The 72089-nt window shown below is 36.1% G+C and overlaps 3 protein-coding genes across 8 annotated transcripts; 2 read left to right on the forward strand and 1 right to left on the reverse strand.

The window, feature by feature from the left end:
* Positions 1-14211: 14211 nt before the first annotated feature.
* On the forward strand, positions 14212-19948 carry LOC107763164 (protein BUD31 homolog 2). Of its 6 annotated transcripts, none has more exons than XM_075229861.1 (5): positions 14250-14435; positions 18252-18313; positions 18854-18955; positions 19075-19262; positions 19561-19948. In XM_075229861.1, the coding sequence occupies exons 3-5, from the start codon at positions 18862-18864 to the stop codon at positions 19714-19716; spliced, it is 438 nt and encodes a 145-aa protein (XP_075085962.1). In that variant the 5' UTR covers positions 14250-14435; positions 18252-18313; positions 18854-18861; the 3' UTR covers positions 19717-19948. The 6 variants fall into 6 exon arrangements, with proteins under 6 accessions (XP_075085988.1, XP_075085962.1, XP_075085966.1 ...); XM_075229865.1 differs by having other exon boundaries at positions 14250-14418; XM_075229879.1 differs by having other exon boundaries at positions 14258-14355.
* Positions 19949-26035: 6087 nt separating this feature from the next.
* On the reverse strand, positions 26036-29488 carry LOC107786496 (ankyrin repeat domain-containing protein EMB506, chloroplastic). Its single transcript, XM_016607985.2, has 7 exons — positions 28926-29488; positions 28071-28150; positions 27745-27843; positions 27568-27666; positions 27374-27472; positions 27199-27297; positions 26036-26535 (listed from the first exon to the last, which is right to left on the reverse strand). Exons 1-7 carry the CDS (start codon positions 29335-29337, stop codon positions 26431-26433), a joined length of 993 nt encoding a protein of 330 aa, XP_016463471.1. The 5' UTR covers positions 29338-29488; the 3' UTR covers positions 26036-26430.
* A 38249-nt stretch (positions 29489-67737) lies between these two features.
* On the forward strand, positions 67738-68655 carry LOC107786495 (uncharacterized). Its single transcript, XM_016607984.2, has one exon. The coding sequence runs from the start codon at positions 67738-67740 to the stop codon at positions 68653-68655; it is 918 nt and encodes a 305-aa protein (XP_016463470.1).
* Positions 68656-72089: the final 3434 nt, after the last annotated feature.

Consider the following 72089-nt stretch of genomic DNA (forward strand, 5'->3'; position numbering starts at 1 on the left):
CTGTATGTAGGTCGGCGAATGAAGTGGTCTAATGGCTCCACAAGAACATCTGGAGCACCTAAAAAGTTACATATGGCCGTGGGTGAAAAATCTATCAATCGTCCATGAATCGGCACCAGTTGTTCATTATTCTGCGGATCAAACCCTGCATAGAATTCTCGGACTAAGTTGAGATTAATGTTCCCTGTGTTCTTGAATACATAGCTCAACCCCATATCCTGAATGCCCTTTCAAATTGCCTGATACTTTGCTTTCAAGCTGCGTTCATTGATAGCTGCTTTCGGGTATACATGTTTAGGCCTACAGTGCCTGTACCAGTCCTTAGTATGTGGTGGTATGCTGTTGATGCCAAACTCTCATTGGCCTTGTGGTTGTTGACGCATGGATGCTATAGCTGCTACAGCTCGTACTCCACTTAGATTGGAGGTAGATTCCCCCCTCCCCCTTTTCTCTTATTTGGGGGAGGTATTGAGGTCGCCTTTACTTTAGCCGGCGCAGTGGAAGTAGCCTTGGCTTTGCGTGTGTCTTTTTTGGGAGGCATCGTTGTTCCTTGCGTCGCCTGGCCCAGTACCTGGCATTATCCAGGCGTCGCCAGCCTAAGGCCCAATAGAACCTGGCGTTAGCCAGGCGTCGCCAGCCTAAGGCCAAGCAGAACCTGGCGTTAGCCAGACATCTCCAGCCTAAGGCCAAGCAGAACCTGGTCTTAGCCAGGCGTCGCCATCCTAAGGCAGAGCCTGGCATTATCCAGGCGTCGCCAGTGCAAATGCCAGCTTTGGTCGGCTTTATCCTGGCGTCGCTTGCCCCAGCGCCTAGTGTACGTCAGGTGATGCTGAAACCCTGTTCGACTTGCCCAAACTCGCCTGCAAACTTGTTAGTACCTAAAAACAAAACAAAACAAAAATGAATTGGGTTGCCTCCCAATGAACGCTTAATTTAACGTCGTGGCACGACACAGATAATTGCACTTAAGGCTCGCTTAAACTTGGTGGCTCGAGCAAATGAGTCGCCAACACTACTTTCGCATCTTCTATGCCCAAATAATTTTTTAACCTTTGCCCATTGACTCTAAACGTGCGAGAGTCATTTGATGCAGTAATCTCTATGGCTCCGGTGGGGTGAATCTTCACCACACTAAATGGTCCCCACCATCGTGACTTTAACTTATCGGGGAATAACCTCATCCTTGAGTTGTATAGCAATACCTTATCTCCAGGTTTAAAACTCCGCTCAAGAATATTTTTATCGTGCATTATTTTCATTCTCTCCTTGTATAATCTTGTGCTCTCAAAAGCGTGGTAACGAAATTCATCAAGCTCGTGCAGCTCTGTAACTCTACTTGTGCCCGCAGCTTCTATATCAAGATTCAACTGTCACAGTGCCCATAAAGCTCTATTCTCCAACTCCACTGGTAGGTGACATGCCTTCCCAAATAACAATTTATATGGCGTCATACCAATCGGAGTTTTGAAAGCGGTACAATAGGCCCAGAGTGCATCATTTAACTTTCTTGCCCAATCCGTTCTTGTAGCATTCACAGTCTTTGTCAAACACTCTTTATCTCTCTGTTCGACACTTCTACTTGCCCACTCATTTGTGGATGATATGGGGTGGTAACTTTGTGACGTACACCATACTTTTCTAACAGCTTTGCGAAGGCTCGATTGCAGAAGTGAGTTCCTCCGTCACTGATTATCGCCCTTGGAGTGCCAAATCGGGTGAATATGTTCTTTCTCAAAAAGCCAATTACCCCCTTAGCATCATTTGTCGGAAGCGCTGCAGCCTCCACCCATTTCGATATGTAGTCCACAGCTACGAGTATGTATTTGTTGCTATATGAGCTGACGAAAGGCCCTATGAAATCGATTTCCCACACGTCAACCACTTCTACCTCTTGAATTGGGTTCATAGGCATCTCATGTCGGCGGGAAATATTCCCAGTTCGTTAGTATTTGTCACAACCTTTCACCCATAAGTGTGCATCTTTGAACACTGTTGGCCAATAAAAGCCCGATTCCAGCACTTTCGCGGCGGTCCTTACTCCCCCGAAGTCGCCACCATATGGTGATGCATGACAAGCCTGCAAAATAGAAGATTGGTCTATCTCGGGGATACATCTCTGGATCATGTTATCAACACAAATCCTGAACAGGTAAGGCTCATCCTAATAATACATGTGACAGTCACGAAAGACCTTTTTCTTTTGAACAGAGGAAAGATCATAGGGGACAATACCGCTTGCCAGGTAGTTTGCAATGTCTGCATACCATGGCGCTTCCTCCAATGTCACTGCTAACAATTGTTCATCTGGGAATGTCTCAGTTATATCTTCTACCTCGACTTTTTTTTCAGCTCCCTCCAACCTTGAAAGATTGTCTGCTACTTGGTTCTCTGCCCCTTTTCTATCGTGGATCTCCAAATCAAATTCTTGTAGCAAAAGAACCCAATGGATCAAGCATGGCTTTGACTCCTTCTTTGCTATCAGGTACCTAAGTGTTGCATGGTCAGTATAAACAATCACTTTTAAACCAATCAAATAAGACCTGAATTTGTCGAATGCATATACCGCAGCCAACATCTCTTTCTCAGTCATGGTATAATTGAGTTGTGCACCGCTTAGCGTTCTGCTTACATAGTAAATTGGGTGCACCAGTTTGTCCTTACGCTGCCTCAGGACTGCTCTTATAGCATAGTCACTCGCATCACACATGAGCTCAAATGGTTGCTTCCAGTTGGGTGCAACGATGATTGGTGCAGTCACCAGTCTCCTCTTCAGCTCCTCAAATGCTAACCTGCAGTCATCAGAAAACACAAAAGAATGATCCTTTTCAAGGATTTTACATAAGGGGTTAGCAATTTTAGAGAAATCCTTTATAAATCGCCTGTAGAACCCGGCGTGCCCGAGGAAACTTCTTACTGCCTTAACTGAAGTGGGCGGTGGCAACTTCTCAATCACCTCAACCTTAGCATGGTCAACCTCAATACCCTTACTGGACACTCGATGCCCCAGCACTATACCTTCTTGTACCATAAAATGGCACTTCTCCCAGTTCAGCATTAAATTTGTCTCCACATACCTTTTCAACACTCTTCTTAAATTGTGCAGACAGTCTTCGAACGAATCCCCCACCACAGAGAAATCATCCATAAAGACTTCCATAATATCTTCAACCATGTCAGTGAAAATGGCTAACATACACCTCTGAAAGGTGGCCGGTGCATTACATAAGCCAAACGGCATTCTCCGAAAGGCAAAGATGCCATACAGACAAGTGAATGATGTCTTCTCTCTGTCCTCAGGGGCTATGGAAATCTGGTTGTACCTTGAATACTCATCCAAAAAGCAGAAGTGAGACCTCCCTGCCAGTCTATCCAACATTTGGTCAATGAATGGTAAAGGAAAATGGTCTTTCCGGGTGGCTGTGTTCAGTTTTCTATAATCCATACAAATTTGCCAACCTGTAACTGTACGAGTCGAGATCAACTCATTATTCTCATTGGGCACTACAATCATTCTACCCTTCTTTGGCACACACTGAACTGGGCTAACCCTGTTACTGTCAGAGATTGGGAAGATGATTTCCGCATCTAACCACTTGATCACTTCTTTCTTCACCACTTCTTTCATGTTAGGGTTTAGCCTTCTTTGATGTTCTCTGGAAGGTTTATGCCCATCTTCTAGTAGAATCTTATACATACAAAATGTCAGGCTGATCCCCCTAATATCTGCAATGGTCCAGCCAATTGCAGTCTTGCATTCCATTAACACCTGCAAAAGTTGTTTTGCCTGCACATCTAACAAACTAGATGAGATAATAACAAGTAAAGTGGATTTAGGTCCCAAGAAAGCGTACCTGAGGTGAGAAGGTAACGGTTTTAGTTCCAACTGTGGTGGCTCTTCAATTGACGGCTTAGCTGGAGGTGTTTTTCTTTCTTCTAAGTGTAAGGGTTCGAATTCGAGCTCTCTTTTCCAGTACCCTCGCCCTTCAAGGGCCAAAACCCACTCTGCCAAGTTTTTACCATTCATTTCTTCTAAATTCATGAGGCATGCTGCTAGAGGGTCTTTTGCATTCAGAGTCTCATCTTCCTCCTCCAAGATCACATCCACAGCTTCTATCAGAGAGCAGTTAGCAAACTCATTGGGTCGCCGCATAGATTTTTGCACATTAAACGTTATCTCTTCATCGTTCAGTCTCATCTTTAGCTCTCCAGTTTCACAATCAATTAGGGCTCTCCCAGTGGCCAAGAATGGCCTTCCCAAAATTATGGGAATCTCCTCGTCAACCCGGCAGTCTAAAATGACAAAATCTGCTGGGAAAACAAACTTTCCCACCTGTACTAATACATCATCAAGAATACCAGAGGGCCTCTTCACTGTCCGGTCGGCCAGCTGTAATAACATAGACATTGGTCTAGCTCTTCCAATGCCTAACCTTTTGTAGATAGTCAAGGGCATCAAGTTTATGCTTGCCCCCAAATCACAAAGTGCCTTAGCAAACGCATAGTTGCCTATTGTGCATGGGATTGTGAAACTCCCTGGATCAGATAACTTCTCAGCTATGAGTCTTGTCACAACAACACTACATGTCTGAGTCGGTGTAACCGTGGCTAAGTCTTGAGAGTCAAATTTACGAGACATCAAGTCCTTCATCATTTTTGCATAACCGGGCATTTCCTTTAAGGCGTCAATCAATGGAATGTTTACCTGAATTTGCTTCAACATCTTTAAGAATATCTTATATTGCTCATCTTTTTTATATTTGGCCAATCTTTGGGGGAATGGTGCTCGAGGCCACTTCTTTCCTGTGATTTGATTTTGAACCTGCTCTGGCATTGTTTCTGCTGCCTTCTCTTGCTCTGACTCAGTTTCCTTCGCGACTTCTTTTTCTTTGCTTGTTTCAGCTGGCGCATGTTGTACCGTTACCTCTGTTAACCATATTGAGTCATCTATCTCGATGGGTACAGGCACAAGTGTTTCAGTAAGCCGGCTTTCGCGAGCCATCTCTTGCTTCAGATCTAGATCTTTACCATTTCGTAGACTCACTGCCATAAGCTATTTCGGACCCTGTTCTTTTGGATTGACTTGTGTATCTGCAGGTAACGTCCCTTGGGGACGATTGTTTAGGGCCATAGAAATCTGTCCTAATTGAATATCAATACCCTTTATTGCTGATTCATGCGAGTCTACCCTCTGTTGCATTTTTCCCGTGGACCCAATCAATTGTTGAAACATTCTGTTGTTGCTGTCCAGCATTTTCTCAAGTTTAGTAAACCCATCATCTGGTCTCATAATCTGTTATTGTTGAGGTTGTTGATAAGTCAGCTGCTGATTTTGCTGGATGCAGCCATGTTGCCTTTGGTGCGCAACTTGACCCAGTGGTCGTATAGCTCCAAGATTGTTGTTGTTATTGTACTACTGTTGCGCTGGTCTATATTGTTGATTATGTTAACCCCAATTCTGACCACCTTGCCTCTGTCCCCTATAGTTGGCTACATAATTCATATCTTTATGATATTGCTGGTTATCACCTTCCGTACTCCACGAGCAAACATATGGTTGGTTAATGCATGGTGTACATAAGCCCCCATTAGTTGTGTCAACTATGTGAACCTGCTGCTTCTGGCCTGATTCATCAATATTTTTGGTGAGGATACTCATTTGTGTCATTAGAGTGGCCACATTCTCAACTATGGAGTTGTTTGGGTCCAAAGCCACTGAGTGAACTACCAGAGTGATCGTGGAGGCTCTTGTTATCCATCCTGAGTTTTGTGCCATCTTATCAAGTAGGATCTTGCATTCTGCGAATGTTTTACTCAGAAATGCTCCACCTGTTGAAGCATCAACATTGGCCTTTAAGTTTCAGCCAGTCCCATGTAGAATCTTTGCCCCAATATCTGATCTGGAATACCATGATGTGGACACTTAACCAGCATGCCCTTGAACCTCTCCCACATTTCTTGTAGTGATTCTGTTGGTCTCTGCCTGTAGCTCAATATATCATCAATCTGTTGGGCAGTTTTATTTGGTAGGTAGAATTTGTTCAAAAATTACTTGACTAATTCCTCCCAAGTAGTGATGGAATTTACAAGGAGTGAATTAAGCGAAGTCTGAGCTTCTCCTGTCAGCGAGAATGGGAACAACAAAAGCTTTATTGCGTCCGGTGTTACGTTAGGTTGCCTTTGCGTTAAACATATTAATAGAAAATTCTTCAGGTGCTGCTGAGGATCTTCAATATGTGACCCTGAGAACAGTCCCTTGTTCTGCAACAAATGTAGCATGTTATTTGTGATTTGGAATGATTCTGCTTGTATCTGAGAGACTGCAATTGCGGTTGCCAGATTATCGGTGGTGGGCTGTGCCCAATCATATAATGTTTGGTTCATTCTCATTGTTTTTGTTGTTGATTGGATTTTCTATTCCGCCAGCCATGTTTGGTTCGATTTGTTCTATCGAGTTTCGTTGTTGTTTGCTTTTCTTGTTTGCACGATTTAGTGCCTTGAAAACTTTCTCAGGATCTGATAACGCTTCGAGCAATTCACCAGTTCTTGAGGAGTTCTTAGGCATGCACCTGTAACACCCAAGACTACAAACGTTAAAATTTTAATGTATTTGGTTTAGAATGGAGAAAATTGAGTACACTAAGAATTCTAGCACTTCTTTTAGTTGTAATTAATAACACCGTTAACTTCCCCGACAACGGCACAAAACTTTGATCACGCCCAACTATGCCTTATAAAAAGGACTAAGCAGTCGTTGCAAATATATTCCGATGTATAAGTCCGGAGTCGAATCCCACAGAGAATTAACCTATCAAACACAACTACTAGACTCACAAAAATTCAAACAATCAATCTTCAGAAATATTTAAGTAACAATTTAGGTTTTTATTAACTAAATATTATGTAATGAAAATGTAATAAGTAACAACTAACTACGAACGGGTTGTAAATAAGAATTAGAATGATCTAAGGTTGTGATTTTCCTGATTGTCGGAATCTTTTCCGCTACGTTTTCTACAAATTTGCCTAAGTCTTCTCTATTGACAAGAGTTGGTTACTTTAGTGGTGAGCACCCTTCACTTTCAACTAAGAGGTTGTGAGTTTGAGTCACCCCAAGAGCAAGGTGGGGAGTTCTTGGAGGGAGGGTCTATCGGAAACAGCCTCTCTACCCCAGGGTAGGGGTAAGGTATGCGTACAAACTACCCTCCCCAGACCCCACAAGTGGGATTATACTGGATTGTTGTTGTTGTTGTTGTTGTTGTTGTTGTTGTTATTGCCTAAGTCTTCTCTATCGACCATGAGCACTCTAACTGTCGTAACTCTCTCCCAAGTAATTATCATAATTTACTAGGTATATTCTCCCGAATTACGCTAGCTGGCATTAAGTACAGCTCACTCAGATCGTATCAAAGTTTCGTTATCTCTAAACCCACCTTTAAACCTCTGTATTGATTCCTCACATACATCGGGAGTAATGTTGTTCAACAACTACCTAAATATGCACTCTCTCCCGAATAATACATACTAAATAGGCACAGCTAATTGAGGGCCCTTCAATCAACCACAAGAATAATATAGTTGAACAAATAGAGAAAATACTATGGCAAATCTATATTAACGTAACAAGAAAATCATCATTCAATAGGTTCCATCAAAACCCTAGATTAGGAATTTAGTTACTCATACTCATAGTAACAATATCCCAAATATTTTGCATAATTAAAATACAGAGTAAAGATGAAAAGCTGTAGAAATTGATGATTCTAACTCCCAACAGGCGATTCCACCAGCTCTTCTTGCCTCTGGCGGCAAAAGTCCTTTCAAATGGTATTTTTAGGTCTATTTATATGTGTAGAAGAAACCCTAAACATGTAGGCCAAGTCCTAGTCAAACCCGAAAATGAATTAAGTCTTCAAAACTCGGATTGGACCTGGCCTCAGGCCTGGCGTCGCCAGCCTAACGCCTGAATTTTGGCTGGCCTCGCCAGGCTAAAGCATGGTTCAGCCTGGCTTTTGACTGGCCTCGCCAGGTCTCTCCTTTTCACTGTTCTCGAGCACACTTTCAACGTTTCAGTATCCCTTTTGCTCTACTTTCATCTCCAATTCACCTACACGTAAAATAGATTCCATTATGCACAAATAAAGTGTAATTTATCATTAAAGCATGTAAAATGCAAGGCACATAATGTACAAAGTTATGAAATTATAGCCACACATCAAACATGTAAAAATATTTTGCACACAATTTATAATAGATACATTAATAAATACACATGATGATCAATTTTCTTCTACATTGCAAAAACAAGACGTAGTTTTATAATTTTGTTTCTATACACTAGGTGCATTGCTCCTTTTCTTTTGTAACTTATATACTCTTTACTATTAATTGGATCTTTTCAAATGGTGCTTGTGGGTTTTGTTTATATATTTTACTAGTAAATTTGTTTGCACTTCGCATATTCATAAAATATGTTAGTAAACTATATATTATTACATTTGAATTGCTATCATCTAAATTACTAAAGTTATCAAATCCAATAAAGTATAAACATAAACTAATAAAATATTATCATAAACTAATAAAATTATACTGCATTATTTCTTAGAAAGTTTTTACTTGTTTTAAAAAAGAATGCAATCATCATGTGATATTGAAGTTTAACTGAGATGAAATTATATTAAATAAATAAATTAATTTTGAAATTTTGAGGTAAATTAACGGCGGAAGCAAAAGAAACAACTATGGTTCATTCCTACATGAAATTAAATGTACCAGGCACTTTCGAAGGAAAAAAAAGCATTTTTTTTTTGTTTTGGGGGTCAAAAGTAAATTTTATTATAAGTAATAACATATTGAATATTACCACGAGTTTTATGTCCTTGTTATAAAATAAAAGCAACTTAGTAAAACATGAACAAGACATGTTGTTATGAAATAAAAGCAATTTAGTGAAACATGAACAAGAAATGGAGATAGAGAGAAGAAAGAGATTTTCTTCTTCAATTGTGTGTATTTTCCTACCTATTACAATGCCTTTATATAGGCATGAAAAGTGAAGAAAAATATGTCATTAAATATATCATTAATCATTTGAGAAGATTATGGAGGAAGAATAGACATCCACCATAATTTGATTTTTCTTATAACACTCCTCCTTGAATGTCCATAGATAATGTGCCTCATTAAAACCTTATTAGGAAAAAATCCTATGGGAAAAAAATTCTAGTGAAGGAAAAAGAGTACACATGTTTAGAAATACGTCTTTTGGTTGTCTCGTTAAAAACCTTGCAAGGAAAACTCAGTGGGACAAAACCTTGTAAGGGAAAAAGAGTATAACGCGTATTAACTCCCCCTGATGAGAGCATCAATTCACATCCTTGAGCCTTCGCATCCCAATCTTGTACACTAGTTTCTTGAAGGTTGACGTCGGTAGAGATTTGGTGAACAAATCAGCCATATTATCACTTGAACGGATCTGTTGCATATTGATATCACCATTCTTTTGAAGATCATGTGTGAAAAATTACTTTGGTGAAATGTGCTTTGTCCTATTCCCTTTTATGAATCCTCCCTTCAATTGGGCTATGTATGCTGCATTGTCTTCATACAAATTTGTGGGTAGTTTGTCACACTTCAAACCACATTTGTCTCGAATAAGGTGTATTATAGACCTCAACCATACACATTCTCGACTTGATTCATGAATAGCAATTATCTCAGCATAATTAGATGAAGTAGCCACGATTGATTGCTTAGTCGATCGCCAAGATATGGCAGTGCCTCCATATGTAAACACATAGCCTGTTTGAGATCGAACCTTTTGTGGTTCATATAAATACCCAACATCGGCATAACCAACAAGATTAAGACTGCAATCATTGCCATAAAATAATACCATATCGGTAGTCCCTTTTAGATACCGCAATATGTGTTTGATTCCATTCCAATGTCTCCTTGTAGGAGCAGAGCTATATTAGACCTTGTTATGTTAGAAAGATACATTAGTGCACCAATTGTACTAAAATATGATACGTCGGGACCAAGAAACTTTTCATTATTTTCATGAGGTCGGAATGGATGTGCTTTATCCATATATAACCGCTTTAAAATTATTTTAGTGTATGCTGATTGATGGACAAAAATTCCATCTTTCATATACTCAATTTGTAGACCAAGACAAAATTTTGTCTTTCTAAGATCTTTCATTTCAAATACTTTCTTTAAATAGTCTACTACTTTAGGAAGCTCCCTAGGAGTTCCAATGATATTTAAATCATCAATATACACGGTGATTATAATAAATTTAGATCCAGATCTTTTTATAAAGACACAAGGACAAATTGAATCATTCTTATACCCTTCTTTCAACAGGTACTCACTTATGCGATTATACCACATACGCCCTGATTGTTTCAATCCGTATAAGGATTTTTGAAGTTTTATTTAATAAATTTCTTGAAAATCTTAATATGCTTCAGAACAATTTAAATCCTTCAATGATTTCCATTATACGCATATCACGTTTTTCTTGTATTGCCAGATTAAAACCTGAAATGGCGACATCCACCACAAGAGAACATGTCTCTATATAATCAATGCCAGGATATTTACAAATCTTCTTGTGACACAAGTCGTCTTTATGTCTATCGACTTGACCTTTTTTTCGCACAAGAACACATTTATACCTCTACTAGCTTTATACTTTCAGGTGATGGGACTATCCGTCCAATTTCATATTTTTCATGTGAAATTAATTTTCATTGCGTATTTTTCATTTGGCCAATCATTTATCTGTCCAAATTTCATGACAGATTTGAGCTCAAGATCCTCGTCAATATTAATAATATTGAGCGCTACATTATATTAACAATATCGTCGACGATTATTTTATATCGGTTCAACTATTACCCAATAAAGACATAACTTATTGAGATCTCTTTATCTTATTATTTTCAGGTACCTTAGTCTCTCCCATGAGGTCTTATGAAGTGTTATGTCGTGGTGCTCTTCTAGAGCACTTGCCTCCTTATTATGACCATCTTGAATATTTGCTCCTCTCCTTCTTCAAGGAGTTTTATCTTTGGAACCGATTAGTCTATTATGCTTTATGCATGCCATGGACTCTATTCATTATGAACTTTATTTTATTTGGAGTATTAGTAGCTGAATATGACATTTAGCTTTGGTTCAGCAAATACGCCTGATAATATTTTGCAAATGAATTATCAATTGAACTTCAAGTTCACATTTTCTCGTACGAGGATCTCGATGTACTCATAATAATTCATTACATGCATTACTTTTTCAGCTGCCCATTTTCTCTCCCTATTGTTGGGATCACCAACACATATCCCTAGCCTTATTTGGGGATCCATCTTTGTGCATTGTGGTGGAATAATTAAATCATATAGCACATTCATATTTCTAGATGAAAATTATTTGGTTCCTGACCCTGAACCGATTGTGATAGGGAGAACTTATCATAACTTGGCTAGATGCGTACAAGTGCTGTTGTATATTAAATAATACATCACATACCAAATTTTATTTTGACAATTTTGTTCTCATAACCAATGGTTTAGATATAATTGGAGGCATACAATTTCTTCTAAAACAACTTGGATTTAAACCAGTATTATCAAGATAAATCATCATAATTTATATTCTGGAACTGTGCTCTAATAATTTGAGCAATCAATCTTGCAAAAGCCAAACTACAAGTTGATACCAAATGCACATGTGACCATAGAATAGATGCATCTATTAAAATCATATAATAGTAAACGGTCCACATAGAAGGTGACTGGGCCCATATATTTATCACCTTTTATTCGTTCCAAAAATCAAGGGATTCAATCCCAACCTTAACTGGTATACCATGAGAATAAGCAGCACAAGAGAATTCTTGAAAAATCTTATATTTCTTCAATATATGCCAATGTAATTCTCAATTAATTTTTTTCGTATCATAATTGAACTGAGATGGTCAACCGGTCATACCAACTAATATTTATTTCAGTAAACCTCTAGTTTACTTGTGGCTTGTGATTGCATCATTATGCTTATACTTGTGTAGTACAAATAAAAAAAAAGTCAGGTAACCTTTCATATTTACTCGGTATGATTATAGTAATATAAAGATATTCAATCTTCTTTTCATTTATAGTCTCAATATGCCAACCACTTTGGCTAATATATTTGTAAATCAAAATATTTCTTTTGAGACTTACTACAATATTAATGTCATGAACAATTTCATTCATCCGGGTAGTAACAAATTAATTCTTTCAGAGCTCTTAACTGCTTTTGTACTACAAGATCTTTTGTCACACCATCCATATAATAAATGTCTCCTTCACAAAGAGAATCATATCATAATAATTGTCATGTTCAAAATTATCACAAGCAAAATAATTTCTTGCTTTAATTTTGCTTTTAATAACTTTCATAAGGCATGACAAAATATTTTTGGCGTATCACATGCATGCGACCAATGATATATTCATGTAACTACACAGTAATATTCATTATCTTTCTTTGTCTTAAACCTCCCGTGAGTTGTAGTATTTATCCAACTATGCACAAGTACATTATTATGCATAATCTTTATCATATATATATTTTCACATTCACTTTCAGGAATGAGTATGCAATCTCAATGTTTATCACAAGTCACATTCTCTTCAAAGAATTTCTCCCTTTTTATAATTACCATAGTGATAACTATTATTATTTTGGCCTTTCGCACGCCCACATTCATTGGTCAACCACTTGTCTTTATTTAGACTTATCATGCACTGCTATCACATTCACTTCAAGAATAGAGCAAATCAAGTGGGACAAGCTTCATGCTTTTTCATGAAAATTACATTATTTTTTCTTTAGTTATTATTATTATTATCAATATGGTGCATTAAGACTCAAACCCAATGCCTTACCCATATAAAGGCATGCTAGGCCATAATGCGTTGGAACTTGAATCCAACGTCTTTTCATCAACATAGTGCGTTGGGACTTGAACACATCGTCTTACCCTCAATCTTTGGCATAATAGGCCAAAATTCACTAGGACTTGCACTCGGACCTTTAAAATATTATTATTTCATAATTATAGGCATAAGTAAATTAACTTTCAAGAAGACTTATATAACTATTTCAATCTTGAAATAGTTCCTCAGCAACAAAAATATTAGTTAGGATATATGCCATTTTTTTTTAAAATGATACAATCACTTTTACATTTTAATAAATTAATTAGGGAAAATGTGCAGATAACCTATAACCACTTATATTTCAAAGACTAAGAACTTCACCAAAAAAAATTCAATACGGAGGAATGAGCCTTATGTTTCCAGCAAAAATATTTAAGGCTTAATGCATAACCGTGACTATTATAAATTATAACTATAATGAGTTTATATTGATTGTATATTCGAATGCCAAATTTTGCTTTCAATGAAATACATCATGTTGTGGTAAAAATATTATTACTAAGTTACCTTAATAATTATCTATCATAGTATGTAAAAGGTCAGAACATATATATACATTGGAATATTATCTTTGTCCTATAAGAGATGTAGCAAATAAAGACATACCTTTCCAGTTCTTTATTTCACTTGATATAATTGAAAAAAATATTTTTACTAAACACTGCACATAAAGTTAATACAAAGATATGAAAGTATGAATGGGTTTAGATGGATGTAAAACTTATCTTTGTATTATCATCCAAGACATTTTTCATTGTACTTGATCTCATTGTCTGCTTATAATTTACATAGTCTTGACGTACAAGATCATGAAATGAGCAATTCGTGCTGATAACGTGTTATAAAATAAAAGCAACTTAGTAAAACATGAACAAGACATATTGTTATGAAATAAAAGCAATTTAGTAAAACATGAACAAGAAATGGAGATAGAGAGAAGAAAGAGATTTTCTTCTTCAATTGTGTGTATTTTTCTATCTATTATAAGGCTTTTATATAGGCATGAAAAGTGAAGAAAAATATGTCATTGAATATGTCATTAAGCATAGAAATATGTCATTGAATATGTCATTAATCATTTGAGAAGATCATGAAGGAAGAGTAGACATACACCATAATTTGATTTTTCTTATAACAGTCCTCTTATTATTGGGAATTATTTTTTGGGGGAAGGGGTAGGTATTATGCCAAAAAGGAAAATTACGGGTCAAATCTTATCCAATTCGGACTACCTATCTATTTAGCTCCAGAACCGGGTCAAATCAATTAGCTAGCGTTTTACCCAACCCCAACGTTCCTTTCCCCTCGAAAAGAAAATCGAAGTTTCCAGAATCCAAGCTCACCACTAACCGGAGCTTCGTAGGTTCGTATCGTCCTCTGCGCCGCCGTTTCTTTCGCCGTCACCATTAGTTAACGTTCGGTACCGGTACAGTTGCTTTTGCGGTATATTTTTGTGTCCTTCTTTTTGTACTAAGTTAATTTTAGTTCAGGTATATATGATCTTCTCTATATTTTCTTTTCTCTGGTGTATTATGAAGAATAGGATGTAGAAGTATTTGAATAAAGCAGATCTAACTCACAATATTTGTTCGCCGAAGGAAGAATAGTGCTGTAGGAAGTTAATTTAAATATGGAAATAATAATTTATTTGCTGCATTTTCATTTTGTCTCTGGATTTTGATAATTATGCATACGGCTTGTATTGTCAAGGAAGCGAAGTTAGCGCCTACGTTATGTGCTGCCAAGTCTGGGTAATTTGGTTTATGAGGTTAGGCATGATTGTGATACTGTCAAGTGTAAGACCTATAGAAACCCTAATAGTGTTGGAATGAAACAAACCCAAATAATCGAGATGATTATAGAGGATTCATATGGCCAAAACCTAAGAATCGAGTATGTTACGTAAAGATGGATAGAGAGGAGACGGGAAAGGTAGCAAGGCCTGAAGTAGCCACACCAGCTAATTTGGGGTCGTGGCATAGTTGTTATGTTGTTGAATGTAATTGACCTTCTAAGGGAGCTGAAAACTAGGCAAGCTTGGCGTGGCTCGACTTGGCTATACCATGCTCAAGAGTAATTGACCCTAATATGTTGCTGCTCGATCTTGGCTTAATTGGTGGACGAGGAAATTTATGCATTAGCAACTCAGTTGTTGTATTGGACTAGCAAATTTTATCCAAAATAAAAATAACAGATATCTTCCCACTCAATCCAAACAGCTCTAAGCTACGCTAAAATCATTGAGGTAGCAGCCACACCTTTGAATTAAGGACAACTAATTCAATCAAAATCTCTACTCTTCTTAATGCAAGTAAAAAAGCAATCCTAGATCTGTTACAAGTTTCAGATGAACTACTAAATCCAAAAGCCGTGTGTTCTAAATACGGGATAGCCGTTCCAAAAGGAATTGCGTTCTGAGATAAAAGCTAAGGCGAAATATCTATCCCTACTTTCTTTATATTTCGTTACTTTGACACCATATTCTTGCTGCCAGAGTGAACGTTTGACTTAAAATGATTAAGGCCACAAGAACCTGTAATCAACCTAAAAGAAATAAGAGAGAGAGAGAGATGGAATAGAGATTGGGTTAGAAGGGATGGATACAATGAGAAGTGATGGATCATGGATGAGTTGAGGAGATTGGTGATGATGGGAGGAGAGAGAGAGAAACTAGCAAGAGGCTGAAGTTGAAAATATAGGTCGCTTTATAGATTATATTTGCAAGGCTTAAAAATTTAAATAAGAGAAGAGAAGTAGAAAGGCTCTGTAAGCTCATAAGCCTGTTAACCTGGATTTTTTTCCTGAGCCGAGTTAGCAGATCACAAGCGTGCTCCAACGCTAGACCTTGATATCCAATCTGCATTTGATTTGCCATAGTTACAAACACTGAAGTTTCCTTGTTGACTAACTGAATCTTGCCTTCAATCAGATAGTTTAAGGTGATCTGCCTCGAAACTATAACCAGGCATCTAGCAAACATATATATTTGTGTCATTGCTTGGTTGTTAGGTTGTTCCACACTCAACTTTCTTATCGTGACATGTAACTTGTGGTAATGGTGCTACCACAACTTTCTTATTATATCCTATTACCAATTTACCATATAGTAATGCTAATTTGTGGAGACATCGAAAAAGTGAAGTGATTCATTATATTTTTATGAAGCATGTAAAGTTATTTGATTATCAACTATGCCTTAGAATGTCAGTACAAGCAAAACTTCTATCTCTAATCTCCCTCGTTGTATGTGTTAATTAGAGCGCTGATGACTTGCAGTTCACAGATTTCTTCTTTATACTCCCCTTTAGCCTGCTACCGGTGTACCATGGCTTAGGCTTAGACAAATGGGAAGAAATCACCAATGTTTTTTGTCCCTGCTGGTAGCAGATCCTTGATATCGAAGGTTTTCACTTGCTTCATCGACCACTAAGCCACATCCTTGGTTTCCAACCCCCGTTAGTTTAAATTCAAGTTTGCACACTATTATGAGAAGTAATGACAACATATCCATGTCATGGAAAGTAGGACAAGTTTGTACAACCTCTAAAAATTGTGGCTTGATTTTATGGTTAATTAACACAAGACTCCCTCTGGTCCAATAGTGAGTTTTATGGGTAGCACTATATGATTAAGCTGGGTTTGTTGTTGTTGTTGTTGGGTAGCGCTATAGGGGAATGAAGATATCCAGGTAAAGGTGGGTGCGGCTCCCGTGTAGGACAAGATGCGGGAAGTGAGGCTTAGATTATTCGAGTATGTGAAGAGGAGAAGCCCAGATGTCCCAGTAAGGTGGTGTGAGCTGTTGGCTTTGGTGGGTATGAGAAGAGGTAGAGGGAGGCCAAGGAAATATTGGGGAGAGGTGATCAGGTAGGATATGGCGCGACTTTAGTTTACCGAGGACATGACCCTTGATAGGAGAGTGTGGAGGTTGAGAATTAGGATAAAAGATTAGTAGGTAGTCGAGCGCAGTGTTTTGGATAGCGTGCGGCGACAAATAGCGACGAGGGCCCGCTTCACTGAGGCGAGAGGCGCGCAGCGAAGCGCTCGCCTTTTTGATGTGAAGCGACAATTTATACAAAAACATAAAATATTATATACATATAACTAAAAACTCAATAACAATAATATATTAATAAATATATCATTCAAAAATTAAAGACTCAATAGATAGTCATAGACTCATAGTAGATTCGCCATTTCAACGCTGTTTTATAGAAAAAAAAATTATCAAGTCAATATGCAATTAATTCTACTCTATAAGTATAATACTATAATTCTATAATTGAAAAAATAGAGCAAACAAAAAAAAGGCTACCGCCTCTGGAAAAACAGCAAAGAAAGAAGAAGAAAAACAGAGCAAAAAAAAAGGCTACTGCCTCGGGAAAACAACAAAGAAAGAAGAAGAAAAATGAAGAAACTAACAGCAAAGAAAGAAGAAAAACAGAGCAAAAAGAAAAGGCTGCTGTCTCTGGAAATAATAAGCAAAGAAAGAAGAAGAAAAGCAGAGCAAAAAAAAAAGGCTATTGCCTCTGGAAATCAGCAAAGAAAGAAGAAGAAAAATGAAGAAAGAAGAAAGAGCTGATCATTGAATGATTGAAGAAAGAAGAAAGAAGAAGAAGAAGTCGCTGCTGAAATAGAAGAAGAAGAAAGTAGAAGAAAAAAGGAGGAGAAGAAGAAAAGAAAAGAAAGTAACATACCTGGTGATGATGGCTGATGATGGAAGAAGAAGAAGAAGATCGAAGGTCGCTGAATGAGAAGAAGAAGGTCGCTGCTCGTCGCTGAATGAGAAAAGTGAAACCCAAGCCCTAATTTTGTGTTTTAATATTAATGCTGCCTTTTCTTCCGTTTTATTCAAAAAGCGACGCCTCGCAGCGCCTCTCGCCTCGCAACGCCTCTCGCTACACAGGCAGAGGCGCTCGCCTTTTCTTCCTAGCAACGCAACAGACCAAAATAGCGATGCTATCTCGCCTCGAGTCGCTACACGCTATTAGCGCTGTAGCGCTCGCTATTTACAACACTGGTCGAGCACTTCTTGATCCGTACAGGGCGTACCCATTAGGGTTAGATTGGTAGTGTGTTCTTATTCTTAAATTGCTAATTTTACATGTTTTCCTATTACCATCCGCGTTGGTTTCTTAGTTTCTTGATGTGGTTGATGCTTGTTGCTACTTCTTCTTTCCATCTATTTTCTGGCTCTTAGTTTGCTGTGATTATCTTTTTGGCATTTCATGTTGGTAATTCTTGTTTCTACTATTTCTTTAGTTCCTTCCTGAGCCAGGGGTCTATCAGAAATAGCCGCTCTACCCTCCCAAGGTAGTGGTAAGGTATGCGTACACACTATACACTTGAGACTCCACTTGTGGGACTTCACTGGGTTGTTGTTGTTGTTGTTGTATACTCCCCTTTAGCCTATTTTGGTAACGAGGGAAAGAAACGAAGGAAAAAAATCAAATGGATGTCAGGCGAGCACATATCCATTGCTTTTGGCATGTTCGCTGCAATCATCGTCACTCGTCTCTTCTTTCTCGTTGGGAACAAGTTCCCGTTCAACTGTAATGGCTTGATTTGTAACCAAGAATTAAGCATGATTGGTCTTGAAGTTAACCATGAAATGCTGAGAATCTGAAAGCCTGTCCATGTAATTTTACTAGATTATGTATTGAGTAGTGTATCATGATCACACAAGAATATCAGTTTGGCTTTTCTTGGCCAATTGATGCTTTGAACTCATTATCCGAGCATCTTCTATCATTTACCAAAATTGTTATTGGCAGTGTTTCTCTGACTGCTCAATCCTTGTTAATAAAGTCAAAAAGTAAGATACATTTGTCAGTATGTTTTACATTTACATCGATTTGCTGCAGTTAAGGTCATGCCTAAAGTAAAAACAAACCGTGTCAAATATCCAGAGGGATGGGAGCTGATTGAACCTACTCTTAGTGAATTACAAGCAAAAATGAGGGAAGGTATTGTCACTTCAGTTAATAAGTCTATTTTAGCGTTAGTTGTTTCCTGTGTAGTCAAAATTATTTTCATCTCCTAATATTTTGTGGAACTTTAATGTTGGTTTGACTGTCTGGTGCAGCTGAGAATGATCCTCATGATGGCAAAAGAAAATGTGAGGCTTTGTGGCCTATTTTCAAAATTGCCCACCAGAAGAGCCGGTATATTTTTGATCTCTACCACAGGAGGAAGGAGATCTCCAAGGAATTATATGAGTTCTGCCTAGATCAAGGATATGCGGATAAAAATTTGATTGCAAAATGGAAAAAAGTATGTTCACCCTCCTTGCTTCAGTTTGTGTGCCACCTTTGCTTTTTAAGTGCACTTGCATGAAGCCATGAACTATCTCTTTTTCATTTGTGGGGAACTCTTGTTCATGTACTGTAACACATGCCAATGCGTAGTTCTCTTTTTTCTTTATGTATTTCTGTTTTGACTTTTGTTTCGTACTTTTTCTCAGTGATTGGTTCTTTTTTTTGGGGGGGGGGGGGGGGGGCGGTGTGTCCTTTCCATTTGTGTATATAATGACTTTGTAGTCAATTCTTATGGTTTTGGCTTTGAATTACAGCCTGGTTATGAACGGCTCTGCTGTTTGAGGTGCATGCAACCACGAGATCACAACTTTCAAACAACCTGTGTCTGCCGAGTTCCACAGCATCTTAGGGAGGAGAAGGTTATTGAATGTGTCCATTGCGGCTGTAAAGGTTGTGCAAGCGGAGATTAACCTGTTCTTTAGAATCAACTGGTGCTTAATTTTACATGTTTTGTACTTGTAGTAAACCTACATTATTCAAAGCACTGATCAAACGATATCTAGAACATCGTAGTCAGTTCAGTATTAGAGGTTGTGTTGAATGAGATAACAATTGTGGTCGCAGTACCTACAGTAAACCTGTGTAACCTATTTTCGCCAACTACTTGCCTTCAGATAATTTGATATGGTTGGTTGCAAGTTATGAGTTTCGGCCATGTTAGAATAGTTAATGAGAAAACGCTATTTAAGTTGCAGGATGTATTAGAGGTTGTGTTGAATGAGATAACAATTGTGGTCGCAGTACCTACAGTAACCTGTGTAACCTATTTTCGCCAACTACTTGCCTTCAGATAATTTGATATGGTTGGTTGCAAGTTATGAGTTTCGGCCATATTAGAATAGTTAATGAGAAAACTGTGATGGCTCGCCATGTCATCATGCCACATAAGCGCCATTTGGCATATATTAATGCCATGTGGAAGCTTACATAGGAGGAATGCTTGCATTTGTGAGAAGATTCTAGAGAAGTATGGATATTTCCTTTGGAAGATCCTAGATGTTTATGGATTTTCTAGGAAAGTCTTTGGAATCTTCTAGGTTTGTAGAGAATTCTAGAGAAAGCCCTTATCTTGTAAATATTAAGGACTTGTGTAACAATTAATATTTGCACACTAGCCCCTAGGAGACTAGTATATAAAGGAGGCCATTCATTTGTAATTCATCAAGCAAACAATTCAAGTTCTCTCTAATACAAAGCTTCCTTTAACAATTCTCTTGTGTTATTTCTACCATTCTCTTAGCGATCTTGAGTGTAGTAAGGCTGACTTGGCATAGCAAGAACGTGAGCAAATTGTCAAGTGCCGCACGTGTACTTAGTTAACGACTAAGGACGTGACAATGTGGTATCAGAGCAAAGGTTGCGACTAAGGAAATGGCGAACGACGGAGAAATTAATGCTGCCAACACCCAAGCCAACGTCATCCAGGATTCTGCTGGCAAGAGCGCCCGTAACAAAAAGAGAAATGCCACCAACAAGGGCCAGGAGGTGCCACCCGAGGTTGTGTCAAACGAAGGGCTTACATCCCAAGAACCATCTGACACTGAGGCGAGCGAGGATGAAGTGGAGGTTCTGCCTGAGGACGTCTCGTTCGGTAAAGAGTGGGTGATGAAGATGAACGCGGGGATGGACGCCGTGGAGATCTTTGGCCAACGCTTGGGGAAGGTGGAAGGCACCCTTAGCGTTCTTGAGGGGCACACTCTTGAAGAGATTGAGAGCATCCGAAATGACTTTGAGGGATGTACACAAACCGAGATGGAACTAAGGCAAACTATCACTGCCTTAGAGTGCAGACTCATGGAGGCTTTGAGTACTATCGATGCTATGAAGGCAAAGATAGAGTCACTCGAGGAGCATGTTAGTGCTGGCGTGACCGAGGCAGCCAGCAATGTTGTGGTGACGAGGGAGGCCAAGATCGAGGCTCCCAAACCCCCGGTGTTCAAAGGTGTTCGTGATGCGCGAGAAGTGGAAAACTTCCTTTGGCACTTGGAGAACTATTTCAAGCACGACAAAGTGAAGGACGACGAGGCCATGATCAACACGGCGGTGTTGTACCTCTCAGAGACTGCCATGCTATGGTGGAGAAGGAAGATGGCTGACGTGGATAAATGTATATGTACTATTAGCACGTGAGATCAGTTCAAAGCCGAGTTCAAGCGACAGTTCTTTCCAAACAATGTCTTGTACGAGGCAAGGCGCAAACTTAGGGAGTTGAAGCAAACAGGGAGCATACGTGTCTATGTCAAGGAATTCACTACCCTTATGCTTCAAATCCCCAACCTGACCAATGATGACTTGTTGTTCCACTTCATGGACGGGTTGCAAAATTGGGCTAAGCAGGAGTTACAACGCCGGCAAGTCGCAAATATAGACCAAGCCATAGTGGAGGCCGAATCATTGATGGATTTCAGGCATGACAAGCACGACAAAGGCAAAGTCAAAGAATCAAAGTTTAACAATGTCAAAGGTGGGGGAGACCGTGGCAAAGGCAAGGAGATACAACAACAATACTACAAGACTCAAGATTCCAAAAAGCTGAGTGGCCGTCAAGGCTACGCCGAGAAGAAGGCGCAGGCCGAGAAGAAGGGATGTTACATATGCGGAAGGCCGCACAGCTTCAGGAATTGTCCCTACCTAAAAAGCCTTAGCGCCATGGTCCATGAACGAAAGGAGCAGCCGCAAGGAGAGAGTTCGGGAATCGCACAGTTAGGTATGATCGGATTATGCGGTGCTGTCACAAAGCAATCTATCCAACCTACCGAGAATGGAAACCAGTACGTGGATCTCACCATCAATAACAAGCCTGCTCGTGCAATGGTGGATACTGGAGCAACTCATAATTTCGTGACTGAGGCTGCCGCAAAAAGACTAGAATTGAAGCTTGCTCCAACCAACTCCCGCATCAAGACCGTGAATGCCGAGGTACAAAATGCTCGTGGGGTAGCTAATGGAGTTGGTGTCAAATTGGGAACTTGGAAAGGTATGATAAACTTTACCGTAACCGCTATGGATATCTTTGACATCATATTGGGACAAGAGTTCTTTAGACATTGTCACACTTTGATCGATCCCTACCTCCAACATCTCTTGGTTATGGAGCGAGAAGGAGCTTGCATGGTACCTACAATGTCTATGCCACACGGACAAAGCCAAGCACAACTCTCAGCTATGCAGGTTGTCAAGGGGATCAAGAAGGGGGAGCCGACGTTCGTGGCAACCATCGCAAGTCTGGAGGAAGACAAGAGTTTTCAAGAGACACTACCACCTTGCATAGAGAAGTTGCTTGAGGAAAACAAAGATGTCATGCCCGAGGAGTTGCCTAAGCACTTGCCGCCTAGGCGAGAGGTGGATCACAAGATTGAGTTGGAGCCAGGGGCTAAGCCACCCGCATTTGCCCCATATCGTATGGCACCGCCCGAGCTAGAGGAGCTTAGGAAACAATTGAAAGAGCTGCTAGATGCTGGTCACATTCGCCCATCAAAGGCACCTTTCGGCGCACCAGTATTGTTCCAGAAGAAGAAGGATGGATCACTACGCTTGTGCATAGACTACCGAGCACTTAATAAGGTCACGGTGAAGAATAAGTACCCGATCCCGCTCACTGCTGACTTATTCGATAGACTTGGGCAAGCCAAGTATTTTACCAAGGTGGATCTTCGCAAGGACTACTACCAGGTTCGCATTGCAGAGGGGGATGAGCCAAAGACAACATGTGTGACGAGATATGGAGCCTTTGAGTGGTTGGTGATGCCTTTCGGCTTAACCAATGCACCTGCCACATTTTGCACCCCTATGAATAAGATTTTCCACCCCTACCTTGATCAGTTCGTGGTAGTCTACCTAGACGACATAGTCATCTACAACAACACCTTGGAAGAGCACATGAAGCACTTAAGGAAGGTTTTCCAAGTCTTGCGGGAGAACGGGCTATACATCAAGAGGGAGAAATGCGAGTTTGCACAATCAAAGGTGCACTTCTTAGGCCATGTTATTAGCAATGGCGAGCTACGCATGGACGAGTCTAAGGTACGTGCTATCCAGGAGTGGGAGGCACCTATAAAGGTAACTGAGTTGAGATCCTTCCTTGGCATTATTAACTACTATCGTCGGTTCATCTGTGGCTACTCAGCAAAGGCCGCACCATTGACTGAGTTGCTAAAGAAGAACAAGCCATGGGTTTGGACGGAGCATTGTCAAAGGGCGTTTGAAGACCTCAAGGCAGCTGTAACAGAGGAGCCAGTCTTGGCATTACCTGACTTTGCCAAGACATTTGAGGTGCATACAGATGCCTCAGATTTTGCCATTGGGGGTGTCTTGATGCAGGATAAGCATCCCATAGCATTTGAGAGTCGCAAGTTAAATGAGACGGAGCGGCGTTACACAGTGCAAGAGAAGGAGATGACTGATATTGTGCATTGCCTTCATACATGGCGACATTATTTGCTTGGGTCGAGGTTCGTGATCAAGACCGACAATGTAGCTACTAGCTACTTTCAGACGCATAAGAAGCTCACCCCAAAACAGGCTCGGTGGCAGGATTTCTTGGCCGAATTTGATTATGTGCTGGAGTATAAGCCGGGCAAAGGTAACGTTGTAGCCGATGCCTTGAGCCGGAAAGCCGAGCTTGCTGCAATCACTTCAACAAGATGGGACATTCGTGAGGCTATAAAAGAAGGCATGCAACACGATCCAGCAGCCAAACAACTTATCGAGTTAGCCAACCAGGGCAATACGAGACGTTTTTGGGTCGAAGACGGCCTAATACGTACCACAGGTCGGCGAGTCTACGTGCCTAAGTTTGGAGACATTAGACGGCAGATTATAAGGGAGAGTTATGACACAATGTGCGCTGGTCATCCAGGCCAACGTCGCACTAGGGCCTTGGTTGAGTCAGTCTACTATTGGCCACGCATGCGAGATGACATAGAGTGTTATGTGCAGACTTGTCTTGTCTGTCAACAGGATAAGGTTGAGCAACAAAAACCCAGAGGACTTTTGGAGCCACTACCAGTTGCAGAGCGTCCGTGGGAGAGCGTGACTATGGACTTTATCACTTGCCTACCGAAGTCTGAAGGTTATGGTACTATTATGGTGGTCGTGGATAGATTTTCCAAATATGCCACCTTCATGCCCTCCACACCAGGTTGCACTGCCAAGGAAGCCGCCAAGCTATTCTTTAACAATGTGGTGAAGTATTGGGGCTTACCAAGGCATATTATCAGTGATCGACACCCCCGTTTTACTGGGAACTTTTGGAGAGAATTATTCGACATACTTGGCACGGAACTGCACTTTTCCACTAGTTTTCACCCACAGACAGATGGACAAACGGAATGGGTTAATGCCTTACTAGAATGCTACTTGAGGCATTATGTAAGCGCGCATCAGAAAGATTGGTCAAGGCTCCTAGACATCGCCCAATTCTCTTATAACTTGCAGCGGAGTGAGTCCACGGGACAGACACCATTTGAGCTAGCCACAGGCCAACAGCCACAAACTCCACATTCATTACCAGCCGCGTTCGAGGGAAAGAGTTTGGGGGCTTATCATATGGCCAAAGGATGGGAAGAGCAGCTTGACACTGCTAAGTCCTACTTGGATAAGGCAGCTAAGAAGATGAAGAAGTTTGCAGATCGTAAGCGGCGTCCCACGGACTATAGAGTTGGAGACATGGTCATGGTGAAGTTTAATCCAAGACAGTTTAAGACACTACGGGGCATGCATCAGAATCTGATTCGCAAGTATGAGGGGCCATTTAAGATAGTCGCCAAGGTAGGCAAGATCTCATACAAGCTTGACATGCCATCATATCTTAAGATCTACCATGTCTTCCATGCCAACATGCTTAAGCCCTATCATGAAGACAATGATGATCCAAGTAGGGGCCAATCAAGTCGAGCGCCTATTACTATCACCGCCTCGCACGACCGGGAGATTGAGGCTATTATTGATTACCAGGCCAGGCGAAAACAAGGGCAAAAAGCCACCGCAATGTTCCTCGTCCATTGGAAGGGGCAATCACCGGAGGAGGCCACATGGGAACGTTATGAAGATTTATGGCAATTCAAAGATAAGATCCGAGAGTTTATGCAGCAACATTGCGCCGCGGTCGTCGCAACATTAGGTGGGGGAGAGTGTGATGACTCGCCATGTCATCATGCCACATAAGCGCCATTTGGCATATATTAATGCCATGTGGAAGCTTACATAGGAGGAATGCTTGCATTTGTGAGAAGATTCTAGAGAAGTATGGACATTTCCTTTGGAAGATCCTAGATGTTTATAGATTTGCTAGGAAAGTCCTTGGAATCTTCTAGGCTTGTAGAGAATTCTAGAGAAAGCCCTTATCTTGTAAATATTAAAGACTTGTGTAACAATTAATATTTGCACACTAGCTCCTAGGAGACTAGTATATAAAGGAGGCCATTCATTTGTAATTCATCAAGCAAACAATTCAAGTTCTCTCTAATACAAAGCTTCCTTTAATAATTCTCTTGTGTTATTTCTACCATTCTCTTAGCGATCTTGAGTGTAGTAAGGCTGACTTGGCATAGCAAGAACGTGAGCAAATTGTCAAGTGCCGCACGTGTACTTAGTTAACGACTAAGGACGTGACAAAACGCTATTTAAGTTGCAGGATGTTTAAACAATTTGGGTTGGGACCTAGTGCTAAAGCAATTATAGCGGCCCTTGCTCTATCTGCTTCTCTCTTCCCAGGAATGAACAGACAGAAGTTGTAAGATATTTTTCATAGACGTACTAAAGAATTCATAACTTTCCAATTCCCTGATACTGGCTCAGTAGAATGTGTAAACTCAGTACTGAGACATGTATGCCATAAAAAATAGATAATTTACAAATCTGTTACAAGACTGACTGCACAATTGCCCAAAGATTTTGCAGTTCCAGGTCTTATAGATAATCTGAATTGTGCGTCAATATCTCCATCGTAACATGCTTAATGAACTTCCTCAACTGTTTGATCAGCATTTCTTCTGTCGGAGGCAAATCTGCAGAAGAATCTGCTAAATATGAGCTAAGACGGCGAAGTCAATGTTCTGGCTCTGATCTTCTTGAATATTTGGAAGATCCATCTCTTGGAGCTGTGACTAAATTGTAGAAGCGAATCACAGCTCTCTATTAGCAGGAACGAGCTTCAGTAATTTCGCCAGATCATAAGACTTGAAATCTTTGCCATAACAAAGGCTAAGATCAAGGGGTGTATTGCCATCCTGTGAAACGTAAATGTTCAAAGGCTATTAAAATTTTCACAAGCCTATAGAAAAGTCTTCCAACATGGAAAATCCTCTCTCACCCCAGGGGCGGAGCTAAAGGTAAGGAAAGGGCTCCAATTGAATCCCTTTGTCTGAAAATTATACTTTGCAAGTGCGATAAAAACAATTTTTGTTGTACATATATAAATTGTTGAATCATCTTAACATAAGGGAAGACTGTAGGTATACATTTTTGCATTTTTTTTTTGAATCCCAATTCGTGGCTCCGCCACTGTCTCATCCTATACATAATCATGGTGGATAATATCTTCTATCATTCATCTGCCGTTTGAGTTGAATTGGCACGTCTATATTTGGGTTGAATAACCTTTGCCATTCTTTCTCAAAGTTGAGTGCAAAAATGTGTTGTAATCGGGATATTTTATCAATGAGAAGAGCATCATTAGAATTGCATTTTAAAGATTTTTGGGGAAAAAATTAGCTTTGCAAAATCAGTTGACTTAAGCACGCAAACAGGAAGTAGGAGATATTCTCAACCACCCAAAGTTAAAAGGACTGGCTAGTACGGGAAGTGCTTAAGCGCAAATATTTTAATCCGTAGAGATTGAACCAGCAATAACACTAGTTTGGCACTGAAGTTCTAACTATACGTACAATTACCTTATTCTTCCTGTACTTATCTGCTCCATTGACTAGAAGAATTTTGGCTATGTCTCTGTTTCTGCTTTGCATGGCCACATGCAGCGGCGTCCAGCCCGCCTGTAAGAAGGAATTACTTCAAATAAATTTAAAGGACCAGGAAAATGTCAGAAAATAAAATAAATGGTTCACTTACGTTATCAGCAACATTCACATCAACCTTGTATTTGATTAACAACTTAACAGTTTGCATGGCTCCTACTTGAACTGCATAATGAAGCGGGGTAACACCGTCCTGTTAACAGGATGAAAAAGATATAAATATGATCCCTCTAATCAAACTTTAAGCAAGTTTTTAAAAGAGTAAAAAGAAAAAGTAACCCGTCTCACCAAATCCCTAACTTGAGGATTTGCATCTTTTCTTAGAAGATGACTGATGACAGCCTCTTTTTTACCAAAAACCGCATGGTGGAGAGCAGTTCGCCCTTCCTGTCATCAAATTAACTGAATGACTTACTTCATACCAAACGAACAAACAACGGTATTGTGGAATACAACGAATCTTACCTTGTCAACAACATCAATATCAAGACCCTCCTCTAGAAGTCTATCCATAAATCGTATCTGCCCTGCTAGTGCAAAAGTGTGAAGAGGGTTCCATTTTTCCTGGATTAGACACACATCCATTAGTATCAGGACTTGTTCCAGAAACCAGCAAAAGAATGTATGATTTCTTTTTAATAATGTGGATTTTGGTCTCTGCAGTTTGCAGGCAGTTTCTATTTTCCAACAGTTAGAAGAGCAAGCCCCTGGCTTGTACGAAAGACTACCAATTTACTTATCAGAGAAGATGTTAACATGAAAAGAGGCAGCTGGAGGTCCTTGGAACTTACAGTTGATATCTTATCCAGCTCTGTAGTATGGTTGCAGTACAAAATTGCCCTTTCCTCTGGGCTCAAAAGCTGTTCTACCTCTGAAACAAAAACAAATGTTAGATACTAATACTTTATCGTTCACTTGCCCAAGCGCAATGAATTTTTTTTTCATGTGTGTGTTTTGGGGGGGGGGGGGGGGGATGTGTGGGAGAGCTAATTGAACCTGAAGCATTTCGAAACGACTATAACAGATTAGCTGAATTGATGCACTAGAGCTTCTGTCAACTGAAGTTAAGATACAAAACTAAATAAAGAACAAATGACGCAACACAACTTATTAACATCGCCGGCTGGAACCATCCATTCTACAATGTCTATCTCTAAGATTTCCTCCCTTCATTTTGTAACTTCCCTTCTTTCAATCTGTTCTCGAGGCTGTCAAAAGACAGAAAAGCACTAATATCTACCAGGAGTCATTTTGGTTGTATGCCGCTATGTATTTCCATAGACCGATTGAGTCTAAAGTCCACCAGGCGGATGGATTACAAGTCATCTCCTAACCCCTCGTTATCCCCCCCCCCCCAAATCCCTCCATAATAGTGGTGTCTGAGCTAACTTGCAGCACGTCTTGATTATTCCACCGGATACCAGCTACCTCCTACCTCCTACTTTCTACATCCCACCCAACACAGATACCGGTTAATTCGGCCCACCAAGGCTCAGGGGAAGAAATCACCTAACTTAGTTTTTCTTTTATCCCTTTTGTTACAGTTTTCTTTAGATAGTTTGAATAAACTACCATTTTTCAAGAATTTTCTGAAGACAACAACAATTATATAACTGCCCCGCTTGAAAACAGAAAAAAAAAAATACCTTTCATAAACTCCTCTTCAGAGTTGCTACTAGACAACCCATTTGTAGAACTAGCTGTTGCTTTATTTTCTGCTCCATAGTCCCACTTACTCTTAACATCCATATCTTCTTCTTCTTCTTCTTCTTCTTCTTCTTCCATTTCATTCTCTTCTTCCACTTCTTCTTCATCATCATCTTCACTATCACTACCGTCATCAGGATCTTCCCACAAAGAAGCTTTGGTTAAGTTGACTACGTTAGTCCTTTTAGTGAACTTTTGAAAAGAATAAATTTTGACTATATTAATTCTTCTGGGAAATCTGAAAGAAATGACATTGGAGCAGCTTAAACTGCAGTTATAAGCAGTTGTAGTTGGGAATAGCTGCGTGGATAGGGAAGTTGGATTACGCTGCAACACCATTATTTTCTCCATTTTCAATCTTCAGGCTAAATTATACCAGCAAAACCAAGACTCCCTTAAACCAAGAATCGTAGATTGTGAAAGAACTTAGATGATTATTCTCTTTGAGGCATTTTGTCGAACAGGTAAGAGGCTTCCGCAGTGGGCTACTCAGATAGGATAACTTTGTTTCTGGCCTTTTAGGGAGTAATGTGCATCATCCTTTTGGGCTGTGATAGCCGGCCCATGTATATTTAACTCTCAAGGAACACTAAAAGATTTTTACCAACCTATAATACATATGAAACTTTATTACTCTCCCTAATTAAATTTTAACTTAATTACATGGTCATATACAATTTACCAATTATATACAAATAAGTTTTAAATGAGTATCCATTTATATTAGGAATTGAATAAGGAATATAAGTTATTTCTCCATCCCTTTATCCCCCCCCCCCCAATTTTTCTTCCTTTGATATTCTTTATTTTTTATGTTTTCTTGTTGTATAGAGTTTTAATAGAATTCAACAATGGATTTCAATCGTTTTGCTATAGAGTTTTAACTTAGCAATTTCCTTTCATGTTGCATAATTTGATGTTCATTAAAATTGTCAATCAATAAATTTTGAAGGTGTTTGATTCTCCACCATTGACAGCCATTAAAAGGCTTCGAAGTTTTGAATTCGAATTTGGATTTTCAAAAATTATTATTTGTTTGGATTGCGTGTTGTTGGAAATAATTGAGAATATTTTTTGGAGTTTGTATGTCAATTTTGAGGGTGTTTGGTGAATATTAGACTTGATTTTGGTCGAATTTCAGATTGAAAATCGAAGAAGAAGAAGAAGAACACATGACATACAATATACTTACGAATTTGTATTAAAATTGTATGTAAATTGTATTATGTTGTAGTTATATATTTTATTTTATTGTAATGTTGTATGAAAGTTGAAAAATAGTTGTATCATGTATGAATCGTTGTAAGAAATTTGCATTTAAGTTATAAATACTATCTTTTTACATAAAGTTATTGGTATGTATCAAAATTGTATTAAGAGAGGAAGTTTTGACTGGAATTTTAGAGAGGAAGAAAAACACACCACATACAAAATATATACAAATTAGATACAAAATACATACAAAAGACATATTGTATAAATTTGTATGAAAATTATATTTAAATTGTATAATGTTGTAGATGTATTTAACTAGATAAAAGTAATGTATGAAAGTTGTCGATAAGTTGTTAATATGTTGTATATTATATAATTAGTTGTATAAAATTTATTTTTAGTATATATATTATTGTAGATGTATTAAATTTGTATGAAATTTTATTTTTAATTTGTATGTTGTTGTACCATACAAATTTATCACTATCGAATTTTTATTGATGTTGTTGCTGGTGCTACATCGACGGAGGTGGAGGCATTGAATATTTTACTTAATTTCGACTCGCGTGTTCAAATACAAAAACCAGCCACTTAAATCACTTTTAAACCCAACAAAACAGTCGACAAATCGCACTCTTTTACACCTAAAACCAAGCCCAAAACCACCCATCAGCAGTCGAAAAAATCTGTTCGAAAACAGTACAAAGAGCTTACAAAAATCATGGAAAATCAGTTGAAATTACCTTAAAACGCAGCTAAAAAACAACATAGAGAAAGATGAATTTTTCCTTCTTAGTAAAAGTTAAAAACTTTTACGTACAACATAGGGTAAGAGGAATTTTTCCTTATTAAAAGTTAAAATTTTTTACGTGGCCGAAACTAATTAAGTAACATCTTTGAAAGAAAAATGATTTAAATCCAAGTGTTCCTTGTTTCGAAACGAATCATGCTTGCCTATAATTGTCTAAGTTATCCATGATGTAATGTTCTCCAATATTTTCTCAATTTTTTCAAGAAAAATGGTTTAACTAAATCCCCTAATTTAAGGCATTACTAATGAATTGTATATATTTATAGAGAGAAAGAGAATAGGGAAAGAGGGGAGAAGAGAAAAAAGGAAAATTGTGTAACTAAATCCCCTAATTTAAGACACTAATAATGGAATGTATATAATTTGTAAGTAATCCTTATTTAAGACGGGTAATATAAAAAATTAGGACAATTTTTGTATATAATTTTCAAATATTGTATAGGAAGGAAAAAATCCCAAAAATAAAAGAAGCCCAGAGTTAAACTTGATTGGGTGATTGACACGGATGACCCTATAAGGTGTTGATCTTTAAATATTGTTATTATTTTTGAATATATTTGAAAAATAACCTATGGACCCGTGCAACTCTTCAGGGATTTCTCGAGTCTATACTATATTTACTCTACCTACATTGTTAATTGTTGGCACGATTTTGTGCTTGTTCAATTATTCACCGAACTCTACAAAATTGGCATAATTTTGTGATATCTACAATCTATCTATTAAATTGTTCATCAAAGTCTATCCGTTTAGCATAATTTTTTTGCGTTGTTCAACGAAATATTCTTTGAATTTGCAATTCCAATTTTGATCAAACCACCCCTAATCTACTTTAAATGATCTTAGATTTGAAACAAAGCCTCCAAATGATTCTCAATCACCTATTTAGTCAAATAATACCACATCAAGAAGACTCACCTTGTCTTCTTCAATACTTTCTAATGACCAACAATGGAGTTTTGAGATTCTTAAAGTAAATCACGAAATCAGTGTTTAAACTAAAAATTAAGCATAAAAAATCAAATAATTTTAACAGTAATTAACTATAAACTTTGAATTTCTAACCCAAACAAGAATTTGAAGCTTCTAAAATTGAATAATTATGGTGTTCTTGGTGAAGAAGAAGAGATACGAAGAAGTAGCTAAAAGGGCGAAGAGACAGAGTTCATTTATTAAATATACCACCAATTACGAGAAAATTCAGCTAAGACCAATGATGTTATTCGCCCTATCTTTTGTTGGTTTAGTAATTAATTGTGCTACATTTGAGCTAAATTATGTTATTTTATGTGTAGGAGCATCAGAAGAAAGAGTCGAATGAAAGTTGCACGAAAAGAGGATGAAAATGCTAAAAAAAAAAAAGCACAAAAACACAAAGTACCCAGGTCTGAATACAGGCCAAGTGTAGCCAGCTCTGTAGCCAGCTTGACCACGCTACAGGCCTGGCGTAGCCAGCTCTGTATCTAGGTTGGCCGAGCTATAAGCCTGGCCTCGCAAGGTCTGTAGCCCGGCGGTCAAAAGTTCACGAATTAAAAGACTTTGACTTGGATTTAGACTCAAGGACTTCAACCCTAGCCTATAAATACTCCCTAAACATGTCTAAGAAGAGGTTGGACATTTTTGAGAGGCGATTCGACCTAAGGAGGTAAGAACACACTAAGAGCAAGGCGGAGAATTCTTCTACGAGTTTTTCACTTCCTTCTTCCTATTTTTGGTAATTAATTAGGCTTTTTATTAATCACCAAAGCAATTACAAATCATTAGCTTAGTACAACTCAGCCAGCTAATCTCAAAAAAAAAAAAAAACTTAATCAAAGATCCTAGCTTTCCTATACAACAGTGCTATGTGTAAATTAAGGAAGAAACTTAGAAAACTAGCTTTTGCATTAAGCATTTCAGCTCTCCAGTAGCCCTGCAGCTACAAACACACGCTATATCTTTTTTCACTCCTTCACAATCTCTGGCCACCCATTCAAACACTCTTGCATACCTCTCCTTCCATATGGCATATATAACTTTAACATGTATCATCTTAATGAGTTTGGCCTTTGTTGTCTTCCCTTGTATACTTTTAACAATCTCTTGGAATTGTAGTTCCCAGTTACTTCCACCATAGAGTTGTTGTTGCGCCCATTTGCTGACTCTGTTCCAAATTGCCTGAGCATATCTGCATTCAGTAAATAAATGGTTTCTTGTTTCATTGTGAGCTTGATACATTGCACGTACAACTTATACATCAAGGCCCCATATCAACAATCTATCCATTGTTAGAAGTTTGTCCTGACATTGTAGCCACATTGTGAATAAGGCTTTTGGTCTTACAAAGTTCTGAAAAATTAGTTTTCTCCACCTTACCTTTGGGTATTCTGGTATCAGTTGTAAGTATATTTGTTTAATGACACTCTTATGTTCAACAATGGGTCTGCTCAGCTGCCCAATGGTATCTCTTGCCCCCAAGATTTTTCTAACCATCCAACTATAGGTTTGTGGAATGGTCATAGTTCTCAAACTCTAATCCTTGATGTAGGCATGGATCCATTTTATCCAAAGTTTATCCTGCTTATGAGTCAAATCCCAGTGTATTTTTGCAATTGCAGCATTGTTTTATACCTGGAGATTATGCAAGTTAAGCCCCCCATCTAGACTTAGGCAGGCATATCTTTTCCCAAGCAATAAGGGCCTTCTTTGTAATTATATCACCCCAGACCATAAGTAGCTTCTGCAATGGGCTTCAACTATTTGTTTCACCTTAGCTGGTATAGGGAAGAGTTGAGCCCAATAATATTGGATTCCAAATAACATTGTTTGAATCAATTGAATTCTCCCAGCATATGATAGCTTCTTTGCAGTCCATGAAGAGATTTTAGCCACAATTTTTGCTATGAGGGGTTGACATTGTACCATGGTGAGCTTCTTAGTGTCTAGAGGTACCCCTAGGTATTTAAAATGAAGTTCACCTACTGAGTAACCTAGAAGTTGAACTATATCCTCATTCTCCCTATGTGCCATTACCCCACAACAGACTATACTTTTGGTTAAGTTAGCTTGCAAGCTTGAGGCTGCTAAGAAAGCAGTAAAACATGCATGAAGTCTCTACACAGATTCACTGTCTCCTCTAGAAAATAGCAACAGATCATCAGCAAAGCTTAGGTGAGTGATCCCCAACCTTCTACACCTTGGATAGAATTTATAGCTTTTCTCATATTATAGGTCTTTAAGTAATCGACTCAAGTACTCCATGGCAATGACAAAGAGAAAATGAGACATATGATCTCCTTATCTCAAGCCTTTGGCTGCATTAAATGGTGCAACTGATTCTCCATTGAGTTGAATATACTAATTAACTGTTTTGATACAGTTCATTACCTATTTGATGAACTTCTCTGGAAACCTCAGTCCTTCCATAACTTGCTCTAGGTAGATCCACTCCAATAAGTCATAAGCTTTTTGTAGATCTACCTTTATCATCTATCTGGGGAGATATGCTTTCTACCATAGGATTTGATAAGTTCATGTGCGAGAATGATGTTGTCTGCTATCTTTCTTCCTAGAATAAACCCTGCCTGAGCCTCTGAGATGATATAGGCCATAAATTTCTGTAACCTGCTGGTGATGACCTTAGTAATAATCTTGTATAACACTGTACAGCAAGCTATAGGCCTATAGTCTTTGACTGTATCTGGATTTGGAACCTTAGGCACCAGAGTAAGTGTAGTGTAGTTTATAGCTTTATACAAGGTTCCTGTGGTGAAAAAATCTTGCACAGCTTCACAAACTTCATTCTTAACAATGCACCATGTCTGCTTGAAAAAGACAACATTAAAGCCATCAATTCCTGGAGCCTTATCATCTCCAATTGAGGTCAATCCTTCATAGATTTAATCCTCTATAATTGGGGCACAAAGCTCTAGCTATTGAGTATGTGATAAGCAAGGGCCATTTCTCATTACCAATCTATTCACTGCTGGTAGTTTTGATGTTGCAGTTCCCATCAAGAATTTGTAAAAGCTAACAAATTCTTCTTTGATAGCGTCAGGATCCTAAAGATTGACCCCCAACAATGACTTGATCTCAGTTACTTGCTTCTTCTGTTGCTTCTCTTTCATTACAGCTGAAAATTACTTAGTATTTGAATTCTCTAGTTTGATCCAGGTGGCTCTTGACTTCTACTGTAGTGCACTTTCCTCTATCAAAGACCATTTTTCCAGTTGGATCAGATAGTTTTTCTCCTGATCAGCCAATGCATCAGAGTAAGCACCCTTAGTTCTTATTGAATCCTTTTCAGGTTTGATCTTGCTTGGTTCAACTTCTCTGTAATCCCCTTGAACTCTTCTAAGTTCAACTGTTTTAAGTACAGGCTTCAAGCCTTTCAATTTGAGCCAGATATTCTTCATTTTCTCTGTAGCCTTATTTCTACCCCACTATGTTTCCACAATTTGCTTGAATCTGGGGTGTTCTATCCAGACATTGAAGAACCTAAAAGGAACTTTGATGTTTCTTTTGGCTTCTCTCATTGGGATGAGAATGTGTGTGTGATCAGATAAGAAAGGTTATCCATATACTGTAGTCAAGTGCCCATATTGAAGCATCCATTCATCATTGGCAATTTTCCTATCAATCTTGCTACACACTCTATCATTCTCTCTCTGTTTGTTTATCCAAGTGTAATATTCCCCTTTCCAAGGAATCTCATTTAGAAGCAGTGTGTTGCAACATTCAGAGAAGTCTTTTAACTAAGCTAATGATGCAGTTGTTCCAGATAGCCTATCACTGGGGTGTATGATTGCATTGAAGTCCCCACTAATTAGCCAAGGTTTATTGATCATAGGTGCCATTGCTTTCAATTGATCCCATAATGCTTTCCTTTCTTCCACTGTATTAAAGCCATATACTACTGTAAGTATACAATCTATTCCATTCTGCTTTTCTATCACCATACAATGAATAAATTGACTTGTACTAGCTAGATGTTGTATGTTATAGGCTTTAGCATCCCATACTACCCATATTCTTCCATCTTTATAGTTGCTTATTCTCTCCCAACCAGGAACAATCTTGTTGGCAATCTGTGGTGCTTTGTTTTCTTTCACTCTAGTTTTTAGGAGTCGAGTTATTTTTATGTGATTTTCTTTGAGATACTGCTTTAGTTCCTTCTGCTTGTACCTCTTATTTATTTCTCTTATATTCCAAATAATCCAAGTCATTGGGCATGTTGTTTTCCCCTCATGTATCAGGGGGTTTCTGGCCTTCTCCTTTGTGTCCTCCATCATGTAGCACTTGAAATCCATTCTTTGTTGAAACAACTACATCTAGGCTTGGCCAAATTAAGTTGTTTGTTTGATGTTCCGAACTTTTACTCCTACTTGTTGGCTTATCAACTTGTTTATGAAGCTGTAGTGTTCCTTTTGGCTTAACCTGCATCTATTCTCCTCTTTTAGCCTCTTTCCCCTTATTAATAGGTTGTTGATCATTTTGATCTGTTGTAGGGTGTTGTATCAGTTGTCCAGTTGGCCTCCATGTATGAACTAGTCTTGGTCTCCTTCTCTTTTGTAACTGGTCTGCCTTCTCCTCATGTGGTACTTTGGCACAATCATGTCCTAATTTTAAGCACTTGGCACAGAAAGCAGGCTTCCACTCAAATTCAATAGCCTGCTGAAATTGCCTGCCAGAGGGATCATTCACTGTTATTTCATTAGGTAGCTCTTTTGTGACATTAACTTCAATGAGGATTCTAGCATAAGAGATCCTAGTCTGCTTGGTGATGTATCCATCAGCAAATAAAGTGTTGCCAGGTGTGCTAGCCATCATGCTCAACATAGGGAGCTTAGGGAACTTGACCTACAGAGGAATTTCTGTTAGGAACTCAGCTTTAAAGTCAAAATCAGGAATCCATTGTTTGAGAATAATTGGTCCGTTGCTTATGGTGTATGGACCTCCATATAATATGTCTTGCAAATCCTCAATACTCTGAAATCTAACAATATAATAACCCTCTTCGTGTAGATAAATTTCAGGTTCTGCAACAACATTCCAATATTGAGCAATATATCTACACATATAGTTATAACCCGACTTTTCCCCAATCACATAAACAATGAGTGATTTTCTCCATTTTTTAGTTTCATTTTCAACCTCTGTTTTATCTAGGTTAACCAGAAATTGGCCATCCACAATTTTAGGCGGGATATCGGTTAGGTTCATACCATGTTCAACTGTTCGATTCCCAGCAAATAAGGTTGTCCATGGAGCTTCAGGTGTAGCTTCCGGCACCGGAGTAGGTAGGTCAACTTTCTGTTTGCCTTTTTCCAATGGAAGCTTTGGTCTGTCCTGCATTTCCTCCATTGCAGTTGCTGCCCTAGATTTCCCATTATCAGTTAATTTGGGCTCAAATTAAGCCTCTTTGATGCCACTACTTTTTTTATTCTGCGAACCCAAATCGAGTGACCTAGCTGGAAGGTTCTCAATTGGGGTCACTACCTTTTGTGTACTTCCTTGTTCAAGAGTTTCTGCAATCATACTTGCACTGATGGAGCTTCCTACAGTAACATGTGGTTGATTTTTGAATGGTCTTCCTCTCTTCTTAGCCATGGCATCCATGGGTCAGTGCAGGTTAGCATAACCTACGCCGAGAGCAAAGCTAGAGAGAGTACTATTACTATAGTGGTCCTTTGTTCCATTTTCCTTCTTCCTATTTTCATTATTGGTTATGAATTCTAGTATTGTAGTTTTGCATACTATTATGAATAGCTAATTTGTTATCTCGAGTTTTGATGGAACCTTTTGTAGGATAAATTCTTGTTATGTTTTAATATAATTGAGCCACTAGATTTCTCTACTTGTTCAACTACATGTTTATTGTTATTGATTGAATGTCCATCAATTGAATGTGCCTATTTAGTGTGTATTGCTTGACAGAGGGTACATATTTAGGTAGTTATTGAATAACATCACACCTAACATATGTGAGAGATCAATACGGAGGGTTTAAAGGTGGGATTAGAGATAACGAAACCTTGGTGCGATCGTAGTTCGTAGTGAGCGGTGAATTAGTGCTAGCTAGCGTAGTTCGAGAGAATACGTCGAGTAAATTATGGTAGTTGCTCGAGAGGGAATTATGACACCCGAAGTACTCACGATTGGTAGAGAATAATTAGGCAAAATTATAGAAGATGTAGCGGGAAGGATTCCGACAATTTAAAAAATTATAACTCTAGACCTTCTTAATCTTTTCTCCAACCCTTAGTATCTCTCTTTGGAAATTTACTACTTTAATTTGTTAGTTATTTAGTTAGACATAAGAATTTTAATAGTTATAAATTAGAAATTGTTCGAACTTATCTTCTTAGTGATACTTAACAATTATAGCGAAACCTTAGTTCTATGTGGGATTCGACTCCGAATTCTTAGACCAGATTATATTTATAGCGACCGCTTATCATTTTTATGAGTAGAGTTGGGAGTGATCAAATTTTGGCGCCATCGCCGGGGAACTAACGGTGTAGCTGTAGATGTACATATTGATAGGTTTCAAGTTTGAACTTTTATTTTGTTTTTTAGTATTTGATTTTTTTTAATTTTAGTTTTGCTTGTTGTGAGAAACATGGCATCTTGGAAATATGGGTGTTTCGATATTGGTAATTCTACTGTTGATCTTCTTTGTGCTTATTGTGGAGAAAACCACCTGCGACAAAATAGTCAAAATATTCCCGAGAGCGAGTTATGTGCACCAACTCAATCTTATGTGTGGAATGTATGTGATGTTTCTGGTGGCCGAGATGGTCACTTTTATGGTTGTGCTTGTATTTCTTATCCTCCCCAACCCCTTATTATGATGGTTCTACTTTTTCTTGTGAGGTTAACAGAAACAAAGAACCCAGAGAGGCTGACCTGAAGGAGATCAATGATATGTTAAAGTGCGTCATGGAACGAAGTAATGAGAAACAACTGCAAATACAAAGGCAAGAGGTAACTATTTCATACCCTGGAGGCACAAATGAGTCAATTGGTTGAAGCATTTAATGCTCAACAAGCTAATATTATGGATAGTAGTAAAAAAGAACATGCATTAAATGCAGAAATTGAGGTGCTAATGGAGGAGGTCAAAGTAGAACACCAACAATCTATCCAACTAGAATATGAGGATGCGGATGTTTTAAAAGAGATACTAGAGTCAACTAAGGACATTGAGGATACATATTTAGTTGACTCTAGTGACATTGGTATTGAGGATGTTGATAGTCCCAAAGTTCATGTATTTGAGCGCATTGGTCCTCACTCCAAGCATTTTTCACATTGGGTTTAGATGATGATATGAAAATAGAGTTATCCGGGCCAAATGAGGAAGTGCCTACATTCTGGAATTCTTCTTGCCAGAAAGGTAAGATTACGTACATCATGCAAAGGCTAATAAGTGCAGAATACTATATTATTTTCTTGGGGCAAATAGATTTGTTCCACCACCCATGGATCATAGTAGAAAACTTGAAGCAAAACTTGGGCGTCAATTCATAAGCTCGAGGTGGAGGCAAAAAGTGATTCGCGTTATGCCGCGATTTTAAATCAAGCGCTTGTTGGGAGTCAACACAACTTTACTGCTTTCTTTTATTTTTAATTTTTTTTATTGTATTATTTTTGTAGTGTCATTTTTTATTTTTATTTTGTATGAGCATGGAAGGCAAAGCCATTAGAAGGATGCAACAACAAGCCAGATAGTTAGAACTAAGTGTGGGGTGCCCGCACAAAGAAAATATTTTTCGGGAGAAGTCTGAGTACCTCATGAGCTGCTAGTTCTTCGGCCTTTGGACTACCAGGGAGTTTCTTTTATCCTATTATTAGTTATGGTGTGCATTGGAGACAATGCACAATTTTAAGTGTGGGGTGCGGATATTATCTGAGTGACTTTCTATGTTATTTAGCTGTGTGGTTTAATTGAATAATTGATTTTAGAAAAATAGAAAAAGATTGAACTTTTTCCGACGGTGGATCTCCTGTACAGTTTTCTTGAGGGTTTAAAGTCTAACAAAAAATAAATAAACTATGAAACAGAAAAATCCAAAAATATGTCTTTTTATTCGTTTAGGTAGTAATAATCCCTCGTAGTTTTTCTTTATGCCTCGGTTCTTTTTCATGGAATGTAATTGAATCGGGTAGTAGTTTTTTTTATTTATCTTTACAATAGAGTAGAATTTAGGGAATAAAAGGATGGAAAGAAAAAGAGATTTGCTAGGTGCCTTTGACTAGTTTGATAGTAGCATATTTAGGCTCTAGCATGTGTAGTACCTTCCCTATGGTTTGAAAATGCTTATGATGTCTTGTTGAGTAGATAACACGTTTATTGATGCCCATATCTCGTTTTCTTGGCTTGTGTCACTTTGTGCTTAAGGATTAATAATTTGTGGCTCCGTGAATAGTTGAAATTGTTTGAGAGTCGGAATGAAACCGTCCTTAGTAAGTCATGTGCCATGTGTGGTGAAAAATTATATAGTCCGTGTCATTGCAATAGAGTCTAGAACTCGCCCTGCATGTGAGTTGAAGCGAAATTCTAGGTTTTGCTCGGTTTGAAAAATAATTTTAGGCTTTCTTTGATCTTTTTGAACTTAATGCTTACCACAAATAAAAATTATCCTTAGTCAACCCTTTTGAGCTTATAAACGTTTATTTGGCAACCACATTACAAGCATATACCCCTTTATTCTTAATTGTCATTATTTTGATCCTTTTACCTCTTAAAGCATTTTAATTATAAAATGAGCGCTAGAAGAAGTAAGGAGAGAACTTGAGTGAATTTTGAGAGGGATCAATGAATGAAAGAAAGGTGCACTTGTATTATAAGGAATACACCACTAGCAGGAATGGTACAAGAGGAAAAAAAAAAGTATGGTTGAAAAAACAAATATATGTAGCAAAAGAAAATAGGCATATCTTGTCCTTCCTAGTGGGTATGAATCAAAGTAGTGCTTAAAGAAAGAGAAAATATTTTTGGGGGTGATATTACTTGAGAAATTAAACTTGTGTTGAAGAAAAATGTACTTAAAGTTAATTTTGTGATGTGTTAAAGTGCTTAGGAGGGTTAGTCACAAATTCTAAATTTATCCTACCCATCCCTTAGCCCACATTACAACCATTAAAAAGTCCTAATTAATTTTAGATCGAGTAAGCCTACATTAGTAGATGTTTACATAATGAGCAAGCCTATGGTACTTTGTGCATGCATGTGACTTCTATGTGAGAGTGCGAAATTTCTTTGATTTATCTGAGTCCTTAAAATATATTTGAGCATTTGATTCGAGTGTGTGGATTTGACTTACACTTTTGTTCTTTTTGTGAGGGCATATGATTTCGCAAGGGATAGGTGATGTTATTAGATGTCTCTATGATGTTAAGTGTTCAAGCCATGAATGCATTGTGATATTGAGTCAATTTGTGAGGCTAGAATTGTTATGAGCAAGTTGTCTTGGTGTTGAATAGATTTTTAAAATATGGCATAAAGTAAATGGAAGTGTGTGTTGAAGACATGTGCTAAAGTTTAATTGTTGCTATCAACCATAGTCATAGGTTTGGTGTGCTTCAAATGTATTAAAAAAATAAAGTGCTATAGGTTAGTGTGAATTGGTGGTTGACTCGAGGACGAACAACGTTTAAGTATGTGGTGGTGATATTTGGACAAAATGCTATAATTTTAGTACGTTACTTGCTATATATTTTGTTGGTTTAGTGATTAATTGTGCAATATTTGAGCTAAATTATGTTGTTTTATGTGTAGAAGCATCGAAAGAAAGAGTCGAATGAAAATTGCACGAAAAGAGGTTGAAAATACAAGAAAAGAGCATAAAAACACAAAGTACCCAAGCCTGGCTACATGCCAAGCGTAGCCAGCTTGACCACGCTACGGGCCAGGCGTAGCCAGCACTGTAGCCAGGTTGGCAGCGCTATAAGTCTGGCCTCGTGAGGTTTGCAGCCTGGTGGTCAAAAGTTCGCGAATTAAAAGACTGACCCGTATTTGTCAAGGATTTCAACCCTAGCCTGTAAATACTCCCTAATTATGTCTAAGAAGAGGTTGGGCATTTTTGAGAGGCGATTCTACCTAAGGAGGCAAGAACACACTAGGAGCAAGGCGGAGAATTCTTTTACGAGTTTTTCACTTTCTTCTTCCTATTTTCATTATTGGTTATGAATTCTAGTATTGTAGTTTTGCATACTATTAAGAATAACAAATTTGTTATCTAGGGTTTTGATAGAACCTTTTGTAGAATAAATTCTTGTTATGTTTTTATATAATTGAGTCATTGAATTTTTAACTTGTTCAACTACGTGTTTATTGTTGTTGATTGAATGGCCATCAATTGACTGTGCCTATTTATTGTGTATTACTTGAGAGAGGGTACATATTTAGGTAGTTGTTGAATAACATCACTCCTAACGTATGTGAGAGATCAATACAGAGGGTTTAAAGGTGGGATTAGAGATAACAAAACTATGGTGTGATCGTATTGAGCGGTGAATTAGTACCAGCTAGCGTAGTTCCAGAGAATACGTCTAGTAAATTATGGTAGTTTCTCGAGAGAGTATTACGACACCCGAAGTACTCACGATTGGTAGAGAATAATTAGGCGAAATTATAGAAGATGTAGCGGGAAGGATTCCACAATTGGAGAAATCATAACTCTAAACCTCCTTAATCTTTTCTCCAACCCTTAGTATCTCTAGTTGTTAATTTATACTTTAATTTGTTAGTTAATCAGTTAGACATAAGAATTTTAATAGTTATAACTTAAAAATTGTTTGAACTTGTCTTCTTAGCGATACATAACAATTATAGTGAAGCCTTAGTTCTTTGTGGGATTTAACTCAGGACTCTTAGACCAGATTATATTTGCAGCGACTGCTTATCCTTTTTAGGACTAGAGTTGGGCGTGATCAACCAGCCTCATTGGGGGACATACCGTGCAATTTTATGAACTTGAAACAAAGGCGAGAAAAATCAATCAATCATGTTTCAATCTCAAACTAGTAAAAACAAAATAAATTGAAAAATAAATAGGAAGAACTATCTTAAATAATAGTCCATCCAACTGCTTAAACTAAAAATGTGTAAATATCTAATTTTTGCTCCTTCTATTTCTCTTACATTATATTTTTTTTCTAGGTTTATTGTGTGTGTTTATAAACTTTAGCATTAGATTATTAATTAATTTGTTAAAAGATTGGATTAATGCCCATTTCAGTTGAGTTATGCACAGATCAGGCCCAATGTTTTAACCCAATTCGGCCGATCCAGTCCAGTTGATGGTTGGCCAAGTCTTGGTTCAAAACGGTGTAGTTTCATCATGAAACTACGCCATTTCATTAAGTGAAACCAAGACTCAATCTCATCCATCCATTCCCTCACGATCCAATGGCTCCAATTCAATCCCCTCCCTAGGTATTTAAAGCGTAGAATCCTTGAAAATTGCCCCCATTTTCCCCTTATTTCCTCTCTTCTTCCTCTCTTTTCACTCTCCCCCCTCTCATTCAAGACCTCGCCATCCGCCGACCTGCTCTGCCGTCGGAAATCGCCCACTGACGGCGGCTGTCGTCCAAACCACCCCAAATTTTTACCATTTCTTCCTCTCAACCTCCTCACCATTAATCCAAGCCTCATATCCTCCAAATCTCTACCAATCTCCGTAGATCAAACCCTAACCGAAACCCTAGCCGCCCTAATTTTTCTTTTTTCTTTCTCAAATTCGTGACAAATTCAACCACCACACCCCACAAATCTTACATAAATGTGTAGATCTCAAGGAGATCTACACTTTCCCTACCACTGCCGCTTCTCAGCACCACCACTGGCCAGTAGCCCTCACCACCTCCCGCCGCTACCACTGCCGCTGCTCACTCTTCTTTTCCTCTTTATTTTCTTCTTCCCTACTCATATGACCTTTGTTTTAAAACATATTCTACCCAAAGACATCCGTTTTATTTTGGTACGACGCCGAGTTCATTGAATTTAGCATCTGCCGAAATGAAATGAGCGTTTCAAGGTTGGACATCCACCAGTTGGCATCCTTGGCATCATCTCGTTGCTCGATTCGACGTTGAATGTCCCAGAGCTTGGTATAAACTCAAATCCTAATCCTTTCCTTCGAGTTTTTGATTTTCTGTTTCCACGTCATTTGTTTGTAGTTTTGTTATAATTCTGTTTAGTGATCATTTCAGTTAGCTCTCAATCTAATTTCTGATTTTTTATTTTTTAACTTAATTGTTCATGTTAGTTTGTATTACTGTTGATGTATTTTTGCTTTGCTTTATGTCGGTAAGGTCTGAGTTTAGGTTAGTGTTTCTGATAATCATTTTTGTTTAAGCGGATTAGTTTTAAGTATTTCATGGTTTAATACATGTTTCTTGCTTGGTTTCAATCTTGAAGTTCTAGTTAATTGATTTCTAGTTAATAGTTCAATCAGTTAATTGATTTTTAGTTATTTGTTTTTGAGTAAGTGGTTTGGTAACGATGTTGATAAAATCTTAAGGGTAGATGGGTGTAATCATGAAATAGGGTATATAATAGGTCACCTTTTTACTAGAAGGGTGACTGAAAATACTGTTTTTCTTCATACTTCTACCACAGCAGGTTTTCAAGCTGTCCTCTCACCTTTTGGACAACCCTTGGGTAGTGTTTTGGCACACAAAGTCAGTCTTTTTGGACAGATTTTTGGTGAACCAAAATCTGTCCAAAAAGTGACTCTCTTTGCCTAATTAAAGGGCTGCTCTTTCCTCACTTGACACACACATCTTGACACACTAGACACACCTTTAGAGTTGCTTGAACACATAAAACTTGAGAGAAACATCAACATCTGAACAAAAAGAAAATAAGCTGAAATTGTGAGCTTTGCGAGTACTTCTTAGGGTGAAAACTCTTTCAAAAAGAAAAAATAACTCTATAGAGTTGATTCTAGGCTTCTTCTCTAAGGTTTTGGGGGTGTTTGGACACAAAATCGCTGCTGTTTCTGCTCGTTTTTACTACTGTATTGTATTTTTGCTCTTCAAGTAACCTTTAAACTTTGTAATACTGATTTTATAGTAATTGATTGAAGATAATGATCTATTTCATCTCTTCAAGTGTTAAACCAAAATCAGTTATTAATAACGTGTAGATCTGAAATGTGTAACTTCATATTTTTAAGGTCTTTTTCTTGTACTTTTGAGTTTTCTTCTTGTTTTGCTTTATGAGACACTGAAGTTTAACCATGAAGTTTCCTGCTATGTCTTGTGTTAGGTAATTAAGCCGTCGTGATGTTACTTTCGAATGACAAGTGTTTAAGCTAAATTAGATTCTTTGCACCTTTATCTTGGTATGATTTAGTATTCCTGTAGGTGAGTCCAATGTTCAAAAGGGAAGTCCCAAATACTTGAAGTTTGTTTAGATAGAATACAACTTGAAGTTTGAGAAGTAGGGTCTATATTCATGCGTTTGTTAATGTATAAAAGTAGTTAGTTGTTAGGTTTGGCATAGCTACATGGCCTCGTTTAGAGTTTTTCTTACTTTGGTTTCATTAAATATCTGTGAAGTTAAATGGAGAAAAATAGTGGACAGTGAATTGGAATGGAGAGTTGGCACGATGAATGTATTAGTTTCGTTATTGAGATTAGCTATTTAGAGATGTTCAAGTTTAATCGTTCTTTTTTAGTTCTTGTCCAAAGTTAGTATTAGATGATGTAATAATACTTAACAGAGATGAATTTTTTTAGAAATTAATAAAAGAGAAGTTGGATTTGAGTAAGTAGGCCACATAGATTTGTGCATAATTAGTATTGTTGGGTTGTATTGGTAAACTGAAAATTACAGATTATTTGGGCCGAATTCGCCAGGCCCATGAATATAATAGTTCAACTGACCCATTCTTTGTAAATATTTTCTGGTAGGCCCATTTTGTGATAAACCTGCTAGCAGGCCCATATTTCTTTAAATAATTTCAGCAGGCCCAATATCAATAAAGGTTTTAAGTTGATCCATTTTCTTTTAAATAATAGTTGGCCCAATACCAATTAATAAGTTGAGGCCCATATCTTCTTTTAAAAAGTAGCTGGTCCTTTCAGCTAATAACAAAAGCAGCCTTTTTCTTTTAGATTGATAAGTTGGCCCAACTTTTTGTTTTTAGTCAAAAAAATCTCAATAAAAATCAGATTTTTTTTTTTAAAAAAATAACTTTACAACTTAATCGCCTAGTAATTAATTTAAATGCTAGGCAAATAGTAGGCGCGCTTTAATTTTATGGAATCGTTTGCGTAGTGTGATGTTTGACATTCAATAAATTAATTTAATAATTTCATACCATATTCATTAGCTTTAATTAATTTCTAATTTAATTAATCCTTTGCTAAAATCGCAGATTCACTTGCGTAGCGCGATAGTTGATATTTAATTAATATCTTCGAATGTAGTAATTTTTTCAAAATTAATAATGTACTAATAATCCTTGTCATGACTGTGGATTCGCTTGCGTAGCGCTATTATGATAAAATTAATAAATTTTATCTCGATCACGCATTCGCTTGCGTAGTATGGTTATGACATCTTATTATTTAAAATATCCTTTAATAATTCTAATAATCAAGAAATAAAAGTGGACGTAGGAAAAACATGAAAATTATATAAATCATAGTTTGTCCAAATTTAATTCAAGCCAAATTATAGTCAATAAAGCAATCGTGCTAGAATTACGGGATTCGGGGAGTGCCTCACACCTTCTCCTCGGTCAATAGTATTCCTTACTCGAACTTTATTTTCGCAGACTAAATAATAATAGAGTCAAACCTTCCTTTGACTTGGGATTCAAATAAAAGGTGACTTGGAACACCGAAAAATCAATTCCACGTGGCGACTATGTAAATAAAATAATCCCTACTCAAACTTGTCACTTTAATTGGAAAAATTATTTAACCCAAAATAATTCATAACATATGTCTTTGGGGGTAAAAAGGGATGTGACAATATGTATAATCCATCTTAAATATTTGTGTCTCTTCATCGCGATTTCTTCCATTTTTGAGAATCAATATAGAATGAATATCAACATATACAAATATAATTACTCCAAATAAGTTATATGTGTTGAAAATGTTGATTTTTTATATCTTGGCAGTTACTCCAGCTTCATGTTTTGTTGGCATGATTTTTCTGTCAGATGCATGCTATGAATAGTACAAGTCATGATCAAGAATTCTTGAAAATTTGCGTACTAATAAGGCTTCACTGCACTTGGTTTTGTACAATAATAAGTGTAAGAGAACTGCGGGACCAAATTATTCCTACTGATGACTTGAAGGAAAATTCTTTTGAAAGCAAAGGAAAATTTTGGTACCTTCTACTTTTGATTTAATTTGCTTCTCCAAACATTATTGTCACTGTTGTTAACTCTTTTTTTCTGTTTCTTGTTCATGATAGGTAAGCCTTGGAACAACGGTAAAATTATTTTCGTATGACCTATAGATCACGGGTTCGAGTTGTGAAATCAACCGCTGATACTTGCATCAGGGTATAGGTTGTCTACATCACATCTCTTGACGTGCGGTCCTTCCTCGGACCCTGCGTGAATACGAAATATTTTTATACACCAAATTATCCTTTTTTGTTCATGATAGGCAAAAAGATTGGAATTAGCATTCCGGGTGTGTTGGGGGGGGGGATGCGGTCCATGTACAAACGTCAAGAGAAATATTATATAGCAGCAACAACAACTACAAAAGAATTAATAGTTATAATATATAACAACAACAAAAGTTTAATTAATGTAACCTATTATGATAAAAAGAATCTTAGACAATTTGTAGTTTGTTAAACTGCTTGCCAACATAACAGTTGCATTTGTTGGCTTATTCATAATAATGTTTAATAATAGCAAAAAGAACTAGCCGATTTCTAGTATGTTATACTGCAGCCAACTTCTTCTTAGCGCTATGTGAACATCATATCCTTTTACAATTTGTAATTTAAGAAAATAATTTTTTAGGTCTCTTATGTGTAAAAGACAAATCTCCTACGTGTAAAAGTAAATTTCTCATATGTAAAAAAAGAAGTAAGATCATAAAATTAAAAATAAATTTATAAAGAGCCACAAAACTAATTGAGCCAACTTAACTGTTGCATTAATTTGTTGGTTCAAATATCTTAGTTGGCTGTTCCAAAATCATAAAACAAACAGAGGGAAAATTCTTTCCCTACTCAAGTGTGGTACTTGGGAGAATTTTCTGAATTTTGTTATAGCTTAATTTGTTGTTTATGCCATAGATAGCGTTGCCGTTAATCAATACATTAGTAAGTACCTAATAAAGAATGGGCCAACTGAACTAGAGGCAATTTCACTTCTCGCCGCTCGGCTGAAACTTTTGACATTATTATGCAATTTGAAGCCAAAAACTAATTATAATAGCTAGTCGGTGAAATAAAATAATCACTAGTCGCATTCCCAACCCATGTGAAGCATTTCAAGTCCAAAGCAATGTAAAGTATAAAACTGTTTCAGTCAAATAAGTTTTCAATTACACAAACAAAACAATTAAGTCAAAAAATCTAAAAACTGATGAATTCAAAAAAAAATCTCAATTTTGTTATAGCTTAATTTGTTGCTTATGCCATAGATAGCGTTGCCGTTAATCAATACATTAGTAAGTAATTAATAACTAACAAGAGGACCTACTTGTATAGGTCGATGAAAAAGAATCTTAGTGCATTGATTAATCAGCTAGACAATGAATTACTTTTCAATCTCAATTTATACGACACTCTTTCCTTTTATTTATTAGTCCCAAAAAAAATAAAATATTTTTATATTTAGTATTCCCTCCGGTCTATTTTAATTGATTTTTTTTACTCTTTTTTTGTGGTCCACAATATTTGATTTTTCAGATATTAAGAAGGAATTAACTTTTTTTCTTCTTCAAAGTTGCCCTTGGAGTAAAGAGTCTAGTAGTGTTTGTTATATTTTCAATGAACAAATTAAGGTTAATATGATCAAATTTATTATTAATTAATGATTAAAAGGTGAATTCCTTAATATGTGTAAAAACAACCAAAAAATCAATTAAAGCGGACATGAGTGATTAGTACTTAATAACTAACAAGAGAAGACCTACTTGTATAGGTCGATGAAAAAGAATCTTAGTGCATTGATTAGTCAACCAGATAATGAATTACTTCCCTGTATCAATTTACACGAGACTCTTCCCTTTTAGTTATCGGTCCCAAAAAGAATGGAACATTTTTATATTTAGTATTGGTTCACTTTAATTGATTTTTAGTATTTTTTTGTGATTCATAATATTTAATTTTTTTAGATATCAAGAAATAATTAATTTTTTTTTTCCAAAGTTGCCCTTAGCCAGTAAAGAGCCTTGGAGTATCTATTGTATTTTTAATGAACAATTTAAAATTAATATGGTCAATTTTATTATTAATTAATGCTAAAAGGTGGATTCCTTAATATGTTTGAAAACAACCAAACAATCGATTGAAGTTGACCGGAGGGAGTAATAAATTTAACTTCAAAGCTCATTTATCTCTTAATGAGATTAATTTAAACCACAAATTTAAAAAAACTTTTTTTTATTAAATTCTAAGCACAGTCAAATATCATCACACAGATTGAAACGAGAAAAATAGTTAAAAAGGAATGATGAATTAGTTAGCTTTCTTATTGTCATTACTCTCTCATTATGGCTAACTGTTGGTGATGATTGATACTTGCCAAATTGGATACTACATGTGAAAGATAGGTATTAATCTAATTAATGATGTTTACTTAACACATGGATCTTATCTTGAAGCACTAGTTGGATGTGTAACAAACTCAAACTATTTTGTTTTTCCTTTTTGCATTAGTACCTCTCAATCATTTTTTTTCTTATATGTACCTTGATGACTCTTCTAGTTTTATTATTGAAACATCAATATATTTTGATCATGAAAGATTCTTTATTTATATATAACAATAGTGTTCGAACTAGTTTGTATACACCTTAATTATTTTATCAGTTACTTACTATCTTCTACCAATACAAGTATCGAGTAACTATGTTTACAAAGATCTATGCATACAGTTGACGCGGAGATGTTGCATTAGCTTGCTATCTACTTTGTGGATCTTAGGTTCTATGTTTCTACATAGGGATGGTAAGTAATGCGAGGCAGTGGGGTGCAGGGTAGATTCTCTCTTAATCTGCAGAATTTCAACCCGCCACACCCTGCCCCCGCAACATTTTGACCCGTATCCACCTGTTCACGCATCACACCCGTGTTCACTTGCCCCCACCTCGCATATGTCTAAACTTGCATCGCCCCGCATATGTCTAAACTCGCCCCGGGCCATACTTTCATTGCCCCGTTGCCATCCCTATTTTTAAAGGGTTTATTTGAGTTGCTGCTTTGGTTTGTTCTCTTTCGTGAGAAATTAAAATAATTTCCCTAACGTGCAACAAAACTGTTGGCTTCTGAAGTCTCCTTCTTGTATTAAAATCAAAACAAAACAAGGTGCCAAATTAAATGATTTCAATCTTTCCTTTTTGGGGTTATGTATCCAAAATTCAATTCTTATTGTAAGAGTAGAGACTAATATTTTGTGAGTTGGCAGTAGAGAGCTGTCTGATTTCTGCTCTAACCCTCATAATTAAACATCTCATTAATTAAAGCCATTTAAATATTTGAGCAAGTGGGCTACTTTTGGACATGGAACAAGCAAAGAATCGATGACCGTTGACTGCATGGAAGTTTGATGCTAATTTTGTATATTCTGTCTTGTCCTTAATTACTCTCGTTTTTCCAAGTTTAAGTGATGATTGCCAGTTTGGTAAGAAAACTGATTATATTCTTTGTTCAAAGTTTTTTAAAATCTCACAAATATAGTTAGAAGGGCTTCTATTTTAATGTATTTAATTTCTTTTTTAAACATAGTTGACATAACTCCGCATGAGTGAGCTTGGTCACATTACAGATTTCATACATGGGATGGTTGGGTAGATCGACAACCAGCATAAAGTTTGGCATTCTATTATGAAACCTCATGATACAAATTTCACTTTTAGTAGGCGTTTGGACACAAGAATTGTAAAATTCTAAAAAATGGTGAAAATATTTTTCAAGTGAAAATGGTATTTGAAATTTAGAGTTGCGTTTGGACATAAATTTCAGTTTGGGTTGTTTTTGAAGTTTTGTGAATGATTTGAGTGAAAATTTTGAAAAATAACTTTTTGCAGTTTTTTAAATTTTCGAAAATTTCCAAAATGCATTTTCAAGTGAAAATTGAAAATTTTATGAACAAATGCTGATTTCGAAAATAAATGAAATTCTTTTGGAAAAATCTTAAACCAAATTTTATGTCCAAATGGGCTCTTAGTATATCAGAGATATAATCGCGCAGGAACAAAGCCACAATGTCCTAAGGGAGGTCTATTGATTACCCTCTATCGAAAAATTATATTGTGTATATAGTTAAAATATTAGGTTTTAGAGGTATATAACATTATATTGAACATCCTTTATCGGAAATATATTTTTTTTGAACACCCTTAGGAGAATTCTTGGCTTCTCCGCTGTAATCGCAAGAGGGATCTCAGAGAACCTCTAGTGTTCAATAACCCTAAAATACAGAGTATTGAAATATCAAGGGTTCAAACAAAGCAATTATAATAATGAGAATTCATACAATTGATTCTAACTAGCTTGAGATTGAGGCGTCGGGACAAGAAGTTAGAGGTTACTGAGATTTGAGCTCGTGATACTAGGGTTCAGATTATGGTCTCTTGAACAATTCTTCTTCTTTTATTATTATTTTTTTTTTAATATTGCTTGACGCGGTGTATAACAAAACAGTTAGTTTGAAGTGTTTCACGCTCTCTTGTAAGGCCTAATCTTTCAGATCAGTAGCTGCAAGCAAGTAATATTCCTTATGAGGCAACATTTTTCACGAGTTATCAATTCTTAACTAACATTAATAACTGGAAAAAAAAAATGACTTGTAATTAGTTCAAATAGAAAAACGCAAAACTAAAGCAAACATCATGAATATGTCTAGACAACTTTTTTATGAACTGATCCTAGATAGAGAATTTTAAAAAATATATATGAAAATAACATTTATAGCCATAGAAATATATTTATCAAAAAATATATTTGGCCACACTAAGAATGGCCCAAATGTCCAAAATGGAGGTATTATGGTAACTTCGCATGGCTTTTGAGTATAATGAATATTTGTGCATATTCGTTTTCCATATATACCCTTTAGCGGATTTTTTTTTAATTTAATTTTTTTCAAACAATTCTCTCTCACTAGTTTAATTGTCTAACCTTCCCAAGATGCATGCTACATCATTTTCCATAAAGTACATATACATATACTATACTAATTAAACGAAATACACTAAAACATACCTATACTATACCAATTAAACGAAATATACTAAAATATACACATAATATACTAAAGGAAATACGTATAAAAATTAATTAAACTACTGGTATTTATCTTGCATTGGTCACTTTCTAACCCTAAACACTTAATATATAGTGCTTCACCTAAGAAGCTTTCCGGCCCCCATTTTTCTATCTTTGTTTTCTCCTTCTTCATCTCTTATCTTTCTTAGGGTTAGATTAAGAAATGGGGGACGGGAAGAGGAACAAAGCTTCGAAAGTCTATGCTGTATATCGTGGTAAGAGGCCTCGATTATACAACTCTTGGCATCGGTGTGCTCCTATGGTTACTGGTGTCAAGGGTAGCATCTTCAAGGCCTTCAAATCTTAAGATGAAGCTATAGCAGCGTTCAATGAGTTTAGAAATGGATCTCAAGATGATAATATATCGGCATCGAAGGTGTATGTGATATTTCGTGGTAAAAGGCCCGGATTATACAACTCTTGGTGTTAGTGTGCTCCTATGATTATAGGTTTCAAAGGAAGCATCTCCAAGTCTTACAAATCTTATGATGAAGCCATAGCAGCATTCAATGAATTCCAAGAAGAAAATGTTGACAGTGAAGAACCACCTTCAAGTTCGTTTGTAGATGAAAGTGGTGTAGGAGTTGAAGGTGACAATGGAACAAGTGTATATCATCTGTGTTGTTAGCTGGAATGTTTGTAGGGATAAAGATATCAGAAAGTTGTTCAGTTTGATTATTAATAAGAGTATTTTCCCCCTTATGAACTGAATGTTTTGTCTATATTGTTAGATCTTAATAGAAAAGTTTAGTTCTAAGTATCAAAGTGTTATCATATACTGACTAGATGTTAAGTAAGTTATAAGCGTTAGATTCATTTTGCACCTGTTTTAATCCTTACTATATTATTTCATGATATTCATCAGATTTTGGACACTGTCTGGAATGTTAGATGAACTTTTTACATTTGTTTGATTCTGAAAAATTATAGTAATGTCAGGTTTTGGACACTGTTTGTTTCATCTATAAAAAACTACTTCTTTGGACAAGAACTTGAGAAGTTTGCTTCATATGTTTTGTCTATATATATAAGTTTCTTGACAATATATTTTTCTACTGTCCAAGGTTGGTATAAAAATAAAAAATATTCAAACGATCCCTGGTTGGTGTAAAAATCTATTGTCCATGGTTGATTCAAACAATCCCTAATTCCTACTGTCCAAGTTTGGTGTAAAAATCTTTTTCCTTTAAAAGATTCAACTATCTTCAAGTTCAATGTGCTATATTAATTTGGCAAACAACTGGCCACATTTAAGGGACTTAATTAATCTTTACAAATATTACTCTTAGTACTTTCATTGCATTAGGCGTCAAACGAACAGTTGCAATATTGAAGACAATAGGACTGTTTTGTTAACTTGAATCAAACGATCATAAAACAAAAAAGATTCAAAGACATAATAATAATAATAATAATAATAATAATAATAATAATAATAATAATAATAATAATAATAATAATAATAATAGTTTCATTTATATGAACCTTCATAACATCACCAAAACATAATAAGATCAATAAAAACATCACCATAAGGGGTAGACAACTTCATAAACTAAAAAACATCACCATAAGCAAAAAGGCAACTTGAGATAAAACTTCATAATGCATGGACTACTCAATATTCTGGGTCACGGAAAGAGACTTGGTGGTCTTGGAGGCGGATTCGGTATCACTAGTCATAACAATGATAGAATTGCTCTTACTCCATTCTGGAGGGATGGTGTGAGCATATCGTCAAGCATAGTATAGAGTGAAGTTAAAGGATGCTCTTCCAACATCATACTTTTTAGGTAATCAATGTTTAAGTCACGAACCACCCTCTCAAGCAATTCATTAACCTCACGCTTCAGCTTAGTAAAGTCACGCTTAAGATCTTGGTACAAAATATTATGACTAACGGGTGAACCATGGAGTGGTTGTTCAACAGCTTTCTTGGTCGGAGTCCTATCCATCATTATGCTTAGATGTAGTAGTAGTAGTTTCAGTTTTATTGTTTTATGTAGGGTTAGCATATTTTTCTTAAAATATATAGAGTGAGTTATAATAGTTATTCCACTTCCCAGTAGGACCTAAAATCTCTTTGTAGAGACCCTATGCAACCATTACACTTTCCAGTAGACATATCCACTCCTCTATACGGACATTACACATCCCAGCAGCCACTTCCACTCCTCCATGCATCCATTATACTTCCCAGTAGCCCCTTCCACTCCTATATGCCCCGCCCTACTTTCCAGTAGTCAATTTCACTCCTCTATGCACCATTACACTCCTCCATGCAACCATTACTCTCCTCCATGACTACAATTAATTATAGAAACTTGTCTTTATCCATCCACCTATACAGATTTTGGATTTTTTTTTAAAACTTCTGCCATATAGTAGCAGTGCACTTCATAGGTTTTATCTCATAGTCTTAACCTTAAAAGACTTGAGTAATCCATATAAAGATTATTTGATCCTTGTTTAGGTTTAGGTTCTCTTTTGGTTTAGATTCGTTTAGGTTTAGGTTTTGGTGGTTGAATTCTAATTAATAACAGATCGGTCTCTAAAAGATTGTATTGGTAAATACAATTTTTGATTTTCCCTGTTGATTTTTCCACTTCTCTATCAGCAAATTAATGTCGATTTTTAAACTTTTTAAATAATAATAATAATCTTCCTAGTCTTGTTCTTGGTTGTAAAGTGATAGAAAAGAAGAGGGGGACTTCTGCACTAAATATATATTAAATTATTTCCAATTTTAATTGGATATTTTTTAAACCGGTAGTCTTCTTAAAATAGATAAATATAACAATAATAAATAAAAAAAACACAAACAATATTATGAGGAACAATCATATTAATCCATAAATATGTTTACTTTGATCCATTTGAAGTAAGTACATATAACTAAAGAGAAGCACATATCAAGCTAAGCATTAGGTTATCCTAACACTTCAACAGAGAAGATCACAGCCCCTGATGTAGCCTCAACTAGTTCAAAGAGAAGAACACTCCCTTTCTTCAGATTATTGTCGACAACAAATTATTTCCTCCCATTAACGAGTCTTCTCCGAACACCACTTGTGAGAGTCACAGCCCACTCCTTTTCATTACATCGAAGCATTATTTTAACTGAAATAGGAGGAAGATAGACACAGATACTCTTTGGAAGAAACTGCAAGTACATAATGTAAAGATAGGGTTCAGGGTTCATTACTAGTTGGGATAATCAACAGTTATCAAATCATGAAAATTTAAGAAAAAAATTACCAGATAATCACGCTTAATGTACGATCTGGGCACGTTCATCCGAATCCATGGATAGAATTCATCTTCAATCCATCCGTTAGCATTCATGTTTAGAGTATCGATTTTGTTTGGAGAATTAAAAATATTGTTCTTGTGTTTAAGAGATATATAAAGAGTCAAAACTTTCAATTTTCCTCAAATCATATTTTTACTTTTCCCTTTGTTTCCCTCCGAAAAATGTATTTGACATTTTAGTCCAAAAATGTCATCTTGTTTTTCCTCCTAATAAAGAAGCTAGAATACATTTTAGTTCTAAAATTTAATCATGTTTTTTTTTCCTTTTATTATAATTAAGATTAATCAATAAAAATATATAGAATTATATATTGACTATTATATAAATAGGCTAATACGTATGACCTTAATGAATGAAATTATATAAACGACTATTATATAAACGGTCAATATTACTATGAAGCGCAACGATCTAATTAGCATAGGTTATATGACTACAACCTTATTAGTCAATGGACTTATGTGGTTGCTATAGGCCAATACGTATGACCTTAATATAAACGGACTATTATATAAACGGTCAATATTACTATGAAGCGCAACGATCTAATTAGCATAGGTTATATGACTACAACCTTATTAGTCAATGGACTTATATGGTTGCTATAGGCCGATACGTATGACCTTAATATAAACAGCTATAATATAAATGGCTATTATATAAACGGTCAATATTACTATGAAGTGCAACGATTTAATTAGCATAGGTTATATGAATACAACCTTATTACTCAATGGACTTATATGGTTGCTATAGGCCGATACGTATGACCTTAATATAAATGACTATTATATAAACGGTCAATATTACTATGAATCGCAACGATATAATTAGCATAGGTTATATGACTACAACCTTATTAGTCAATGGACTTATATGGTTGCTATAGGCCAATACGTATGACCTTAATATAAACGGCTATTATATAAACGGTCAATATTACTATGAAGCGCAACGATCTAATTAGCATATGTTATATGACTACAATCTTATTAGTCAACGGACTTATATGGTTGTTATAGGCCGATACGTATGACCTTAATATAAACGGCTATTATATAAACGGTCAATATTACTATGAAGTGCAACGATCTAATTAGCATAGGTTATATGAATACAACCTTATTAGTCAATGGACTTATATGGTTGCTATAGGCCGATACGTGTGACCTTAATATAAACGGCTATTATATAAACGGTCAATATTACTATGAAGCGCAACGATCTAATTAGCATAGGTTATATGACTACAACCTTATTAGTCAATGGACTTATATGGTTGCTATAGGTCGATACGTATGACCTTAATATAAATGGCTATTATACAAGCGGTCGATATTACTATGAATCACAACGATATAATTAGCATAGGTTATATGACTACAACCTTATTAGTCAATGGACTAATATAATTGCTATAGGCCGATATATATGACCTTAATATAAACAGCTATTATATAAACGATCAATATTACTATGAAGCACAACGATCTAATTAGCATAGGTTATATGACTACAACCTTATTAGTCAATGGACTTATATGGTTACTATAGGCCGATACGTGTGACCTTAATATAAACGGCTATTATATAAATGGACAATATTACTATGAAGCGCAACGATCTAATTAGCATAGGTTATATGACTACAACCTTATTAGTCGGAAGTTGAATATATCCCAGCCCAGGTATTGATGGGTAGTTTAAAACAAAAGTCCTCTAAATTAAAAGCAAGTAACAATAAAATGAAGTATTTAACAATGACAATTATAATACCACACGTTTAAACTTATTACAAAACAAAGTCAATAAATTCAATAAAAATCTATCTCAAATCAAATTAAATAAGTTTCAAACTTAAATCATCTCAAACTAAACGGTCAAGTCTTCTACTTCCCAGTTTGCTTTATCGTTTAGATCAAGCAAGCTACTCTGTGGTGGTACTATTGTATCATTTTGCTGTAATTAGAGTAAATAAGACTAATAAGCAATGTATTTACCTAAAAAAATAAAATAATTAATCAAATTTGTTATACTTTACCTCAATTCCTTCCGCTAGCCGATGAGTTCCACCACTTCTACCACCACCTCTACCACCTCCTCTAGCACGGCCTCTACCGCTACCTCTACCACCACTTCTACCACCACCTCTACCCCTCATATTACCTTTAACTCCACTTCCACCACCCGTTTTTGAACTTCTAAAGTATGAATCAATTCGTCCTCTATATCTATTCAATCTTGGACGTCCACGAGAAGCTACGTATCTAGGATCTCTTATATTTCTTCCTTCACCCTCACCCTCACCCTCACCCTCACCCCCACCCCCACCCCCACCTTCACCCCCACCCTCACTCACACCATCATGTGTATCTTCCAAATCCCAATTTGGAACTATCATATCATCATCCCAATTCAAAAGGTCATGTTCCAATCTGTTAAAATCATACTTAATATATCACTTCAGTGTCCAATGCAATATCACAAACCCGTTCAAAATGTTTTAACAGTTCCCTGTACATCATGTATTCAGAAGTCATACGTGGGTAACCTCCTAGAAAGAAACGTTTCAAGTACGGATGAACAACATCTTTTCTCTACATTTTCAATATATACCTCTCATTAACGTTTTTAATCCTTTTATGAGACAACACCTTAAGTATATAACAACATAGAATACCTCTTGTTTCAAACCACTTGCAGCTGCAACTTAGATACTCACCAATAGGTGTATATTCAACCGTGAATACAAATGGATCTCTAGTGTTAAAACTCCTGAACAAAGAATTTGTTATAGTGTATTTCTCCACTCCAGGGTTTGCTTGATGATCTTCAGGGGTACTGATTTCACAATGGAACAGTTTTCTTAACTGTACTTGAAAAAATTCAAACACTTCACGAGTATAACATACTTGAAGTTTTTCCTCACATGCGAATTCAGACAAACATTTTGGTTCAAAGCACCTTGACCTATATTCAGCTTCCAATTCTTTCTCGAACTTAGCTCTTATGGCTAACTCATATTGCTGAGCAAATAGCTTCAAAGTGCTTTGGCGGGTGATAAATCCATCAAAGAAAGCATGCATTCCTTCACTTCTTTGTGTGGACAACATCCCAGCCCAAAAGTGGTCATTTAGGTATACATGAACCCATTTTTCCTTCTCCAAATAAAGCTTATAAAACCAATCCCTTACATCTAAGTTATATTTTACAATATAATCAGTCCATCTTCTCTCAAACTCAGCAACGTTAATGCTATCAAGGACTAAAACCTTAAATTCTGCCTTTACAATCTTACCGTCAAAAACTCCGCTTAACTTCGTACGCAACTTTGCGAATATATGCCATATACAATATCTATGTACCGTATTTGGCATCAATGCATTGATGACAGCCTTAATACTATCACATTGGTCAGTCATGATAGCTAATGGACGAACATTGTTTAGAGCCCCAAGCCATGTAGAGAGCACCATTTTGTAACTTGTTGTATCCTCACTAGACATAAGAGCACATCCCAAAAGTATGGACTGCCTATGCTGATTGACACCAACAAATAAAGCAAATGGCATATTGTATCGATTCACAAGGTATGTGGTATCAAGGCAAATTACATCGTGAAACTCCTCATATGCAACCTTAGAGTGTGAATGAACCCATACGGCATTACGAAGTCGACCAAAACTATCCATATCTACAGAGTAGTAAAATTCCCTATCTTTTTGCTGCATGTCACTGAAGAACTTGAGTAATGATTATGCGTCCCCTTCTTGCAACTGAAGTTTTCTACTCTTCAAAATATAATTTCTATAGTCCTTTGGTGCACAACCCAGATTTTCAGGGCCACCAGCAAGTACTTCAACGACTCATATATTTTTTGAGGGTCTTAAGCCAGCAATATCTTTGGCTGCAAGAGTTCTCTTAAGAGACTTACTAAGCGATCTGTGTCCAGCCATAAATCACGATAGTATTGGTTCCAATTGATGATTATGTTTTTTAACCACCTTTGAAACATGCCATGAACCATTCTCCTCCAAAATTCCATTTATTCTAGCACGACAGTTCCTCCTCTTGGTAACATGCTTATTCCTTGGTTTCCTAGACCTATCACAACCATATTGCACATACCTAACAATATCACCACCTTTTTTGTTTGATGTTCTTTTGACAATGCAAAACCCTGATAATCTTGCATGTTCTTTGTAAAAATCAAACATAACATCCTTATTACTGAACCACATCCCAGTAATTGGACCAATTACTAGATCTTCTTCATTGAACTCATTAGACATTTCTCTGTCCTCTCCACCTTCTCCCCCATCCTCTAAATAATGGCCGTCATCATTATCATCATCATCATCATCATCATCATCATCATCATCATCATCATCATCATCATCGTCAACATGATCTTCTCCATCATTGAAGTTGCCGTCTGAATTAATGTTGACCGACTCATCTTCATTCATCAAACTGTCATCCGAATTCAACCCCAATGATATGTGTAATACATTCCTTAGTTGCTCCGACCTAGTTTCTAGGATGTTATTCGGGTTTAATGGCTCCAAACTAGTTTCTAGGTTAGCATTCATGTTTAGGTTAGGGGAAGGGTAGTGAATTATGTGTTTAATGAAAGCTCTCTTAACATAAGTGTATGGTATAACAAGGTATACCGTATAAATAAAAAAATAATATTATGTATACATACTAAACTTTTGATCTTCCCATCCGTATAAATTGTATTTAAAAAAAAACGTAATAGTATAGGTATACATATACGAAGGCTTTTGATCTTCCCATGCATGAGAGAATGATAATTTATGGGATCAATGTTTTGGGATAATCAATAGTTATTAACTAATTTTGGAGGGAAATGTTTTGGAGGAAAAAATGGTTATTAAGCGAAATCTGAAATGAAGGGCTTTACTAGTATTTCACCCAAACAATGGCATGAGAAATTTGACCAAACAATATCGTCAAATGGTTTTAAGATAAATGAATGTGATAAATGTGTGTACATTAAAAATGTTCCAAATCATATAGTCATTGTTTGCTTATATGTGGATGATATGCTGATAATGAGTAATGACATTACTAACATAAATGCGACTAAGCGTATGCTAACTAGCAAGTTTGATATGAAGGACTTGGGAGTTGTTGATTTAATTCTGGGGATTAAGATCAATAAGACTCCTCAAGGTATGGCATTGTCACAATCTCATTATATTAATACAGTACTTGGAAAATTCAAGCACTTAGGGTTTAAAGTTGCAAAGACTCCAATTGACGTGAATCTTGCATTAGCAAAGAACAAAGGCCAAATCATATCACAATTGGATTATGCTCGTGTGTTGGGATGCTTAATGTATATCATGAATTGTACACGACCAGATATAGCTTGTGCTATAAGCAAATTGAGTCGATACACGAGAAATCCAGGTCAATCTCATTGGATGGCAATGAAACGAGTTTTGGGATATTTAGAACATACCCAGGACTTTGCTTTGCACTACAGTAAATATCCTGCGGTGATTGAGGGATATTGTGATGCAAATTGGATCACCGGTTCAACTGATTCTAAGTCCACAAGTGGATATGTATTCACTATTGGTGGAGGAGCGGTATCTTGGAAGTCGTCCAAGCAAACTTGTATTGCTTGCTCTACAATGGAAGCTGAGTTCATAGCCTTAGATAAAGCCGGTGAAGAAGTTGAATGGCTCCGGAATTTCTTGAAAGACATTCCATTTTGGCCCAAACCGTTGGCACCAATATGCATACATTGCGATAGTCAAGCGGCAATTGGAAGGGCTGGAAGCGTGATGTATAACGATAAATCTCGTCATATACGACGAAGACATAAAATCGTTAGGAAATTACTCTCTAGAGGAATTATCACGATTGACTATGTAAAGTCAAGCGATAATGTATCGGATCCACTTACAAAAGGCCTAACTAGAGAGGTAGTTGAGAAATCATCGAGGGGAATGGGACTATGGCCGAGAATAAGCCATTGTGGCGGTAACTCTACCTAGAAGACTGGAGATCCCAAGATCTAGGTTCAAGGAGATCAAACAAAGTCATTAATGATGGTTCAACATTGGCAACTAAAAGTTTGGTTCATTCTCGTGATGAGACAATATTCAGTACCAAGGATAAAGCATTAAGGCTTTTTAATGACTTCTAAATTTGATACAGGGTATATCAAATAGTGTATCTACGGGATGACATGTTTAGGAATCACCTATGTAAGTATGAAGTGTTAGCCGCTTCAAGGGAAATTTTGTAAGGCCAATTCTCTACGCACTTATTAAACCAGGCGGTGTTCATGGCTGAAAGAACACAACAATAAGAGTTAAAGACGGTTAAGGGTTAGTTGTGTGACTTATGGTTATCTAAGTATACACCAAAGTTCGACGGTTCAAAGATATCAAATCTACCGATTGACTGAGTATATCCGACATAAGTTCACTACGGAAAGTTCAAAGGGAAACCTACTTATCCTGATACAATTAATCCTTGCTTGCGAATCACATAGTTTTTCATGCATATTTCCGTGATATAGCCATTCCCCATTCATGTGGGGGATTGTTGGGTTTTTAAGCTTAAATGTAGTTTAAAATTATTGGGGTTTTAAGCTTAAATATAGCTTAAAAGAGGGTGAATGGGAAATGGAGGAAAATTGAAAATATTTGAGTTTTCCTTCTTGATAAAGGGATATTGTCCCATATTAGAAGAGGAAAAGATTTTGATGGGTATATATACAATGCACTTCTTCTAGCTCTTAAAGAGTTAAGAAGAAGGCAAGTCTCGCGCCGTCGCTCGCTCGCTCGGCTCGGCTACGGCTACGGCTTCGGCTTCGGCTTCGGCTTCGGATTTGGATTTGGATTTGGTCAAATGATCAATTGATTGATTAATTTTTTGGACCAAATTTATTTGTTAATAGTAAATATTAACAGAGTTGTTATTAAATATCCGATTTTTTGTAAACGGAATATTAATATTAAATCCAAACTTAATAGTATATGCCCTTCGCTTTTTGTAAAAGATATTTACAAAACAGTTTGCACCTCTTCGGATTTGAAGAACAGTTTGCACCTCTTCAGATTTGAAGAATAGTTTGCACCTCTTCAGATTTGAAGAAACAGTTGGCACCTCTTCGGATTTGAAGAGTTGCACCTCTTAAGTTTTAGCTCAACATTGGCTATAAATACCAGTCCATTCTCTCAGATTTTCTATACGAATTTCTGTCTTCTCCTCCATTCTTCTGCATTATTTTAACTACAAACAAAGCAACAGTAAGTGTGATTTGCTACCGATCTTTGTGTTCGCTGAAACACTGGTGTTTGAAGTATCGCTACACCAGTGTGTAATTCGTTCTATCGTGGGAGAAAATAATCCACAATCTTGGGTACTAGAAGGGGATTAAATTCCTTAAGGAAACACTGTGAATTCAGTGGGTTCGGATTAAATTCTGTTTCGTTTACATTTCTGTTTATATGTTATTTTATCTTCTCCAAAATTATTTTACAAATACAGTTTAATAACATATATTAGTAAGCAAATAACATTATTCCTTTAAAGTACTTCAAGAGGTTATAATAAATAATGTGGGAACTAATAATGGTGGCTGATTTAGGGTTTTAGATAGCAAGGAAACAACATTATTCTTCTGAAGTTTTTTTTTTGGAGTCATTGACGCGGGTTTGGTATACAACCATAACTATCAGTCCCAAATAAAGTTAGGGTCAGCGATATGAATTTTTTTACTATAACTTCATGTCTCTTCAAACTACACCATATTAATTGAAACGAAAGGACTAATTAAGTGATACTATTTTTGTTTAAAAAAAATAGAATTAGTTGCCTTTGAAAGACGTGTTTATTTCCTCACTTTCATGTATCTTATCTTAATGTTCTAAAAGTTGACAATAGAAATACATATATGTTCCTATTATTATTAATAATTATTCACCGTGGTTTAAGGTTTACCTAGAAGTTAGTAGCTAGCCAGGGCTGAAGTTCTTGCAATTTTTTTTTTGTTTTATGATAGAAACTCAAGATAACCATTCTTTAGTCCACTTTCTCAGTGCTCTTTCATTTTCACAAAATTTAATGTTCTCAACTGCAAATGCGTATGGAGTATTAAGAAGAATGTTGATATGCAACTTGTGCACATCTTGATTGGATCAAAGGAAAAAATTTCCAAAGTTTCTTTAATTTTCATATATATCTTCCCCTTGTGATATCAATTCAATAAGTCAGTTTTGGTTTGAACGGGCCAGCTTAGTATAATTGAGTTTTGAGATTGATAGAGGTGGTAAAAAAAATCTGATATCTATTCACATAGGCGGATCTAGAATTTAATTTTATGGATTCAACCTTTAATTTTCTAATCATTAAACTCATTGTATTTTTTAAAGTTATATGTTCATAATTTATATATATAGATATATATATGTATGAGTCTTGCTAATATAATATAAGAAGGTAGTATGTTAGCAAGATACCCATTTCCTCTTTACCTAAATTATCCTTCATAACATACTAACAAGTAACAACAACTGAGTTAAAGGGGTTCTTTTGTCTTTTCGGTCATCCAATTTTGTTCTTTTTACACTAGTGTTTCTCCAAGTAAAAGGATCCAACTTTAATTTTCTTTGTCTGCAAGCTCTCCCTTTGCAGATTTCAATCCATTTTCTTAGCTTCAATTCCTTCTTGATGGATTGTAAATTGTGTTTTTAATTACTCCACAAGAAGCTCTGCTGAAACTAAAAATAAAAACTAAACCCACTTTCAGTAAGAAAAAAAACATAATTTTTTCAGTAAGAAAAAGGAGCTTGATAATCTCGCCAGGGGACAAGTTCCAAAACACACACATGATAAACTCCTCAAAGCAAAAGAGTTGATTATATTTGTAACTCCAATAATGTTGTAGTGTATCTCTTCTTTCCAAGACTGCCTTGGAATATCTAAAACAAAATACAAGACAAGAAATAAGTTTAATCTAATAGATCGGGGTATCAAAATTGAAAAACATTTTTAGTTATATATTAGAGATTATAGCCATGGTATCCTTTACTTGATATTGAAGATGAATATGGGAATAGAGAAAATGGGAAAAAGAGAAGGAGAAGAGAGAGAAGGACAAATCTCAATGAGGGACGGGAAAATGGGTATGAGATGTGTTGGGTTTAGAGTTATTCGTGAAAAGACCAAAAAGCCTCCTATATTAATGTGTTCCAATAGGCTACTAGGGATATTTTAGGTAAAGAGAAAATGAGTATCTTGCTAACATACTACCTTTCTCTCTCTCTCTCTCTCTCTCTCTCTCTCTCTCTCTCTCTCTCTCTCTCTCTCTCTCTCTCTCTCTCTCTCTCTCTCTCTCTCTCTATATATATATATATATATATATATATATATATATATATATATATATATATATATATATATATATAGTTACAAGAAAAGATGGAATAGAAAGTTTCAAATTTAGTAAGTTATGATCCCATCTTCTCTAGAAAATCCGAAAGCTCTTCTTTATGGCAATAATACCAAAATATCAAGTTGGCGCAGTCATCTTTATCTTTATTTTGATACTTAGGAGTTTGTCGCTAGGTATTTGAGCAAATAGGATTGTCCAGTTCCTATAGAACCTATCACTAAAATACCCCTAGAGGGGGATAAGGCTAAGCGGAGCGAAAAGGGTTTTCCATGAGATGAGAAATGAAACATATTTTCCCAACACGAAGTTTGTATATATATATATATATATATTAGTGAATTTTTATACATAAAACCTTCTTAAGACTAAACCCCCAACTTCATCTTGATCTCATTCTATTCCTTCTCTTTCATGTGAAGATACTTCTAAGTTTATATATATATATATATATATATATATATATATATATATATATATATATATATATATATATATATATATATATATTTGCAACAATTGTCTTACGTGAGTATCCGGAGCTTCTCCATTTTATACAAGACTCAAACTCGAAACTATCAGGAGTTATAAATCTCATCCATCCCACACACTTCCAAGTGAAGTGTGTTCACAGGGCTCTCTCCCCAACAAATGAAAAACAAGAGTAAAGTGAGAAAACTATATGTTTTGGTTGGTAAAAGTTTAAATGATAAGGACATCTCTTGGCAAAAGTGATGTTGGGTTACAATCTATTCTTCAAATCCAATTATTTATTAATAAACAAGATGAGGAAAATAGAAGAGAATTACTGAGTAATCAAATATTCGTAAAAATGCTTTTAAAATAGAAAAGATGGAGGCTATCTTGATGAATTAACTTGTTAAAAATAGAAAAAAAAATACAAAATTGGCGGTTGGCATAAACTAATGGTATTAACTAGTCAAAAAATATATAAAATATGTGTATTGTTCTACATACATTTTAAAATATACAAAAAAATATATATTTTATCGATAATTATTTTTTGAAACAACTAAAAATATATGTTTTTCTTAAAAATATATAGAAATTAGTAGAAAAATGAGTTTCTTGATAATATCCTACTTTGATTTGTAGTTGGTGGTTCCTTCTAACTAATTTTAATTACAGGGCCCATCTCTCAACATCACAGTTTTTCTTTTTATCTGCAACAGCTCTACATTATGGTATGGGTATATAGAATTAGCTTATATTATTAATATTATTTTTTCTTGAAATGACACGCAGATAGGTCTCAATCTCAACTCTTTACTTTGAGATGATCACATGCACATGTAAGGGGTCGTTAATTAGGATGGATAAACAAAAAATAATTTTGGGATAAAAATTTAGTACCACTTTATTCTTTGTTTGTTTAGTAATTTTAAGATAAATTATCTCAGAATTAAAAATAGTACCGGATAATTTATACTTGCTAGAGGGTGAAATAGTGATCCCGGGATAAAGTAGTAAAATTGATAATGCTAGGATTAATATTACATACCAATCAGTCAATAGAAAATAATACCAGAATAACTAATCTCAGTATAATTAATTTCATCATAACTAATCCCAGCAAAACTTGTCGTCAAACCAAACGACCCCTAAAGGTTTAAGTTAAACCATCTGTTTTTTTGGTTCAATTTTTAGGTTTTTTTAATAAGTTGACATTAGCATACAATTAAATAGTAAGTACAGATCACAGAAAACGACAAGTTAAGCACAATAATGATAATCAAGAAAATGAAATAGAACACCTAGCATTTTCTTCATTACTTGTAATAGAATAAGATCAAGTCAAACCATAGTAGTACTTAATAAACTTAACAATTTCTTCTTAACAATTTTTTAAACATAAAAATTTAACTGTCACTGAAAATTTGTAGTGCTCAATTAAAGAAACTCTTTATAGAAGGCAAGTCTTGCAACAATGGTAAAGTTGTGTACGTGTGACCTATATAGGTCACGGGTTCGAGTTATGAGATCAGCTGATGATACTTGCATTAGGGTAGATTGCCGACATCACCTCCCCTTAGGATTGCGGCTCTTCCTCAAACCCTACGTGAACGCAAAATGCTTCGTGCACCGAGCTATCCCTCTAATTAAAGAAACTCTTTATGAAAATTAATAAGGCCTTTCTATTCTTCTGACTGTTTAATATAATTATTTAGAATTTTCAGGTCAGAGAATCCTTATTAAATGGCCATGACCTGGCCAAAACCTGGATTTTCTCTTCTATTGGTTTTTTAGTCACATACCAAAACAAGCCTTTCAAGTAAGAAACAAACTGTTTGAAGAAGAAAAGAACCTACAAATTCTCTTTTCTTCTACAAATTAACTTTCAAACCCCTCCATTTTCTTTTCCACAACAGCAAAGTATAATCCATAAAATACATTAAAAGCTCCTCTCTTTTCTTTCTTTCTTTCTTTCTTTCTGTAGTTCACAAGAATCAAATATATTACTCTCTCTTTTTTTTCAAGAAAGAATGAGAAATATAGCAAGTTGTTACAATGAACATGCTATAAAAGTAACAGATTCATATTGTTCAGGTCCAAAAAATCATGTTTACTTATCACCAAACCTAATTCCTTCAATCCAAAATGTTGTTACTTGTCTTTACAAAGCCAAACTCTACACAGAGAAGCAGTTTTTCATCAAAATCACATGGTGTAGCTTAATAGAACAAGGGTTCTCAATTAGCATAAGTGACTATCCTTGTTCTTCCTCCAAATTTACAAAGAATTTCAAGAAAATAGACAAGGTAAAAGGCTCAAATATTATTGAATGTTTTAACTCAATATTCAATATTTTCTGGGATCTCTCCAGTGCTACATATGAAGCAGGTCCTGAACCGATCAACGGGTTTTATGTAAAAGTCCTAGTGAATTCTGAGGTGGGGTTAGTACTAGGAGATATGGAACAAGAGATTGAGTTCAAGAATTCAGTTTCTAATATTGGAACGGCGAGATTTACATTGGTTTCAAGAAGTGAACATTTTTCGGGCAGTTGTATTTTTGCAACTAAGGTTAAGTTCTGTGACAGTGGAAAATGTCATGACATACTGATTAAGTGCGCAGGAGAAGAAAAAAAGAGTGCAAATGACATATTCAAGAATTCAGCTTTGTCTGTTACAATTGATAATAAGAATGTTATACAAGTTAAGAGATTACAATGGAATTTTCGCGGAAATCAGACGATTTTTTTGGATGGATTGTTAATAGATATGATGTGGGATGCTCATGATTGGTTGTTTAATTCAAAATCTGGATTTGCTATGTTTATGTTTAGGACAAGGAGTGGTTTGGATAGTAGGTTGTGGTTAGAAGAGAAGAATTTGCAGCAAAAAGAACAAGAAAAAGTTGGATTTTCTTTGTTGATTTGTGCTAGTAAAAATCCTGATTAATTCAGGGGAAAAAAGGAGTCATGTTCTAGTTTTTCATTTTAGTTTTCTGTCTCTTATTTATCTTCTTCTTTTTTGTTGAAGATATATAGGAAAGGAGTTTGGTTAATTCAGATATGGAATTGTAAATGAATATTTACTTTTCAAAGTCTTCATCTTTTTGAGTTCTCTGCTATATTTTTTGTTAACTGTTTCTTGTCTTTTCATCTTCTTTTTTGGTGCTTTCCTCTGTTTCTTCTTCTTGTTCTTTCTATCAATTAGTAGTATATTGTTTGGTTTTAACAACCCAGTATTTGGTACTCCTTGCCCCGGCGATTAATCCGAATTCACACCGCGTAAAACTATTTTAAGGGAAAGCACTTCTTAACAAAGAATTTTTCCAAGAACATCCTTTATTTGTTCTTTTCTATCTTTAGAGAAACATATTTGAGAAAACTAATTCAACATTACTGGTTTATGTGTAAGAATCAACTTTTTGACAATTACTGGTGCTGGAAATGCCATTTTTGACATTTTTCGTCACACAATAGACAGTTAAATATACCCCCCCCCCCCCAATTAAATGATTGAATATAGGACTTTTCTCGTTTTTTTCTAAAAAAAATTCTCCTATTTTTCTTAATTTTTTTTATTGTGGATATGATCTTGTCACGCAAGATTTGAGAATATGATATTTCTGCCTTGTTGGGACTTGGGAGAACCAATTTCAAAAGTAAAGAATCTATTTTTCTTTCTTTTTATTTCACAATTTATGGGAAGGAAAAAAAAAAGGTGTTAGTATTAGTTATTATAGATTGTTTGGCCAAGCTTCTAAAATCAGGTTATTTTGAAAAATGGATATTTTTTAAAATATTTTTAAAACAAATACTTTTGGTAAGAAATAATTTATATTTGACTAATTAATTTGAAAAGTACTTTTGAACAACAATTAATATTTGACCAAACTTGTAAAAAGTACTTCTAAGGTGTATTGTTCTCCAAAGAGCTTTTAAAATAAATTCAAAAAAGTACTTAAGGGGAGAAGTTATTTTTTTCTACTTCTTAGAAACTGCTTCTGTTTTTTTCTAAAAAGTATTTTTTTTTCTTCTAAAAACTTGATCAAGCACTTTTACTTTGGATAATAGCACTTTTGACGAAAAAGAAACTTTAATCAAACACATTATTAGTTAGCGTTTGGGTTTCCAATGGGTAGGCATAAATGGCAATCTTGTGTGGATCTCTTTGCTTACCTTTGCAATACTTGTTAGAGTTGTTTCACAGAATTCTTGTGGTGCATAATTTGATAAATATCAAATTACTGTATCGAAATCAAAAATTTTAATATTCGGTATTCAATATTTTGATATTTGGTATGGTATTTGATTTAAATTTAAAAAAAAAAAATGGTATTAGGTATGGTATTTGATATTTTAAAATGAAATACCGAAATACCGATACCGTACCGAAATATATATTATATTACACAATACATATTTTATTAATTATAATATAAATATAAGAATCTAAAATTTTACTTTCCTTTATTCTTTAAGTTAATCAATTAACTCTAAGCAAGTAACAAAATATTTCTCTAAGTTTTCTCTCTCTAGGTTGGTATTTCCTGGTTTTGGACAAAACTTTTGTCAACAAACGTTTTTAGTTTTGTAATTTTGAGTACTTTAATTAAGAATATTACCGTCTATGACTCTATGCACTAGTTAGTATTCAAACCGAATAAACCAAAACTGAAAGGAGAAAAACCGAACCATACCGAATTTAATTAGGTACGGTATTGATATAGCATTTTACGAAATCGACTACCGAAAATATCGAAATAAAATGTCTAAATACTGTACCGTACCGACCGACGAACACCCCTAGTCAGAAGGGTTTAAAGAGAATTTATTGCAGAAAGAAAGGCAAAATATATACTTTACCAATCGACCTTGTACTTAAATCCCTCTTACACACTTTATTAAATACGAGAATAGTATTACACACCAAAATTTTTAAAAGTGTATCAATTACACACTTCTTTTGCCATGTGTCACATTCGTGTATTACACATAAAAGAGACGCATGAATACTAAAAAATTCATCTGAAATTAATTTTTTTTCTCTATTTTTTTTTTTTTACTATTTTCTTTTTATATTAAAGAAAAAAATATGACCCATGTCTTCTTCCCCAAACCCAAACCCTAGCGTCCCCGTCCCCGTCCCCCTCCCCCCTCCCCCCTGTTTCGTCTTCTTCCCCAACCCCCATCCTAGTTTTGTCTACCCCTCATATTTCGCCTCTCCAACCCCCATGACTAAGAAGAAAAAAAGAAAAAAGGAAAAAGAAGAGGAAAAGAGGAGTTATTGGGTCTTGTAAGAATTCATTATTGACCTATTGAAAAAACTTGAAAATTTAATCGGGTCTTGTTGAATTTGGTATTCCATGACCTAGAAAATTAGTTTGAATTCGTGATTATTGTTGAGTAAAAATTTACTAAAAATATGCTAAAACGTTGGTGATTAATTTTGATAAAATTCAAAAAATACCATTAACAAGTTTGAAGCTTTGGGTTTGAGCTAGAATTTAAAATTTGTATAAGAACTTGAGATGAATGTTGTTAAAACTTGTTAAAAATCGGCATAAGAGTTGAATCTATATTTAAGGAACAAGGTGGTAGTGGATAAGATGACGAGGTTGGGAAGATGAGGAGGGGACGGGGTTTTTTCTTTTCTGTATTTTTTTTCTTTGGGAAGATGAGGAGAAGGGGTGGTGTGTGTGGGGGGGGGGGGAGTATTTATTTTCTTTTCAGATTTTCTTTTTTTCTCTGTTTATGACAAGTGTCAGATATTGATTGGCGTGTGTAATAGCAATCTTTAAGCAGATGTCGTCAAACACAGAAGTGGTGTGTAATTGACACACCTTTAAAAGTTTTGGTGTGTAATATTATTCTCGTATTTAACATGTGTGTAAGAGAAATTTGGAAATAAGGTCAATGGGTAAAGTATGTATTTTGCCGAGAAAGAAATGATGTAAATTTTCCCCCCAAAATAGGAAGGAATAGAAAGTGCAAAAATAACTGCACATGACATGAGACGGGCAAAAAGGATTCTTCACTTTGAAGGCTTTATGTATCTCTTGAAATTTTCCGGTGGCCAAAAGAAATTACGCGAAAATGTCCATTTTGAAAAATAATATACTTCATATTTATTTAATTTCCTTTTATAAAATATCCAACGTGTATATACTTCGTATACCTTTACCGACCAATAGGTAAAAGTATAAATTATATATCCGAGAGTATATAAATGTCACGACCCGAAATTTCCATCGTCGGGACCGTGATGGCGCCTAACATTTCACTTGCTAGGCAAGCCAACGTTAGAGAATCATTAAACCAAATCCTTATTTCCATTCAGTAAATAATAATAATTAGCTAAGATGAAATATAATAAGTGCGGAATAA

The sequence above is a fragment of the Nicotiana tabacum genome, chromosome 2, assembly GCF_000715075.1.
Source record: "Nicotiana tabacum cultivar K326 chromosome 2, ASM71507v2, whole genome shotgun sequence".
Lineage (NCBI taxonomy): Eukaryota > Viridiplantae > Streptophyta > Magnoliopsida > Solanales > Solanaceae > Nicotiana > Nicotiana tabacum.

Excerpts from the sequence above, each read along its gene's own strand:
- LOC107763164 (XM_075229887.1), top strand. The coding sequence starts at position 18,862 with ATGCCTAAAGTAAAAACAAACCGTGTCAAATATCCAGAGGGATGGGAG. Across the intron at positions 18,956-19,074 it reads ACAAGCAAAAATGAGGGAAG|CTGAGAATGATCCTCATGAT; the intron begins GTATTGTCACTT and ends TGTCTGGTGCAG. Across the intron at positions 19,263-19,560 it reads TGATTGCAAAATGGAAAAAA|CCTGGTTATGAACGGCTCTG; the intron begins GTATGTTCACCC and ends TTTGAATTACAG.
- LOC107786496 (XM_016607985.2), bottom strand. The coding sequence starts at position 29,337 with ATGGAGAAAATAATGGTGTTGCAGCGTAATCCAACTTCCCTATCCACG. Across the intron at positions 28,151-28,925 it reads TGAAGAGGAGTTTATGAAAG|AGGTAGAACAGCTTTTGAGC; the intron begins GTATTTTTTTTT and ends TTTTTGTTTCAG. Across the intron at positions 27,667-27,744 it reads ATATTGATGTTGTTGACAAG|GAAGGGCGAACTGCTCTCCA; the intron begins GTAAGATTCGTT and ends ATTTGATGACAG.
- LOC107786495 (XM_016607984.2), top strand. The coding sequence starts at position 67,738 with ATGAGAAATATAGCAAGTTGTTACAATGAACATGCTATAAAAGTAACA.